Raw genomic sequence first — 72,089 nt, 5'->3', positions numbered from 1 at the left:
GAGAGAATCAGAAAATATCAAACTGAAACTGGCATTTTATTAACAACATATGTTAACAGTGAGGCACACTGATGCATGCACAGGAGAACAAAAAGAGGGATGGGTGAGAGAGAAGATGACTATTAGTATTCTGCTCTAATATTTTTTACAGTACATAGGACTTCAAAGGCTGAGGGATGTCCATAAATGTGTCCACCTACACCTTACCTGCTCAGTACCTGCAAGTTCAGGTGAGGTGAAGTTCTTTGTAATATTTAGTTCCTCATTTTTCCCCTCCCCAAATTAGCCCTATACACCTTTATCAGTTCCTTTAAATATTTGATCTTTCTTTCAAATATCCAAACCCAAAATTCCTCAGGATCTGTGATTTGGAGCACTAACTAACAAGGGTGGATAAGTGAGCAAAATCACATGGACCTGCAGGAGTGGGGAGAGTGGAGCTTTTGCTGTCAGAGAAACACCAGACACTGAAACTCATTTTTCTGCAGTACAGCTGGCAGGGTTTCTCCTGATTTACATAGGTGCAAAGTAGGTGAACCTGAAGCCTTTCTCATGGACTTCAGTTTATTTCATTTCATTTCATTTCATTTCATTTCATACAAACCCAGTATATTACAGCTATTTTATTATATCTCATAATTACTCCCTAGAACAGTAGAAGGAGGACTGGTCTTTTTAGGGAGGGATATTTGAAGTGATTCATCAGAGCTGCCTCTAAGTAATCTGAAACAGCTTTTCTGCTTATAGAAGAACTTTCAGATGCAGACATCCTGCAGCAATTCGAAAGTGGGAGAAAAAGCTATTAGCCTCCCTAAAAATACTGTGAAACTTCATTTTCTGGACACTGAAAGCTTTCATTACTGGCTCTGGGTAGCATGAAATGTATTTGCCTACTTCTCATTTGCCAGCAACGTCCAACAGGAAATCTAAGCATCCCAGTATGAAGTTTAAAATCCAGGGTTCCTTTCAGCTCGTGCAGGTGAGACAGGTTAAGGGGTGAGCAGTGTGTCTGTAAAGAGCAGGCACAGCACAGCTCCGTGTGCCAGCTCATTGCCCCCACTGCTACTTTTAAATTGTTTTTACTCCATTTCCTTAACTGGCACTGCACTGGTTGCATTTAACAAAAGGGCTGCTGGGTTGGGGAAAATAAGCTTGAAAACAAGCATTTACTGTTCAGTGGATGAGTGTGAAGCCAAAATGCCAGAACAAAGCTGAGGTACCAAGAGCTTTTTAAGCCTCATTGAGAGTCCTCCTGAGGTTTGAGAATGCATTTAAAAAGAATTAAATCTAACAACACATTTTAAAATAATCAAAGAAAATTGTATTGGAAATAGCCATCCCAAACACACAATAAATTGTCTAGCCGCATTTTTAAATTAACCACACAGTGTGATATATAAAAATCAGCAATAACATTTTACAATTCTAATAATAACATGCAGTCTGCAGGCGTGTGATTCAGTACACATTCCTTGGGAATGTATTTGGCCTTTGGCCCTGTGTCTCACAGGGCTCCTGAGGAGAGAGCAGCATGCCTATAAATTTATGACTGGATTACCTGTCATGTGTTATTCCTTACCTAATTGTTTCTGTAACCTATCGTTATCCTTATTATTGTTCTTCCCCATTATCCACTTAGGACTGTTTAATGTATGTGTTGTAGGGGAAACAATAGAATTCCAGTCACTACTGCATTTTTCATGAAAAGGCTATTTTTATCCCAAAATACAAACAACATGGCTATACATATTCCCTGTCCTCCACATATTAAATTTTGATTCACACTTAAACATTGACTTCAAAAATATTTTTTTACTTTTATGGTTAACACAGAAACAAATGCTGTAAATTAGAGCTGGATTCTGGGGAGAAAAAAAATTACCCTCTGCTCAGGACACCATCATGCTGGATGCTTGGAAATGGTTGGATGGGATGGAGGAAAGGAGTAGATGCACACAGAGCTGCTGGTAGGCAGAGATTAGGGAGCAACGGCTCAGGCAAAATTAGCAGCAGCCTGGAGTGCAGGCAGAGGGAAGGCAGGGAAGGAGATGGGCACCCAAGGAGAGCACCCACCCCTGAGCTTCAGAATGATAAACCCCACTTCTCCCAGATGGCTCCTTTGGCTGTGCCCAAGCACCTGTGCCATACTGCAGAACTCTGTTGGCTCTGGATCTGCTTTTGCCCTTCATCTAGCTCACAGAGTGCCCTTTACCCTCTCAGACAGCTCGGTATGATGGATCTTGATGACATTTAGCCAGAATTTTCTTAAACTTTATGTTTAATTTAAAATCATCCATGACTGCATTCAGATGACTACTTCCCTGGTCACAGATATAAATCTGCTATCAATAGGAATAGAAAAGGCAACTGTAAGTAAATTTCTTTGACTGTTAAGATTTATTCCTGGTATTTCCCACTAAATCTGTGGTAGTAGGATGAGAAAATCTCTCAAACTGGTAGAAAACATAGCATTAGGACATGCAATATTTTGCACAGCTGTAGTAGTTTACAATTAAACATGTTACAAATTTGACAAAACCTCTCTGTGCACTTTACAGTTTTTAAATATAATGTCCAATTTCCATTGCATGAGGTAGAGAGGCATTATGCCATTGTGTATGTGGTGAAATAAGGATGTAGCAAGGGTAACCAGCTTTGTCAAGGACATAAAAATACACAGGCTACAGCCACTTGCTCCTAGAGGCTATTTAGCAGACTCAAGGCAGATAGAAAGTAAAAAACACAATTGAAAAATTTTTATTTCTGGTCTAAAAATCGTTATTTTGGGGTTTGGCAACTATGTCTACTGAAAAAAAAATTGAGTCAGACTTCCTTGGTAGAAGGTATTCTATAAACACCTATAAAAGGATTCTTCAACATGATTTGGAAAACCCTGATACTTTAGTCATGACACTTCATGAGATAAACCAGCCTTTTGCAACACAGGAATTCATGTGGAGCATATTTTAGAAATAAATATTTTCTTTACTTATTTTAGGCCACATGTCATCGTTTAAAATTTTAGTACTTCTCTTTTTTTTTTTTAAATAGCGAAAGGTATTAAACAATTTTATGTTTTGCCTTCAAAGGACAGTAATGGAAAACCACATCACACAGCAGCTCCTGCCCACGCTCACTAGCTAAAACCATAATAGCATATGTTAATGTATACTATCTAATGGACTTTTAATTCCCTTATAATTTAGGGAGCTGTAAAGAGAAAGGAAAAATGTGGAGGAAGAATAAGAGGATATCAGTATGCATCAAGAATACGTTTATAATTTTTGAAGCTTTAATTTGTAGGAAAAGGCAGATTTACGTTACTGTCAGAATAGCATTGCCATTATCTCCTTTAGAGAAATGTTCACAATTCACCTATACAGTTTAAAACTCCATCAAAGAGGATTTCCTCTTTCAAAGACTGGTTTTCTAAAAAACAAAAAAAACAAACCAGAGAAAACAGACCCTGCTTACTCTCCTTCCTGAACATTTCCTCCAGGTTCATAGGATGGCCAGTTTGGACAGCAGATAAGTTAAGCTTCACATGAAAGTGGGAAAATTGGAATAATTCAGTCACTGAGGCACAAGAAATGTCTCCTCTCTCCCCAGTTTTATAGCATTGTTACTCCACTGAGCTGAGTCTGGGAAGAAAGTTAAGCAATCAAGCAATTTACAGTAAGCTGTGTTTTACTGCATGCTTTGTAAGGTAGGTTTGTATGATATAATAGATATTCTGTCTAAAAAAATCCATTTTACTAAATTGCTACCAGGTTCAGTTTTAAATTGGTAAAGATATAATTCTTACTTAAAATCATGTTTTAAAGTGACACAAAATAACTTCTCTGTTTAAACATACATCAGAGCTTTAACCTGCAATGGCTCTGGACATTCCCAGGCGAGGTGCAACTTCTGTTTGTCCCATTAGAAAACTAGAAACACAGTCTTTCCAGAGGTATAAATCACATGTTTTTTGTTCTCAAGTATCACAAATACCAGATCTTAAACCTGTCACTGGTGCTGGAAAGTATATTGGGAATAATGGAGCTCAAGCCAATGCAATTTTAGAGAGGAAATTCTGCTTTTTACTGAAAGAAGATAATTCATTCTAGCCTCTTGTTTCTTTGAAAAGCGTCAGCTCAGGGCTTTGGCATGTTAAAGAAAGCATATGTTAAAGTAATGTCAGGCACCTTCGATCACAAGCACTGACCCCAGCCTATGAAGGCATTTAATCTTCAAGGTGTACTAAAAGTGTGCTCTGAGACGGGCATCTCATGCTTGAAGTTAAGGAATTCCATTTCACTGGAAAATGCCTTTTCAGAAATTACCTAAACTTACATAAAGGATAAAGGCTACATATTCATCTTAACAAAGTTCTGTTTTTAATTCCATTACCATCTCCAGAAGAGGAAGGACAGAAAACAAGGGCTCATTCTCCACCCTTTGAATACTTGTATTGCCCCAATATGGACAACACAGGCTCAACACTTCTGCAGCATCTCTCAAGAAACCGATGGATGCCCCAAAAAAGGAAATTATCCCACTGATCTAGAGATGCAGCTGTCTACAAAGGTGAGTACATGGCACACCACACAGAAAACATCTTCTATTTTCCCAGTGCAAGCAGTAGTTTTTTCTTGCAGATAAACAGTAAGGATCCTAACCAGATCATCATAATGGATACATTTCACTGGAAGTATTAATCCCACCTTATAATAGCATTTAAACACATCTCTGATTTTAACTCCTCAAATTCTTTGCTGGGTTAAGGCTCAAACAAATATTATATGCAACAGAATTAATTCTGGTTTATGTATATTTGTGTGTGTGGGAGTCACTCTATTTAGGTCAAGTACAATAAATGCAAAGACAAGCATGTTAGCAGCAAAGTGACCCTTTAGAAGTCCTAAAAAATTACTCTTGCAGTCCATAGTCCAACATTTAATAATGTTGAACTTGATAAGGGATCTCAGAACCTGAAAAAGGAGATCTGAAAGGCACCTTTATGGAAAACAATTGATTTGCTTCATTTCATTGAAATGGCTAATGCTTTGATGGTTCATATTTACAATAGCTTGTCCTGTTCTTCAATGGAGTTGATATGTTGGAGTCTTTAACACCATAAACTTGATCAAAACTTCCTGGGTAATAAACAGAGCGGATTTAAGATGTGAGGCCCCCCCATCATACTACTGCAACCCATCTGTGTGCCAATTTGTAACTAAAGACATCAAGAAATGTGTTCTTCATGCTCAGATGCCCTTGGTAGTTGAAAATAGTTCTGAGAGCTCAATATGCAAACTGGGTTCAGAGTCTGAAAGACTTCAGAGTGAAAGATTTGACCTTCTGTAGTAAAAGGCTGTATCTGGCTAAATCTATTACTGAAAGTAGAGCTTTTACACACCTTACAATGAAATCTGAATTTTGAATTTTACCTGCCTTCAAAAAAAACACAAACCCGAAACAAAACCAACCCCCAACTTTCTCCCTATCTTTCAGCTAAGCATAACTGTCTTTCCACCATCCCAGAATTTACATCAACAGGGAAAGTTTCCATGATCCTACAAAGCCATATTTGGGGGTGAGGGGTGGGGGTGCTTGAAGGTTCTGGCAGCAGAAAATGGAAACTTTGACTTCGCGCTGTCACACATGACAAGTGTCACTCCTGCACATTGTCAGCTCTGTGTCATGACCACTGTGTCCCAGTGATGGGACGTTTTGGCAGGACTTCTGCCAAGTTCAGCTCATCTCATCTGTCTCTCCTCATCCTGTCTGCTCAGTTAATTATTTATTTGTCAAAAAGAGTAAAAAATGGGATAAAATAATACCTAATCCTTAGTCTTGTAATGCTGCAGTAACAGTGTGGCAACTGGATTTGAGAACCAGGCGATTACACTAAGAGCAACGTTCCTTATCACATGCTTTTATGCTGGCACATATCACTGATAATGTTTTTTGTCATGCTAAATTACAAGTAACATTGAAATTTTAAGTGTGTATTAGCAACCTTATTTATGTCTGACTCTTGAAGCTTCCTCCTTGCTTTCCATCCCAAGGGTATTTCAGAGACTTGACAACTCTCTACTATTAATACTAGAGAAATATATTTGTAGTACTTGCTGCTCTCACATTTCACTTTGTCACTTGTTTGCTTGCTGGAGGCACATCTCAAAGCCCATTTTTAAGTATGGAGATATGCAGATAGGCGTCCAGTGTGATTTTCATACAGGCTTCATGTCTGTCTCCCACAAAACCAGCAACTTTATAAACCTGGCTCAGAATCAGAGCCTCCATCACAGACACTTCAACAACTACATTTCTTTGAGTGACTACAGACTTACTGAATTCTTTGAGCAAAACTCGTCCACATTCAATACATTGCCATTAATGACTATAAAAAGATTTCCCTTTATTCTTTTCTGCTATTTTCACATCAAAAAAAACCCCAAACAAATTTAAAAAAAGGGGGAGAGAACAAATAAAATTGCAAGCAACCGAAAAACTGTCAATGACAAAGAGGACTTCTTGCATTAAGTTCTGCCTAATGTGCTGCAGAGAAGCAGCTATATGGACTAGTGTTCCTAAATATGATCATTTTTCCCTATTTCTGCAAGTCTAGCTGTCCTTTTGACACTCTAATTCCATGAATTCTTTCAGAAATATGATTGATTGGATCAAAGTACAGCTTTATTATTTTGTTCTGTTTCTTAAAGCAAGTTATGTGCATTGCTGGAGATGAAAACAGGTTTGTTTGCTAGCAAAAGCAACTCTATGTGTCTGATCTTCAAAAAGACCATACTCTCTACCTGTTATGTTGTTCAATACAACTAAATACATTGATTTTTAGTAGAAATGTTCATAGAACAATAAAATCTAACTAATAAGAAGAGCATGTATAAATACCAGAAAAAATTATAATGATGAAACCATCTGCAAATTACAGAAAATATCTAATCCAGGTGAGTAGAAAAAAGGGTTAAAAAAATTGCAAGAATTCAAGAAGCTCAGATGACTTTGGAAACACAGATCAAAAACAAAGAGACTGGAAGTATAATTAACTCCATTACTGCTCAGTCAAATGAAAACAGCTGTGACACCCTGTCTTATTTATGACAGCAGCAAATAGCTCTATTCCCTTGCTGGTTATTGCTGTAGGACAGCAGTGGTTCTACAGCAGGTGAAATAGAAACAAGCTGCTAATATTTATGTCACTAGATCAGGTTATGGATACAAGATTTATGCAAAAGTTCTATAAAAATATCCAAGTAGCTTTTATATCTTCTGCAGCAATCCTTTTCCAATAGCAAACTAAATATCTCTTTATTAAATATGATCCTATGCTCTAAGTCGTACCGAGGCAAAGAAGCAGCTCCCCCACTGCTGAAGATGAGAATGTGTTTTCCCTGCAAACCCAGTTTTGTTCACTCTAAAACATAAATAAAAAGCTTTTTAGGTCTTAAAACTACTCAGTTATTTGCAAATCCAAGCTAGGCTTTGTCAATGTGGAGTGGAATATGTGGTAGCTTGGTAAGAGAACTGTTTGCTGTATTTTGAAAAGCCTGTGCTTTTAAAAGTATGGAAAGCAAAGAAGAAAAACAGCTTTCAGATTAAAAGCCTTACTTTACTAAAAAATGTCATTACCTCCTTTGATATAAAAAAAAAAATGTTAGTGGGCAGATTTCCTAAAGCAGTTTTTTACCCCACTGCTTTAATCACTGTGCTTACCACACCTAATCGGTCTTACTCAGACTAACTGCCCATTAAATAATGACTGAAAATAAGATTGTCAATAACAGGACAGAAAATAAAGCAAGTAGGATGTTGCATACTTCACTGCTAACCTTTTTACCCTCTCCCGTGCTCATCACTCTCTCTCCTCCCATTCCCCTCCAGTTTTGATGTTGCCTGTACTCCCCAGCTCCATGGTGCATTGACACTTGCTCACCAGCACAGCCCCTACCTGTACCCCCACAGATCCAAACCCTTTATTTCTCCACCCCTCTTCCATTATGCGCCAGGAGTTTGTTCTCTAAGCCCTTCACTTTGGTCCCATGGGGCCAGATTCCCTCTCAACAGCCCCTGCCTTCCAGGGGCTTTGGGCAACACTGACATCCCTGCCAGAAAAGGTCACCTCCACTTACCCCATGGATCCCACACCAGGGACCCAAGTGGCAAACTAGGTCCTGACCCCTCTCCTAGTGCAATACCATATGCCAAATGTGCTTCTGTTGATATCACAATCTCATGGGTAAAAACTAATTGTTTTTCTTCTCATGGACTTTTCTCACAGTCCTTCTCTAGCTGAAATAACAGGCCTGAGCCATAATCTTACAAAGGCAACAAGGCCTTCATTTTATAAGGTTTTACTTAAATGCCACAAAAACGCTCCTTCCCACCCCTCCCAACATCACACTTTTCCCCTTCTTTATGGTTGTTTGACATAAAAAGTATCATCAGGAACCAGCCTCTGGGGTTTGGCTATGCTGGAACACCTTAACAATGCTGTGTCACCATCCCCAAGTTACACAGGAATAATGGAACAGATGAATTTGAGGACCAGACAGATGCCATGTGTCTTTGTGTCCCTTTGTATCCCCCATCTGCTTCTTGCTTTCTTTTTTTTTTAATATTTCTCCAAAATCAACAGTGTTGACAATGTTCCCTGGGATTTTTTGGGCCTGTCTACTGCATATCCAAAGAAAATGCCATCCAGATTACCCTGAAGGTTTCAGATGTGGGTAGAAACTAATCTGCCCTTTTTCTACCACACAGATATGTGTTTCTAAAGGGTTTAAGACTTCCTCCTGCTTCACTTTCACTGAAAATAACGTGCAGAAATTGGCTGAATAATTACATAGTTAGGGATTTAGTTACATATGAGCACAGCATAGAATGTGTTGAGTTTTCCATGTGGTCTCATCATTACACCTTTACTCAGCCTTTTTTGCACTTGTCCATAAGAAACCACAGGCATCACCTCTCTTTGTGGTGGCCTTTAGCATCTTGACTAGCCTTGAAGACATTTTTTGATCCTTACTCTTCCAAAGATTCATGGAAGCGAATACCGGAGTGAATCCCTGGATCTGACAAAGCTGTGAGCAAAACTCCAGCTGGCCTCAGCTGTACTAAGGTCAAGCTGCTGGCAGTCCTGTGGGCACGTGCACAACAGACACATTAAGACTACTTGGCACTTTAACACTGAGCTGCTGCTTCCAGCTTTTCCACAGCCCAGATGTTTTTGCCTCAATCTGGCAAAAAAATTTATCCAAGTTTTGAGTAGCAGTGGTAATAGCTGCACTTCTTCACTCACAAAGGGATGAATTCCACCTGTGTTTACTTCCTGCAGGATGGAGAAGCAGCTCTAGATGCCCGTAGGAAATAAAGATACAGTAAACCTTTTTTCTAGCCCTTTTCTTAGGCAATAAAATTCCTCACTCCTGCCTAGTACAAAGCCTTAGAACCACAAGATAATTTGTGCAAGCAATGCAAATTATGAAGGTGGTAAACGCACGCTTGGATTTGGAGCACAAATCATACACTCCCAAACCTCACTGAGATCCCAGATGATTTCCCTGCTTCCAGAAGAGACCCTGCATTTCTTGGCTTTCAGTCTCCCTGCAGCTGCAGCACCATCACAGCTGCAAAGGCAACACACAGTGGCCAGCTGTGCTGGCAGGGCTGGGCTTCCCATGGAGCCATCCCTGTGAACACTGCTCAGAGAGCTCTCGGACAAATGAGCTGAACATCCCTGGCAGCCACAGCCACCTGGGGCCTCTTTCTGCATGGCGTCACTGAGAAGACTCAAAAGTGGGGTTTTTCATTTCAGCTTTGTGCAGATGGTCAGATTCTAAAACTTATTATGAAATTCCATTTTTGCTTCCTCTGGTTGAGTCATTTTGTTGGTAGGAAATTGCAGCCAGCTCCAGGGAGCTGTCACTCTGTAGCAGCCCTCAAGCACAGTGAAGCACAGACGACCCAGAGCACAATGAAAAGGTGAACTGGTCAAAAGAAGGGCAGGGTATAAGGGATGCTTCCCAGGCCATGCAGTTGGCAAGGCTGCATCCCTTCAAATCTTGGCTCAGGAGATGGATTGTAGGGGACCCGAGGCACCTACACAGAGACAGTTGATATCCCTCAGAATTTAAGGAGCCTTACACCCTGTTGGACAAAGAGATGTAGGAGCACAGGACAGCCAAGATACCTCAAAGGATGTCACAAATCCAGATTTGGGTTGCTGGATCGAGCTCTGAGAGCTGATGGTGAGTCCTGGATCATTGTCACAGGAAATCATCCATCTCTTGCCTTCTGCAAAAGGTCATGCCCAACCCAAGAACATGCTGACATGTGAGTGCTGATAAAAGAGACTTCATCACTACATCTCTCTTTCCATTTTGCAGCTTGCCAACAGCATGACTAAAAGCTTTCCTCTATTATAATAGCAAAATCAGATGATCCTGACATTTACTGATAAGGAAACATATGAGGCTACACACAGCACGAGAATAAACAAAAAATAATTTTGCAGCCTTAATAACAGATTCACTTATTTTGGCATCTCTTCCCAAATTTAGTCTATAACCTAAAGACAGGCAATGTTTAAAAATTCAAAACAAGAAGTGCAGGTTACCCTGGCACAATTCTACTGATCTTTCAGCAACATAATCTAGAGAAGAATGTAGTCTATGAGGTATTAATATTTTTAGAATTAAATAGTTGTTGCCTTAAAATAAATATGATGCCATTTGATACAATTTATCCAGAGAGTAGAAATATAATAGTACTCCAAATCAAAACACAGGAGCTAAGAATAAAATGAAAAACCCACATTTGAAACATACTGTACTTAGTTAAAATAACAGCTAAATGTCAGTTTATCTTTCTGTATAAGAATATCTTTAACCTGCAAAACACCACAAAAATATTTTGTCTTTAATACAGGGAACTATATTAACTCTATTTTGTGAAAGGAGGAAAAAAAAAGATTTTTAATTAACAGCTGGAAATTGCTTATTAACCTCAAAATAAATTAATTTCTTTATCTGTCCCTAGCCCACATCACTGAGATGGCAATAGTAATTAAAAAACAGATAAACTGTTAAAATAACTTAATGCACACAGGCAACCTGAGTTCTTAAGTGTGCAGCGATAGAGATATTAAAAACCATCACACTGATAAGATTCTGCTTTAAAGATGAGACCTCATATGCCAAATTTCAACAGACAGTGATTTCTTAAAGTCAAGCCATAAACCCTAAAACTGGGATTTCATGGCGACACTATAATTTATAATACTTCTGCAGTTTTCAATTATTCAGATGCTCATGGCCCAACAAATTGAATAATGAATAGAGTAATGAATTGAACCCTGACAAGATGATAACAGAAAATATTATGAGTAGTCAATACACAGTGGAGCCCACTTACAGAAAGATCCCTCAAAGAAATAACTTGTTTGAAGGACACATTTTCTCTTGAAATCCAAAAGACTTGCGGGAAAATGAGTGCAGGAGTTGCCATTAACAAATAACCGCTGAAGGCATAAACCTGCAGAACTGCAGTATATTTCTAGTGACTGAACTGTGAATCATAATCATAAATAGACCAGTTATATTTTCTGTGGATGTAGGTTATGCATTTCATTATTGCTTTTTTTTTCCTCCCTCTAATGCCACAGAGAGAGAAAAAGAATGGCCATATAAATTCTTAAACACTTTAGCTGCAGGCTTAGCCTTGGAGGTGTGATGATATTCCACAGATGCTAAAGCACACAGGTCTTAACAGCATTTAATACATTTGCATCCACACTGCAAGCCAGAAACATAAATAATAGAAATGATAAATATACTGTTCAGAAATGGTGAAGGTAATGCACGTTTGTATTTCCCAGCTAGTATTTAAAGGAGAAGTGCAAGCAGCCAGCAAATGCCATGTTAAAAAAAAAAAAAAATTACGCAGCTTTAAAAAAAAAAAAAAAATAAAATCAACACAACAAAAACCCACCAACCCCAAACCAGATTCAAACAAAGCACTATTCTGCATTAGCAAAGAGATAGGTAGCTTTCCCTACATATTGAAATTTTATGAGGTATTGACAGTTTCAAACTAAGGTAAACAACAGTGCCTTCCAAAACTGCCCCCAAACTTTGCGCCAAAAAATCAAAATAAGCCTTTTATGGAAGACTGGAAAATATTGGGCTAATAATAAAAATACTGACTCCTTTTAGAGTAGATCCAAACACAAGGCCAGTTATTTGTGGCATGTTTTGCTTGAATCCACACTTGGTCTTCAGTGCTGGGTCAACACTTTTACTGGGTTCACCCCAAAGACCCAAATAGCTGTAAACACTGTAAAAGATGGAAATAAACTTAACAGCACCAGACCCTTTGTGGCTGTACTTTTGCAGTACCTAAGTAGATTCAGCAAAGAAAACGAGAAAGTTTCAGAAGCCTCTGAGCTTAGTTGACTTGTTTAAAAAAAAAAAAAACATAAAAAGGAAATTCAGAAGTCTGGATGTTTTATATTCAATACTCAAATATTATAGTGGGGAAAGAAGTGTGCTTATTTCTGTCAACTAGTGAAAGAAAGTGCATATTTCCAGCATTCCAAAGAAAAACCCCAGGAACCCAGGAACCAATAGCCAGGTGGCACAGCCCACCTTTCAGTAACATCTCCAGGGGCTCTGTTCTTGTATGGACACCTCTAATTTGCAGTGACAGTTCATCAAAAAGTTGCATCAGTTGGAAAAAACAGATCTATGCCTCAATCTCCAATATGGGCACAGCTCCCACCATGTGCAGTTGCCAGCTCACAACTCTTTCAGAAGCTCCCATGCTCTCACATTTGTATGAACTCACCCCAGACCACCTCAGTCGTGGGTTATGGCAGGGTTGCAGTGTACAGTCTTCCCAGACCACACATGCTAACCCATTCCTGCTTATTGACTTAAAAGGAAGATTTAGTCAGCTCTCAACACCTAGAAGATCCTGTCCTTATGTCATGGAGAAATTCAGGTCTCTGCTATATTACTGTAAATCCATAATTAACTACATGGATGGAAGAAATAAGCACATATATATATCTAAACTGTGTGTATATGATTTTTCTTTGTTTTCCTCTCATAATAGAGTGAAAATCAGTTATATCTGGAATTTTGGACTAGTACTAGCACTGAAAAGGCAAGCCTGTATTAAGAATGAGTTTGCTTTGAAAATGAGATGCTGTGACAAAATCACTGCAATTACACTTAAAAAATCACTTACATTTTTATTTGAGCATTTTCAGCACCCTGCTGGTACTAAGTGACCTCCAATCATATTCTAAACATTAAATTGCACCCTTTGCCTTTCCATTTTTCTTAAAAAACTTGTTTTTTAACAGGTCAGTCACTGTTCTTTTTCCATGAGCATTTTTTTTCTAGTATTTAACTCATCAGCTATGGCAGCTTGCATTGCTTATCAAATCCAATATCCCATTATTGAAATCATTATCTAGCCATAAAAACACATTGATTTATGTTTACTGTTAATATTTTACAGCTTAAAGCACATTTTCCTCACCAGAAGCATGATTTGGTGCTCAGTTCTGTCATCCCAGCTCATACTGAGCTGCTGCAACAGACCCAATGGAACGGCAAGACTCAGTGTAGCACAGGGGTGTGAGTCTTAACTAAAGACAGAAACTTTTGATGATATTTATTTGAATTATTGCCATCATTCTTAAGCTCAACTGCGACTGAAGGCAGTGGCAACTGCTCTAGAGAAAGCCTAGTAACTAGTTTTATACAGGCTCAAATTGTGCTCGCCTTCCTTCATTTCCCTTCCCCACAAAGCAGCTGTGAACTGGAGTGCTAAAGGGAAAGACACACAGGGCTCAGGATATGGGAAAGCTCTTTGCAAAAGTCTGACCTGGAGATAGTCTGTCTCACTTGAAAATAAGCTTCCCAAACAGAGATTCAGCTGTTCTCAAAGGGATGCTTCAGTAGAGGCATCTAAATTTTAGCCTGGTACCACCAGTATAATTTTGGTATGATGAAGCCCTGCCCCCGCAAGGTGGGGACTTTAAGGAACGATTTAAAGTCAGGAACATAACATTTGGAAAATGTCAGCTAGCTACTCACAGAGAAAAATCACCTAAAATACGTATTTCTGAAGCAATTGCACTGCTAGAAGTTTTTTCCAGTGGCATTTTCTTCAGCTGGGGCCTGTGTTTGATATTCTTCAGAATATTTTTTTTTTTACTAGACTGATTTTCTTGCATAGGAAAAGCACTTCTATATCTTCATTGCTCACTTGTATTCCTCATCCTTTGTCTGGTGTCCTTAAGATATTAATTTCCTTCATGGAAAAACATCAGTCTTATGTGGACAGTGAAGAGCCCTGGGCAAGACTGTTGTCTTTATTTACTCTGAGACACTGGAGCACCTCCCCTACGAAGACAGGCTGAGAATGCTGGGGCTGTTCAGCCTGGAGAAGGTTGTGTGGAAACCTCATAGCAACCTTCCAGTATCTGAAGGCAGCTACAAGGAAGCTGGAGAGGGACTCTTCAACTGAAGAGATAGGACAACTGGGAATGGCTTCAAACTGAGAGATGGGAAGCTTAGTTTAGATACATGGAAGAAATTCTTTACTGTGAGGGTGGTGAGGCACTGGCACAGGTTGCCCAGAGAAGCTGTGGATGCCCCATCCCTGGGAGTGTTCAAGGCCAGGTTGGATGGGGCTCTGGGAAACCTGGTCTAGTGGAAGGTGTCCCTGCCCACGGCAGGAGGGTTGGAATGAGAGGATGTTTAAGGTCCCTTCCAACCCAAACAGTTCTATGACTCTATCTGTATAGCTTGTGGTGTCTGGGTTTCCATTAAACACTTTGGGTTAGAAATGACTCAAAATTTTAATATAAAGGTGATTTGTTTCTATGACTTAGCCCACACATTAGCAGTAATAGGAAAGGCATTAAACAGGGGTAATATTTAAATTCTGTTAAGATTAGTGCTCCAATATTCCACAAACATGTTGGGCTCTCCAGACAAAAGACATCTTGTAATTATAACATTGCTATTTTATTATAGTTCCAGTTAGTTCTGTACAAAGTTCACGACAAAACCTCAGCTCCTCTTAGGCCTAGCACAACTTGCTGCTGGTGTTTCAGGACCTGGAGCAACATCAAGAGTGGTTCAGTGGTTCTCACCTCCCTACACACCACAGAGCAACATTTATGCAAGCAGCTCATGCAGATGAGAATATATGGGTTATCAGCATAAATCCACTGCTCAGCAGGGAGAAAAACTCTAATGCAGGTACCAGGCTTTTAAAAGCTCAAAACTGAAACTGTTCCTGATATTGCTACCCTATCCAGCAGCTCTGTCTTCTCTAAGACCTAAAACATTAGATGAGCCCAACAAACCAGACAGGGGCAGCACTGCTGCCAAATCCTAGCTATGTGAATTCCATGTTGCCTACTTAGAAGCATTGCCTGAGTGCCTAATCCAGCCAGTTTAGGCAGACACATCACCTCTCTTCACACTTGGCCTCGGGATGCTGCACCACGGAGCTGGGCAAGGCTGTGCTGGGAAAACTAATGCCTCCTTTTCTTGTTTGATGGGGAAATGCTGCGAAGCATGTAGGTATCCCCATGAACTTAATAGGCTTGTCAAAATCAGATGTTATTTAATGCCCCTTCCAACATGCTGATTTTTAAATTTCTGCAAGGAGAGGTAACAACAGCTGTGCTGAGAAAGGAGGGGTTATGCTGCAAGTACTGAAGAAGGATACGTGTCCATGCTCAGAGCCAAACACAGAGGTAACACCCATGGGTGACTCCAGAGACGTGCAGGGGGACTCTAAGGAGATCAGTTTCTTTGGCTGAACTCACCGTTCCTTTGATCACTGTTTAATCATCTCTATTGATAATTTTTCTTTTGCTTCAAGAACTCCTGAAGATAACCTAAAGGGTATAGGTCATGTTGCTATTCAGTGAACACACACATTGTCACTTACACAAAAGAAGCAACAAAATCAGTAACAGCAACAAACTTTTGGTGCAAAACAAATGGAAACAAGGGATGACAATTTGACATGAGGCAATGAGTCACTCTTTCTTCTACAAATCCACTCTCAATCCAAGTTTGTTCCTTATCCTATACCCGCCCCTCTCTTCCACCAGTCATCCCCACTTACTGAATGACAGTTCCAGTAGCCTTCAAAACAATAGTGCTTCTATGGCAAGTCAAATTCACTTAATGAAGAAATACTGGGATTTTGGCGGGCTGTTTGGTTTGGTTTTGGTTTTGGGGGACAGATACAAAAATTTGTAAATACTGAGGGTGTCCCTAAATAGATTGTTTTAAACTACAGACCTAATATGATTCAGCACACCAAGAGTCTGCTTCTTGACCAGACCAGACTTTGTGGTCCTTGCATTCCTATGGTGAGAAGATACACCACTGTCCCAAAAGCAGTCTACTCCCCTGGAAGTTCCCTAAACTTCTTTCAAACTTAAATGTCAAATAAACCTGGTACTGGTAATTTGAACACCTATTAATATCATCAGCATCTAACAACCTGATGTATGTAATTTATCACAAATTTTAAACACTTCTGTCGGAATGTCTGCTTTATATTATTGACATATCACTGGTAAAACCAGTTGCTTACACAGTAGAATTAAAAAATGAAAACTCCAGAAACAAAAATGCAAACATTATTTAAAACTGAAAAAATTTTTATAAATACTGCCTTAATGCCTTTGTAATTGTTAAAAAACATGAAATGCTATATCATGTTTTATTAAAGCATAGCTTCTATGGTATCTTCTTTTCTGTAAGATTGTCTCGTTTCATTTTACTAACTCTGAAAATACTGCTGGAGTTAACTATAAAATAGGAAGCAGTTTGGGTTTTTTAAATCATGCTTCACAGTTAAATTTACTAATCCAGTTAAAACTGCATCACTTCAAAGCCTAATGGGTAAAACATATTTATCTCATATGCTAAGAAAGACCAGGTTGAAGAACACTTTTGACTTACAGAACATACTGATTTGATCTATTAAACACACAGCTCCACTCAGTGAGAGCCTGGTTTGGAACAGATTCCTTTATTTTTGGAAATCTATAGTGCCACTCAAAAAATACTTCAAAAATGTGTACAAACCACGTCAAATGTGTATATACAGTCCTGATGGACTCAGTGGGATTCAACGCATCTATGGAGCATTTTGCTGGATGAGAGCTGTACAAAAATATTAACATCTGGGTTAAAGAATAAGCATCCATAAAATTAATATCTAAATCAAAGTTTTAGCATGGTTCTAACTTCTTTAAGCACTTAGATAACATTATGTACTTGGACAATCACATGGGGAACACATACCTGGCATTTAGCAGTGAATGTGGTTGGAATCTGCCTGACTGGGAGAGGGACAGGGAAATCTGATGGACAACACACAGTATTAGTTTTGGAGGCAGGAATCAAAAGGAAATGTGAGTGCCTCCAGCTTCACTGAACACCAGCCGGAGAATCTGGCTCATGATATGAAGGTGTCTCCCAGCTCTCTCAGCCAAATTTCTAAAGGATATTATCACAAACTGTATTTTGTATGGAAAAGTCAAGTAATCTGAAGGATTTCATGAGGGAATGCAACTGTACAAACAACTGAGCAAACATGTAGATTGGCCACCTTATTCAAAATGAATACACTTGAGGGTTTTTTCTCTCACTCCCTATGGGTTGGTTTTTTTTCTCTCTCTCTGCAAGCAGACTATTAAGACAAGCAAAACATCATTTCTGGAGTCTTAAAAGTCAGTCTCCTATAGTTGAAAGCTCTCTATGTGGCAGAGCAAGCATTTTGCCTTTTGCTCTTCACCTGTCATTTCACACACCTGTGCCTGGCAAGGCCTCCTCTTGTCATGGAGACAAATTCCACTGCTGAAGGGCTCCAACTTGAATAGAGAAGACCATCATGATTTTTGTGGGACTTGGTTCTGAACACTCAACAGCCTCCTCCCTTGCTGCTCTCCAAGAGGTCAGGCTTCAGGAGAAATCAACGCAGCACAACACACAGAAGCATTTGCACACTTGAGAGGGATTTTTTTAAGAGTAAAATAAACAAGGAAGGTGAGGTAAAGCAGAGGAAAAACTTCCTCTCTGATCATTAGTGTAAACCTAGTTCGTGGCACACTACAGGAAATTAGTAGCTTTTAAGAAAGGGCTTTTAATTGCTTAATCTAAGTAATGTGGACAATGGCATACGTGTTTTATTTTAGGGTCTATCTAGCCCACTCAGAAAATGTAATGGACCTAATTTTCATTTAGTATAGGTCTGTGCAGTTCCTAAAACATCTAAATGGCTATTAATTTAATCAGGTAATTTAACTATAGCTCTAGAAAAGGCCACCAGCTAGTTGTCACGCAATGATTATGAGGATGACATTTCTATCCCATGATGCCAGAGGCAGACTTTGATACATCATTTTCTTTTTGAAGGTTAAACTCAGATAACCTGCCTTTGGCATTTAATTAGCTACATATTAAACACTCTTTTAATAATAAAATGATTAAAAATTTTATTGCTTCTCAAATGAGGCCCTTTTAGATAGATTTAATGACTTGGTTAGAGCACTGTAGTTTGTGAACCAAACCTTAGTTAGACCAGTATATAGTATAATGATATGCTTTACAGCTTGCAAAATCTGTATTTTATTCAAATGACTGCCATAATCATTTTGGGTAAAACTTATAATGCATTCTTCTGTATTTTTAAGTCTAACTGTTAAATGTCATTGAAAAGTAACTCAGAACCAACTGATTCCAGGATTTAAAGAAATGATCAAATTCAGGTAGTTACATTAAGCTGCAGCAGGATTAATGTACTGTATTTTAGACAGAAATTGTTTATCCTTTTAAAAATCATTTTTTCACAGTTCAGTATCTGTAAAAAAACCCCTCATGTTCACCTAGCAATGATAAAAAAGCGTGAAGTGGCTGACAGTCTCCACTCTTTATTTGGTATAAAAATGTTAGCAATTTAATGAAAACTGACACAAAAAATAGATAATATTTTTCCCATTCCTGCATGGTAATAACAGTGTCATGACTACAAAATAGCTTTAAAGATAATAATTCCATGGGCTGTGCCCACAGAGCAAATAGTACTGTAAGGAAAAGCAAGTACATGGCATTTAAGAATATATAAAAATATATGTTTTATGTCTGTGTGCATATAGATTTCTCTTCATACTTAAACCAAAGAAGCACCTTATCTACAGATTAAGATAATTATTAAAAGCTCAAATTTTTGTGGCCAGGAGTTTGGCCTGCCAAAATCCCATCACCTTCACAGCCAGAAGTAGGTCATCTCCTCACAGGCAGTTAGTTACTGGCAGAGAGGCATAATGTAGGAATCAATCCAGTCCCCTTAAAAGTGGTCCCTTAGGGAAGAAGTACATTGTCAGGACAGCTGGATAAAGAGGGAAGTTCATCTCCAAGTCTGTCAACCTAGCACTTTTCATGGGCATAAAAATGAAGGAGAAAAAACAAGAGCAAACCCAATGAAGAACTAAAAAGTGGTATCTTTTAAACCATACTGCCTTGTTTCCAAGTCTTTGAAAAATTTCCCATGGCTATGACCCTGCTGGAAAAAAACAGTCTTTCCTCAACATCTACTCAACCCAGTGGTGACAAAGTAAAAGCTGGAGCCCTTTTAAGCCTGCCCTTTAGAAGCAGGAAGGACAGGTTATTTCCTTTGCCAAGATCCATTTGATAAAGGAAAAGTGGGAGGCCATCAGGATTGTGGTTATGCCCTCTTAATTTTCAAACTGCCTTAGTCCGTGTCCAGATATAAATTAGGAAAATCTACAAGTTGATCTGCTTACAGACTCAGCTGAGGTGCCACAGGGACTAGGGGTCTGCTTCTCCCTGCTCTTTGCATGCCTCCTGTGCCAGGGCAGGCATGTACCAGTGTCCTTCTCACCACTGACATCTACACAACTTCACACCTCAGTTTGACACAAGACATCACAAATCTATAGACTCAGGGCAGGTGTTTGTGTCAAGGCCACGAGCATGTCACCAGTGCCCTGAGCAGCCTCTCATGCAGAGGAGTCTTTGCTCCTTGGTGGTACATTGGCCTGGTGTCTCCCTGGAATTTGTAACCACGAGCCTGCCTGGGCTGTTGGTTGACCCTGGTTGCTGTTGTAGCAATCCATCTGCTCCTCTTGTTCAGGTACTGTGGGCCTGAGAAATTTCTGCCTGAGCTTCTTTCTCTCTGCTACTGTTGCCTCTGGTGTCCTCAGCCCTTGGGAAGCAGCCTGCTCCTGATGCTTCCTGGCAGGTTGCTAGTCAGTACAAAATGTTGGGCTTTGGTTTTGTGGCTTGTTGGGGTTTTTTGGTAGATTTTGGCTGTGGGTTTGGTTTTGTTTTGTTTTCTTTATGCCTGGCCAGTCTGACTCCTGGTAACTGTCGAGAGTTCCTGCCCATGGTTTCATACAGCATTATGCCACTGCATGGACATTCATAGCATGCACCCTTTCCAGCTTTGGTAGGCCAGACCTCATCTCAGTGTTTAAGATGCCTGCATGCCTAAGTATATGATATCTGTAAAGGGGTAAGAGGTGCTTTGCACCTCACTTGGTGCTTGCAGCACCTAACCCATGAGATGAGATGAGATGAGATAAAACTTTAGAACTGCCCAAAGGTAGTACCACATAGTGAACTTATATTTTATAACCTACACAAAAGTGTTGCCACAGAGGACCACCACAGAAATGTTTCTAATAGAAGTTGTAGTAGATCAAAGAAAAAGACCAGGTTATCTGCTCTTGGGCAGTCCTTACAAAGGCAAATGGAGAGCATGTAAAATACCACCATTTCAATTCACCTCCACTTCAGTAAAAGGCTGTTAAGCCACTGGGAACCAGGGCCGTGTACGAAGAAGCAAAGGTTTTGGAGACTATTTCTTCTCATACGTAGCAGACATGTTGTTTCAAGAGACTGCTTATCACTGTGGTGATGACACATTGTTGCCTTGGCACCACACTCTTGCAAAGGGTGGGAGAAAAAAATCTCTCAGTTTGTCATCAACCAGGTACAGATTTCCACTCCAGAAGAACGATGGCGGGGAAGAAGATAGGCCAAGGATTTTCTAAAGTACTGGATCTCAAGACAAAAAAACCCAGCAAAAAACAAAAAAACCCCAAAACCCAAACAAGTAGTATTTCTAGACTTCTTTTTAAGTATAATCCATTTTAAGAATGCTTTCCAACACTGTTACCCTTTCCAGGATGACTTTAGTTTTCTGGGGTTTTTGTTGTGGAAGTTGAACCTTCCTTTACAAATCACCTAACTCTGCAAGCTATTGTTACTTGAAAGCAGAGGAATAAAACAAGCAGCAAATCTGTCTTAAAATGCAAATGCCCTCTTCCAGTCATGCATGTGCCTGCTCTGGGACCATGCCCACCTTCTGCAAAAATTCCTAGGCATATCAGCTTCCATATTCTCATTTTTCTTTGTGAATAATGGCTATCCCTTTTCTTATGTTACACTTCTGTGCCCAGCTATTCAGTTTCTGCTTTTTCACAGGGGAAAAAGCTATGATCTTAATATCATGGGATGACACTCTAGTGTATTATTTTGCTATGCATCCATGCTGTAGGTGAACTAGGGAGTGAAGAAGGTTCAGGCAACACTGTTTCTTTTTGCTCCCATTTTGAAACTATGCAGAATTTCCACTCTTTGAATACTACAAAAGGACTTCCTAGTGTGGTGGATTACATGGCCGAGGACTAAATCTATACTGAAATACAAATTTTTAGCCCTTCTGTGCCTCTTGCAGTGCCCATCAGGACTAGCCAATGTGAATACAGGTCACAAGCTGTCCTCCAGCAACGCCACCAAGCAGGTACTTGGGTAAAAGCCTGACTTCAGGAAACTCTGCTTGCCTGCAGTGCTGCTCATGTTTCACCCAATTTATTCAAAGACACCAGTCATGGCTAAGCCAAAGCTATTGTATTAAGGTTGCCATGCTAATGGTTAAGCCAAGGTAGCCACTTGTTACAATGAAATAAAACTTTTCCCTTTCTCCTGGGCATGCGATCCCACACTCTCCTATACCCTACAGAGTCAGTTCATAATGCCAATAAATATCTATCTTGGCAAGGAGAAGGTTTTCTGGTTGCACAGTCAGCAGAGCTGGCTCACTCAGGGATCTGACAAACCCCAGAGCTGGCCTATGGGAACAAAGCTGTGACTGGGACCAGGATGGTCTCTTTCAACAACAGTGAGCCTTTTGCCGTCATCAAATTATGTCCTAAATAGGAACTGAAACATAAGAACACCTCTCCAGCACTCCTTCAATAGAAAGATAAAACACAGCTCTAATTTGTCCAGAAAAGGCAGTGATCCAGCTTTGTAAAAGTCGTTGCATAATCACATAACAAGACTATGAGCATTCAGCATCGTCACATGATATTTGATGACACAAAGAGATTTTGACCTGCACCTTATACTTTAACTCCAAGCTACCTGCAAAGTAGTAGCAAATACAAAGTGGATCTGAAAACAAAGTATGCTGCACTCAGAAACTGCAAGAACTTCAAATATTCAAAACCAAATTTCTTGTTATTATTTAAAACCACCCACAAGAACAAAACCCAAAGCTCTGCATGTGAAGTTATAAGCTCATCCCATGATTAAGAACTGGCTGACTAACTATTTGTAAGAGAAAGGACACTAATAGCACTGTGCCAGCAATGTTTAGAAGTGCACTTATAAATAAAAATAAAAAGAAGATGAGATGCTTCCATATAAAAGCTCAATGCACAATATCATGGGGTAAATGAATTTTTCCTTTGACTTCAGTGGCCTTTCTGTGAGGAGTGAAGTGTTCAAATTTAAGAGGTAGTTTTTTGCTAAGATAATTGGAAACAGAACATAAAGCTACTAGGATTCCAACTTTACCTCCAAAAACCATATGAACTAAAAAAAGAAAAAGTAATCTTTGAAATCCTGAGATTGGTACCCCATCCTCTGCAGAAGAGTATCTGGTTTCCTACGTCATTTTCTATGGATAGAAATATCCCTTCCTACTCTTACAACACTTAGACTTATACTTTCTTTTGTTTTTTCTTTAGGAAGTAGAAGGTGCTGAAAGCCAGTATGAATTTGATATACTTACTTATGAAAGAGAAGTCCAGTGAAACTATACATATAGTTTTATTCTTCATTTGGAACCTAAAGAAATAGAAAACACACAACTATAAAGACAAAGTAGACAATGAAGACTTTTATATTCAGAAAGATACACGGTTTGACTAAAAAAAGTTTGAGATAATAGTTTTAAAAATATTTACTGTTTAAAAAGTTAAGGTCACACTACTAGTTTAGAATCACCTTTTGTGAGTTAAAATACCTGAAGAGAAGTCAAGAAAAGATAGTACAAATACATAGAATTTTACATTTCTATATTCTTTAGCTCTGAAACTAACAGTGAGGTTTAGGGGTTTTCAATCTCTCAGGTTTTTTAGGTACATTTTGGCAAGCTGTTATGCAATTTGTATTGCTTTTGTTTTAGACAATGGTTTAATGGACAGAGCTAGAAAGCAGCTGAATGATAGTTCCAAGTTCAGAAGACAAATACTGGTTTGGACTTCCACATACTCACAGCAGGTAATGTTTCTGGGAGAGTAAAAACAAACCCCAGAAAGCATAAGGTTATTAAGCTTTTGTTGTGTTTTAACCCTAGCCAGCACTCAAGTCCCACACAGCTGCTTGCTCACTCCCCCACCAGTGGGATCAGGGAGAAAATCGGAAGGGCAAAAGCTGGAAAATCCATGGGTTGAGATAAAGACAGGTTAAGAGGGAAAGTACACAAGCAAATCAAAAACAAGGAATGAATTCACTGCTTCCCATGGGCAGGCAGGTGTTCAGCCATGTCCTGGAAAGCAGGGCCCCATCACACTCCAAAGTCACCTGAAAAGTGGAGCATCCCTTCAATATGAAGTTCTGGTTCAGCCCCTGGTGGCCATAAGAGCTTCTATGAGTTAAAGCATCACCATGAAAATAGGAATCAGGATGTGCTTTTTTGGAATGACCCCAAAATTACTTTTTCTCTTCCCACTGGGAGTATAGGTTCGACTGAATAGTGCTTTATTTCCAAATGAAAACTAGTTTATCCATAGGGATTCATTTTTAAATTAATGTTACTTTTTCTACTATTCTGTGTATGAACTCAGAATTATGTGTACAATTTGTTCCTGAACCCAAAGTCTCAAGACCTGAGACAATGGAGCAAGATACTCTTCCAGCATATGCTTTGGCCTGTGCCAGGAAACACGTGATCCTTTTGTTTTATTCCTGGCTTAGTGTTCAAAATAGTAAAGAAGTGACCAGTTGTAAGTAAGTATTTTAATTTATTAGGCATATTTTGATTAGACACTTGTCTCATACAGAGTGATGAAAGACCAAAGTTGACTGACTTTGTGGCAATAATGATTCAGGAGCATCAAGGAAGTGATTAAGTTTCTGCTGATAACCCCATTGACCAATCTTAATATCTCTTTACCTCCTCCAAAGAGGAAAGCTTTCCAGACAGGTTACACATTCTCAGTAATAGTTTACCGAGCTCAGCTGCTGTGCTCAGCCACGTATACAAGATGCAACACTGAACTTTCAATACTGAAAATTCTTTGCCTGTTGCAGTCCCTATTGCAGCAGAAAAGTTGGATGAGTCCAGTGGAAAGGAGCATTTGCTCCACTGAGGAATAAATTACCAGTGCAGAAGGCCAGAACAGAAATTGCTGCATATATATATATATATATATATATATATATATATATATATATATATGTGTGTGTGTGTGTGTGTGTATATATATATACATATACCTAAACTTCCCACAGACATGTACAGCTTTCCCTTTGTAGGCCTACAGCAAGGATTCTTGCTTTTATAAAACCAAGTAAAATCCAGCTCTGCCTGACAACTACTACGTGCAAAGCACAGGAGCTTTCCTTTCCTTATGTGAAGTACACGAAATGGTACTCCCTGCTCACACAACCCCAAAACCCAAAGCTGTTGTTTCTCTGTGCACTTGCTGCTTTGCTGTCTCCCCTCAAGGGCAGAATCTTGGGGGTTTCATGTAATTTGTATGAAAATGTAATGCTTTCCAGCTCTTTCATTTATGTTATGCAAAGTCAGTATTCTCCTCTCCAGAATTTAAAGCATATCCAGTGAAACTTGACAGGTAAGGGAGGGTAGGTGGAGGAAGGTCTTAGAGGTCTGAGAAAGCGAGTATAATTTACAACGCCTAAACCCATAAAACCTCATTAAATATGTAAAGGCAGCATACCTACCAGGAGAGGAAACTGGGTAGGGCTGGCCCCAAGCACAGAGGACGTGCTCCACAGAGACTCCCCAGTGACCTTCAGTGGGGAGAGGACTGTGTGGCAGGGAGCTTTCCTGTACTGTGGCTCAAGTCTTGTGGGATGTTCTCCAGCAAGGCGAGCTGCTGGGACACCTCTCCATTCACCCTCCCTCTGCATCAACAGTGGATGAAGTGTGGGTCTGTGTGTACATTTGCCCATTGTGCCCCTCCTTTGCTTGGCAGGAACTGCTGGGGTGAATGAGAAATTACTACCCTGTTGCACTACATTTAAAAACCATTCCTGTGAAGTGTCCATGATTTTTTTGCAGTTTCTGCTATAGATCTGATCATCTACTGTTTTGAGTGTATAGGTAGTGTGTAGGAAGTGTAGCTGTCCTGTGAACTATGATTCACCACAGCCCAGGAAAGCTCATCATTGGGCAGAACTTACCCTTGTTGCACATTAAATACTTCCCCAAGTCCTCTCAAAGCAATTCTAAGAAGAGCATTATTAAAATGCTAAGTCTAGGAAATGCTCAATATCAACAAACAAATTTTCCAGACAAATGCTGGTTCTGGGCTTTCCCAAGCGTGTCACACTCAGTCTGCAGATGGGGCCCATTCCTATGGTCTCAGAGGAACAGAGTGTACTTAAAGACCCCCTACAGACGGGTACAGAGCCAGATCCTGCACTTCATGGATTAAATCATATGTCCATTGGTCAAACAACACAGAACCAACTCCAAAGATTTCCAAATGCCTAGTGTTCTCTAAAAGGAGGACTAAACACATATGATTTACTGTGGCACCAACTGAAATCCATCCCTATCCTTTTAGTTCCTTACCTTTCTTTTTCCCCCCCTCCCCCCTTTCTGCTTTAGTGAAAAAAAAAAAGATATTCCATCTTATGCATGGCACTCAGTCTCTCAGATTAACTATGAATATGAAAAACAAATGCTCAAAAGAAATGCAGCTGGCTGGCTCTATGCAGGTCTCTAAAATGCAAGACGCAGGGAAAGAGCTGTCACAATTCTTACTGCAAGTATAAAAAAAGCACTGGGGTTTTTCCTTCACATGCTTCACATCTAATCAATTTACAGCCTGACAGTATTCCTAGAAAACCTTCTTTCTCACTGTATAAAGGCCTGGTATTCAAGCATTTTTGAGTGATAATTCAATAAGATTAAATTACACTCATGTGACAGCTCAACCTCACTAATGAGGTACATTTCAGTAAACTGTTGACAGAACTGTCTGGAAGGCTTCTTTAATTTACCAACATGTAACAACATGGGAAAAGCATTAGTCAACTAGATGAAGATGAATAAGCACTGGGGTCTCGGGGCATTTTGCATTAACACATGACAACCTAAAAGTGTTTTTGTCATTTGCTCTTTTTAGCCCAAGGCAGTCACTGAATAACTGGTACCTGTTAGTGCGAGTGACTTACCAAAGCAACAGAAGGGATTATATTTACAAATGTCTGTATGAAAAACAAGCCAGAGAAATGTCTTTCTTTTTTCTTAAAAGATAACAGTTGTTCTGTGGGAAGATGTCTTACAGCTACAGCCTGGCTAAAAGAACATTTAAATCTCCTCAGCCTGCCAGAATGCTACATCAATTATTTCATTTAAGGGATTTTTTAAGCTTGTTTAAAGTATATAATTGTTTAAAGTATATAATTCCATAGAGCTGTTGACTAGCAATAGTATATACAATCTTTTACTAAGCAGAAAATGCAAAAGGAAGAGTAAAGGTGTCAGAGTCAAACTCTATGGCTTCAAGTGACACAAAACTCTTCATGTGTATCAGTTTCTGCACATATACTGCTATTAGCATGCTTAAAGAGAAGCTGGGGGATACTTAACCAACTGATGACATCATTAAACTAAGGAGAGACTCAGGGAGACTAAGATGCAGATGAAAGCAAAGACAGAACAATGCCAGTAATTTTAAACGTGCAGCTTCCTGTAGGTGTAAATCAGTGCAGGCAATTTTAAAGATGTGATGAAGTCTCTTGCCTGATGTTCTCAGCTAATGTATCTGCTGCATTTTTAAAACTGGGAAGGCTAAATACTTGCAAATAGCATAACATTCAAGCACAACAGGTTGCACCATGACTGATGGGAAGTGGTCCACTGAAGGAAAAGTCTGTCTTTCTGTTTAATCAGACTGTATATTCTCTGTGTGTGTGTGTATTTTGTTCTGTTTTTCTTTGGTATCACCTCGTGTGATGCCCACAGTTCTGTGAGTTTACTTCCCCAACAGGGACTGCTTGTTTCAGAAGAATTAAAAACTTTTCTTGATGGAGGGGGAAAAAAGACAACTGAACCAGAACACAGTTTTCTGGTGTAGTGGAAACAAGATAAGCATCCTAAAACAAGACTGAGGTAGAGGACAGAGGGGCAGCAGGAGATTTTGTAGGCTTACTAAAAGAGAAAAATTGAAAGGCTGAATTCACTTGAATGGGAATCAGACCCCAAAACCCCATAGCTGTCTGGTTATACTGAATTTGAACAATATGAAAAGAAGAGAAACAAAAGAGGTGTAAATGAATCTTGCCATGAGTAAAGCTGATGAGGTTAAGTGATAGATAACCACTGAGTCTTTCAAAAGATTCATCTTTTCCCCTTTGGATTTGTGCTAGTCTGCTGCTGAGGGCTACAATTGCCTTAATTTTTTCCATCTGTACTGGCTGTACTACCTGAAGTCACCACTTCTTTAATCTGTTCCTTATTAAAACTAGACTTTTTCTCACCAAGGTAACCCTACTGTCTGTGATCACAAAATGAAAAATCCCAAGTTTTAACACCAGTGAACAGCCCTCCCCAGTCTCCTCAGCATTTCGAACTGGTAATTATGACTGATGAGAATAAAAAAGGCTACTTAGGTAATGCCTGGGGAGTAGCATAACTGATGTAGTCTCACGCTGAGTGTCCCTGTCACCTCCCTGTCACTGACAAACCAACACCCCTGGCTCTATAAAGCAGCAGATACACAGAACAACGCAGGCACAATATCAAGGACAACCTTAATAGTGTAGAGTAGCCCACATGTTGGTCCCTTCACACAGCTTACTTCCTACAAGAATAAAAATACTGAAGGCCTGGTGCTGGCGGGTGCTTCTGTCCTCCTCTGCCAGCAGTCCTCTGCACTCCTTCCCCTGTGATCCCCTCTCTTTCCAGCTGCAGTGGTGGTGGTTTGTATGGGCTGTGCTCTCCTTCACGGCAAGTACTGGGAAGCCAAGAACTTTTGACTGAATTTGCAAAACTGTTTTGAAAATGTATGGAGAAATGTCTCAAATGACAAATATCCAGAAGAAGGAAGAAGGGAGGGGAAAGGTGATTCTCATATATGCAAGAGCTCGCTTAAAATAGTTTCTGAGGACCCTTGCACCTTGCAATCCCAGTGATAGCTGATTGAAAGCACTGATGCCACAAGAGTAGAGTAGTAAAACAGATGTGAGCTGTGCCGATAATGTATCTTTTTTAACAGTCTGAGTCTCTGGGGCTAAAAAGGGCTGGTGCGTGACTTTGTCTGTTCGTTTTTTTCCTCAACTCAGATGCAAGTGTATTTATTATGCAGCAAGCTGAAACCTTTTTGTCACAAAAAGTTAACTTTTTTTCCCATTGAGTTTTACTGTTTATTGGAAAGAGGAATTACTTACACTGTGTTCATGGCTGCAGTGCCAGAGCAGCTCACAGTCCTGGCGCATTCATCGTCACAGCACTACTTGAAGGAGGGGTAACACTATTACCTACACTTTGTGTATGGCAGAACTTGAGCTCAGAAGCTGGTGCATTCAAACTCAGTGACTGGCCCAACATTACATAAACTTCTCTGCCACAACAAGGCCGTGAACTTGGGCCACCCAAGGTTGTCTATATGTAAAAATCAGAAATTCAAAGAGTTTTCTTTTCAGACAAACCAGCTTCTGAAAACACCTAATTCCCTTCTGGATTGGTTCTTAGGTCTACCAAATGTCTACAGCTACCAGATGACACCTTGAATAATTCTCAGGATAATATGATCAAGCATTTTAATAAATCTATTGATGGCTTTAAGGGTTTTTCCTGTTCTGCTATTTTATTATTAATCGTTTCTAACTATGGTGTAATCAGTGAGTGAGACTGAAAATGCTGGCATGCATTGGCTAGCCAGGAAAAGGCTAAGACCCCTAGCATCCAAAATACCAAGAGAAGCAATTGTCTAGCCTGTTGAAAACACAGGGATTCATTTTATTTTAAAGCACAAAACCTTCCTAATTAGTCACCAGTGTCCTTAGGAATAATTTCAACTGGTTTCCAGGGGAAATAGGCAGGAATCTTGTAAATTTGTTCCTGCCCATGAATACTTGACCCCTTAAAGAAAACAGAACTACAACTACAAGGAGAGGTGCTCTTTCAGAGATCATAGGTTTCCTCCCTTTTCCCTTCTAGCAAAAATACTTGGAATTAGAAGGACTTAAGAAACCAGTCTGATCTTCTGTAATGAAAAACAGCTTTTTTCAGGTCAATCTCATGCATTGCCAAAAATATGTAAAAAGGAGGGAAAGTTACAACACTGACTGCACTCTCATTTACTTCTGGATGACAGAAGGCAGCTTCAGAGCATACATGAACCTAAACCACTTCTCTTCCTTGATGAGGCAGCATTTAGGGATATCCATGAAATATGAACTATATTGTGTTTTCTCTCACACCCCATGACTTTCTCAGGCACAACAGATGATGCTAGGCAAGTGAATGTAGCTGAATGAGCACAAAGATCTAATCCAAGTAGGCTCTGAAAGTACAGAGAACCACAGAATATTCTGAGCTGGAAGGGACCCACAAGAATCATCAAGTCCAACTCTTAAGTGAATGGCCCATACTGGGATCAAACCCACAACCTTGACATTACTAGCACCATGCTCCAAGCAACCACATCACAGACATCCAGCAGAGAATTCGCCAGCGGGTCAAACTGATACTCCTCTGGCACATGAACAGGGTGACTAAGTTCGTACTCAACACAGGGGGAGAAACCCGTCAGTGCAGAACTTGAAGTAGGACCCTGGGGTGCCAGAAAATCTGTTTTTGAGGGCTTCTTCCCCAACAGCACCAACATGCACACAGCCTGAGCTTGCTGGCACTGCTCAGCCTCTCCAGCACCCTCAGCAAACTCCACAGGGCAGAGCTTGGCAACGTCTCTTGCTCCATCCCATAAGGGAAGGACAGCAATGCCATCACATCTTCCTGATGATTTTATTGAGCAGTTCCATTTCTGGATCTTGGGGCTATTTTCTCTCTGTGTTGAAACATCCATGAGTTATTAATTTACTATACGCCCATCACCGTCTTGATTCTTTTGTTCGGTGAAGAGTGCCATAAGTCAGTGTCTGTTCTTTAAGACTGTAACACAAGCACTTCACTGGTGGCAATGCCTTTGGGCAGTGGTATCTGCAAATCCTGCACTTTCCAGTCCACAGGCAGTGCATGCAACTCTCAGAAAAGGCAGTCAGCTCCATCCTGTCCTCCTTGGCTCCAGTTCCTGGAACACAAGTCCCATTCCTATCTCTGCTGACCAAGGGTAATCTCTGGAGCAGAGGTGATGAGCTGGGCTGGAGATGCAGCACCTGCACATGAGTCAGCTGCCCAGGGTAGATCCTGCTGGCTGGTGTGGGCCTGAACAGCAGCAGAGCAATGACCACAGGTTAACACCCACCTGGAGGCATCTCACAGCCAACAAACACCTGAGCAAATAGCTCAGGTCCCCCCTTGTCCTTCAAAACACATCCTTATTCACGTTTGTGCAGCACCACCTAACACAAGACAGAGAAGAGGCACCATCCCAAGCAATTTGTAATTGTTCTAACAAGTACAGCACCTATCCCAAAAAATCCACATTGCTTATTTGCAATCCATGGCCTTGAGTTGCCCCGAGAGAGGAACTGGTTGGGCAGAGCATGGATATCCTGCTCCATCTTTCATCTCAGGGAGAAAAGCACACCCTAAGCTGCTACTGCTGCTATCACTCTGCTCCTCCATCTCGGAGCACTGACAATTCCAGGTCTGCTGCCCTTATCTGCTACAAGATCTGCCAGCCAAAAGATGACACACATGTCTTGTTATGACAAATTGCTTAATTACAAGTTTGGCAATATGTAATACTTTGTATTTGCTGCTATCGTTAAAGCTGAAGAAAATGAAAAAAACATCCATTACCCTGAGAAAAAAAGTCTACTCTTACCATAAATTTCTGATAAAGAAATGAAGTAGGTTCAAGTTTAATCACACCAGCAGTAAATCAAATATCAAATTTAAAACAACGAATTACAAAGAGCCTCCTCACAGTCACTTAGCATTGATAAATTAGTAATGTAATATTAAATTATTCATATCTTTTTTTTTTCCTTAGGACTATAATGATATACTGTACACAGCACTGATAATTTACTTAGGCTGAGTCCATTCATTTAATTATGCTGCTAAAGTTGGTAGGCCAATTGGTCATCATGAGAGTTTCCAGGCAAGCTAATCACAAATATATAGAACATGTCCCTTATTGTCCCCAGCGGCTAAGTGCTAAAATGCTATTTAGTGCTCAGAAGGTTAATGTCCTGCTTATGTAAATTGTCCAATTTAACATTCAGCAGCAGTATCATAAATTCTGGCTCCAGGATTTCATTAAACGTATGTTCAAACTAGTTGACCTTAAAGGTTAACAAGCACAAGTTAAACAGGACAATTATTTAACTCGCTTCTTATCAAGAGACTGAAGCGCTCTAGCCATTTAATAGTTATGCATACTTCACAATTAGAATTCTTAAAAGGTCTCTGATAAAGCGGCAGGTCATGAATTTTCATAAGGATGTCAGATAATAACTATTTATCTGCACTTGTTTTTCTTTCTTATAAACTTAAACTTTGATCTTAACATTCAATTAGAAATGATTCCACAGAGAAAGACTAGGTGACTCAAGGAGCTTGTCCTCACATTAATTTGAATCTAAATTAAGCTTTAAAAACATTGCATCCATATTGTCTCCTACAGAAATTAATTCAGAAGTTAGCGACCTATTCTTCATGCAAAAACCACTTCAGCCTTTCAGCACTAGGCGATCGAAAACCACTGAATGCCAAATTATTACATCAGGTTAACAACTCTATTTTAATGCAAATCATAGCAAGAAAACTCTCCCTACACATCATGAAATAATTTGTATCATACACAATCAGCTTGCCTCGTACTATGTTAATCACAGATGAAGACAGATTAGCCAAGATCATTCCTTTTTTACGCTGCCCTATTTCTCACACAGCGTCTTTTCCAAAGGCTTTGGTGAAATATGAACAGCAGCAGCTCCTGAAAGTGGCTGCCACAGCCACCACTACCTATGGCAGTGGTGATGCATTGAAAGCAGCTCCTCTGCTGACATTTCACATCCCAAACACAACTTCTAAATGCAACAAGATCAAGCCATAGCTTCAGGGATACATTAAAACAGTAAACATACACGAGAAATCTCTGGAGCTGACAGTAACTGTATTCCAAGGAAGTCATAAGAAACCTTTTTTTTTTCCCAAGCTCAAAGGTACAAGGTGATTTCACTTTCAGACAAAATAGCAACTACAGTTTTATATTCATAAATCATGCAATTGCCGCAGTATTTCAGAAAGAAAGGAAATGCAAGAGAAATTGAATGGTTATTTGAGAAAGAAAAATTCTTTTCCTTTTCCAATATGATTATGCTTTCACCCAGCTCATGAGGATTTTTTTAGTACAAAATTTTGTTTCTGAGGGTGTCTTTTGTAAATAGGACCACAGGACATTTTTGAGCTAGGGCCTAATTTTTTTTCAGTAATACATATAAAAAAATGCAGGTCAGTTGGAGTAAGTCCATGAAGATGGGAAGTTGGCTACCCATTTTCCAGTATTCTATTTTAAAAGTTTTCTACCCTAAAAGAGATCAGAAAGCTACACACTTTGGCAATCAGGCAAAATACTTAAGAATAAAGTTGCATCATCTAAGCCTTGAGGGGAAGGGACTAAGACTCTGAGAGCTGCTACCTGCAGTACATTTAAACAGCCCAAGGAAGTGTGACATATTCTAATTTTGTGAAATTAGCAGATTACTTTGGCTTGCTTCTCCAGAGTTTTGTTTCCTAAAAGCACTGTAATTTAATGATGGCAAAGCAGTACATGATGAATACTCCTATGTCTTTCTAAAGGTTATTGCAAACCTTGCAGAAAGAAAAGAATTTTCTAGCATCCTGAAAGTGACAGCTTTTTATGACTTCATGTGTGGCTCCTTTTCCAAACTTCAGCTTTTGAATTCTGGCTTCAAATTCTTCCTGAAAGAGGACATAAATAAAATGGAATGGCTAATGGACTAAAAACACTTATGATCAGGTTTTCATAACGAACATTATTAATGGCCTCCTTTGCACATGCACTGACATATAGTGCAATACTCATTTCTAAAGTAAGATTTAGAGCCCTATTTGCAATAAAAAGCTAACAGATGCAAATAAAAAATGAGAGATTCCATTACAAAGCTACACACAATGGATTTCTATTAAAGATAAACAGAAACATTTTCTTCTAAAGGCAGAAAGAATTTCATTAGAAACTCACACATGTATGTAGGATTCACATTTGTCTTCTCAGACAGACATGGGTATGTTTCTTTTATTGCTATCAACAGTACTAAAACCTTGGGTCTCATTTTCAGTAGCAATGGACACACACATCCTATTTTGGGTTCTCCTAGAGTTGTGAATCTTCACATCTGAAAAATCACATTGACAGAATCCAGATTATCTCCAAACAATGCAAAAAATCCCACCAAACTCAACAAAAAAATCCCAAACCAAGCCCCCCAAAAAACCCACAAAAACAACCCCAAATAATATATATCCTTCTGCTAGACTTCTAGCCTTTCTCATCAGATCACACCACCACTACCTTTTTCTTTTTAAAGAGACAGAACTGAAAATCAGAAATGAAATCCAGAAACGAAGACAGGCAACTTGAAGAGTTACTCTTATACAAAACTCTGCAGTCTATCCAATTATTGGTTAAGATCACCACGAATCCTCTGCTCTGGCTCTTCACAAATCCTAGATTTAGGTAAATATTTTTGTCCCTATTTAGAAAGGCAACTTGTTCTTCCTGCTGCTACCATGGGATCCCAGGTGGCCACATTCCTGCAGAACAAATGAAGGTCCTGCCAGCACGGGGAGGTTCACTCAGGCAAGGAGGCTGAACAGCGCCATGAGCCTGACTTACTCCATAGGACTTACTCTCACAACAAACCCAAGAACATTTACAGAACTAACTGCTTTTGAAATCAAAAGTAAGGCTTATTTCTCTGACTTCATGTTCTATCAATAATTTCCTAAGATCCATTCCAAACAGCTAAACTCATTGCATCCAAAAAAAAAAAAAAAAAAAAAATCCATTTGCAATAATTATTTCTGTTGGGGCTACAGAAAAAAAGTGGCGTGAGTTTAGTCAATGTCAGCATTCAGATGAAAGCTGCAAGAGTACTTTTATAACAGGTTTGTCCATTAGCAATTCCATCATCAAGGTAAATCACTAGAAGTGTATATTAACAAACAACGACTGGTAATTATGGTTTTGCACAGGGAACAAAAATATGGTATGCAATTCTATTTTCTCTGAACACAGTGAAGGATCTGCTACTGACTTTGGGGGAACCAGGAATTTATTTACTTGTCTTTAATTAAAGATGAAAGACTCCTAAAACACTTTGAAAAATAATCCCAATGTTAATTGGGAGGGTGCCTGTTGCTAGAATACAGGAAAACTTGATGAAGACAGATTGGATGATGAATCTCTTCCAACTGGGCTTCTGGTTTGATAGAGCCACCTCTTCCTTTAACTTTAATTCAAAATCCCTAAATATACATAAAACTAACTCACTTGTCACTGAAGAGTTTAGGTCCCTCTAAATACATCCCAGGCCTGGTAAGACTCTTGATAGATCTCACCTTGTTTAAATGAGTCTTAACTACGGTTGTTGGCCAAGTTCTCATTCAGCTGAAGGAGTATTAACTGAATTCACTGATTTGTAGATGATTTTCACTGTGAGGAGAAGGGAGTGGAGGGGGAGGAGGAATTGATTTTTAGGAATAAATTACTTTGCAGCAATACATCTGAATGCAAAGTTTAGTTTCCTATGTTTAAAGTGTTCTTGTCACCTTACTACTTACTAGCAAAGTTCAGGTTCCTAAATACATACCATTACTTGAAAATCTGAGAGAATGACAGGAGACCAGTTGTAAACCAATTCCCATTGTGCTTCAGTTGTCAGGAGGAAAAAAAAAAAGAAAATCATTTTATGGAATACTTGCTGATACGAGAATTAAGGCTTTTCATCAGCAATTGGGTGCAAGTAGCCCCTCCCCAGTAACAACTCGTGTGCCTGCAACCTCGTGTATTCAGGCTTCATCAAAGTAATTACACTTAGGCTTAGTGAGCATGTTTCAAGAACTCATGGAGAGATTTCATATGCTGAGAGGTTATAGGCATAGAAGTCTTTATGAAGAAGGGTTTAGAAGCTTTTTGAAGCTGGATTTTATTCGGTTGTTTGGGGTTTATTTTTATGATTGATGTAGGATAACTTATGCGTCAGGTGGTATCGAAGGGAGGTGTATCAAAATCTGGTATTAAATGAAGGGCAAGAATTCATGCACTCCTGATCTTGTGCAAACAAGTTTAAAGTAAAGGTCTAGTCCAGGTAAAAACCAGAATTTTCCTGTCTTAGGGTTTAAAAAAATATATTATGAAAATTTTAAGCTAGTTTAACACGATCTTTCTTTAGCTCTTACCCCATTCCACAAGGGTATTATCTCATCCTCTTCAATTATCCCAGTACAGATTTTGCTTTGTAGTTACAATACTGTTTTTGGCTAACCCTTCTGCATCTCTATTTTGTAATGACTTTTATGGCCAGTGTGAAATCACTGCAGTGAGGCTTCAAGTGGTTTTGTGAAGACTGTTATAATAATGAACAAAGTAGGTCTGGAAAATTTTACTATTTGAGGTAATAATTAAGCATAATATAAAAATATTTAGGTAACAAATATATAAACCTTTCAACTAAATATATATATAAAATTCCCTGAGACTATTCTGGAGGAAATGACTCACAATTAGTCACCTTACTGAATTATCTTTCTCTGCATTTTGTTGCTTTATAAGTTGTGTCCCTGCACAACCCTCAGTGCATACAAGCTAAGTCACTATTCTGGCCCCTTTGTCCCCCTTGGAGGTTTAATTGTGACTTGGGTGTTAGGCATTTGGATTTTTTTCTACTACAGACAGGCAGGCTCAAGCCACAATCTCTTCTGTGATTCCCAGAGAGCAGGAGACAACTTTCTGAGCTTACCTAAGCTTTTCTGATTTTTCACGTATGCAAGTTTGTTCTTCTCTTTACTAATGATTACTGAGAATTCTTTAAAATTATCAGCTGTGATGAACATAGCTAACAATAATTTAAATGTAAAAAACCCCATTCCTAAAGCCTTAAAGATTTGGATACCATATTCATTGACCATCTTGTTCTCCCACCTGCCTTCCTTGACAAGTTCTTAAACATTTAAAATCTACTCAGGACATAAACCCACTTTTTCCGGCACAAGCTCTCTTTCTTATTTGTTCATTGTAGTTCCAGCCAACTCCTGTGATGCAGGTATTGATAAAATGAAGAAAATCTGACATGAATTCCTAAAATTCCAGTCACTGGTTTGTGTTTTGAACCTGATTGTGTCAGGTAATACATCACTACCATAATTAATTCCTGTGAAATATAGGAATAAGAATGATTATTGAGCATGAATAAATGAATGAATGGAGTTAGGGAAGAAGAAACATGGAAGAATTTAAGATTTAGGTACATATTAGCTAAATTAAGTCCTTTTATCTCTTTTTAATTTTCTCATATTGATGAGGGACAAAATAATAATTGCTCCTCAACATAACACATAAACTTAAATATCTCTTAAACCAGGAAGCTCCTTTTCAAATGGCACCATGGTATTGGTTGAAAGCTGATATATAATAATCAATGACCACATGCAGAATAAATTGTGTCAAATAATACGGATAGTGCAAACTCAAGCACTTAAAGTTTGGAAAACACAGATTTAAGATCAGCCAGCATCACTTCATGCATACACAGCGTGCAAACCTATTGCATCCAATGGGCAAGATTTCACAATTTCTTTATAGAATTATTTTCCAGTCCCTGTTTCTGACCTTGGTTTGTTGGGGTTTTTTTTGTACACAAGAGTTCTTGTCTTTTCTGTGTTTTTCATTGCTGAGGTAGCTAATAGTTGCACAAGCATTCAGCTAAGTCTACAAACAAGTTTATGCTTAAAACCACAGGCATAAAGGTTTGCAAATGTTATATTTACCACTCTGTGTCTCCCTCCTAAAAACATTCAGGTTTACTGCACTGGTGTTTGTGAGGCTCAGGGATCAAATGAATTCACACGGAAAGAAATAGAAAGTTTCCACCTGACCTTGCTGGGAGCTGGACTAGAACTTTCATGAGGTAAAACATTTGCAGAGGACCAGGTAGTACTTTATTATGATTTATTAAATGTCAGTTTATATGAGTTTTATTGAATATGAGATTAGAGCAGTAGTTATTATATGACAGCACAGTATTCTGTGATTTACTCGTGAACTGCTCTTTTTTTCTTCATCTGCAAATACCCTGCAGAGCTGAGGGGAAAACATGGCATCAGCTAAACCAAAGAAATGGAAATGAGAATAAACATGCTTAAATCTCGGGGCACTGGAGAGCTTTATCATGCTCATCGCCTATCTTGGTGTTATTGATCTCTCTTGGTGCAGGAATCAGGCTACGAATATGACCTACAAAAGTCGCAAAGATTTTAAACTTTATTATACTGGCTTGGAATTCAGTCTTCATTGGAACAGAAAGGGCAGTTATTCGGGGGATATGTGTGAGTCAAGGCAATTTGTTCACAATGTGGTTAGGAAGAGAATGGTAGCAGCCATGGGAGAAAGCTGGATAAGAAAACACAGCTAGAAAGATCACAAACATTAAGCTGTTTATTTGGGATAATACAGGCTCAGCACTTGGGAAGCTGAGGATAATGGCACACCAACATGTGAGGGATGCTACAATGCTCCATTCTCACGGATGCCAGTAAGAATTTCTAGCACAGAACAAGGGGCTACATTAGTAATTACCATCATTATATTACTTTTTCATTTCTATTCTGTTGAAATTTAAGCATGAAGAACTTGATCCAAAGGCCACTACAGGAGGCAGCAGGTGCCTACATTTACTTCTACACCCATCCAATGAAGTCAAAACTGGAGTCCTGTCTTTAAAGGCTTTTGGTGGCCTGCACCCAGGGTATTGAGAGGCTCCACTCTGGGATGAAGATCGCAGCTGAGAACTACAGCATGACTGCACTTTTTCAGGAAGGGTAATCCTGTCTGCCTAGGCAAGAGTTCCTTTGCACAGGACGAGACAAGTCTGTGGAGTACTTTCCCACAAGAGCTAAGGGTAGCACAAAACTTTTACTGCCTTGCTTAAGCACAAGGTACACTACTCTGACCTTGTTTCCCTTTATATAAACCCACTGCACATTTCCCTGTGAGTCTGTGCATTTGTGTTGGAAGAACATCCTGCAAACTTCTTTCCTAGAGACAAACTGACAACAGGCTTGTGCAGACATTGGTCACTTTCTTGCTGGGATCTACAAATTCATTTTAACTCTAGAACCCACCAGGACAGAGGAGTTGTACAAGTCCAAAGAGAAACCAAAGGGAAGTTTTGTCTTCATTTGTTCTCTCTTAGAAAGGCAGACCAAGAGAGCTGGGGTTATTCAGCCTGGAAAAGAGAACGCTCTGGGGAGACCTTACAGGACCTCTCAGTACCTAAAAGGGGTTAGAAGAAAGTTGGAGAGGGATTTTTCACAAGGGCAGGTAGTGATAGGGCAAGGGATAGTGGCTTCAAACTGACACTGGGCAGGTTTAGATGAGCTATTAGGAAGAAATTCTCTGCTGTGAGGGTGGTGAGGCACTGGCACAGGTTGCCCAGAGAAGCTGAGAAGCTGTGGATGCCCCATCCCTGGGAGTGTTCAAGGCCAGGTTTGACAAGGCTCTCAGCAATCTGGTGTAGTGGAAGGTGTCCCTGCCCATGGCAGGGGTCTGGAACTGGATGACCTTTAAGGTGCCTTCCAAACCAAACCATTCTACAATTCTGTGAATTTGCTGCTGCTATTTACGTAATGAGGAATACACAGTAACTGCTTCAACTGAGCTGTATCCCAGAACTGTTGATGTTTAAACTTTCAGCCAAAAAAACACCAACCCCCCCCACCCCCAAAAAAAAAAAAACCAACCAAACCCTAACACATTTAAAATCTTAGAAAAAAAGATTAGGATTGCAAATTCCTGCACCATCCTTTTTACACTTTCGGGGTTTTTTTCCCCCAATGTTGGCCCTGGTGCACCCATACATCCAAGTTTTGTGCACTGTTTCATTAGCCAAGGTTTAACTATAGACTCATACACGCAGAATGCCAGCTTGTGCCTCTGCTGCTCTTCAGCCACTGTTCCTAATGATAAACTGGGATGTAAGTGCTGCTTTGTCTGGTTTGGAAAGATTCTGCAGGCTGGTCATATCTCCAGCATTCCTCAGACCACAATTTCAACAGAGAAAACATTCACACCAGAGTGATGGGAGACAATGACAGCCATTTGAAATGAGGTTTGGCAACAAATTTTCTGACAAATGCTCTGGCATAATGCTCATGGAGAGAAGTGTGCTCTCGGAGACGTGACTTGTTAATTCAATCTGAGGGAAGAAGATTCAGAGCCGTCCTTTATTGGAACCTATTACAGGACTTAATCTGAAGATTTTGACATACTTCCGAGACAAATAGGCTACCAAGAGTGAGACATGTTCAATAAGGTGGGTGTTCTAGGAAATGAGGACTGTAATTGCCATGCTGAGAGAGCTTGTTGTCTATGCAATTTAATGACCTTCTCCTAGCAGTGTCCCTTCTGACACAACGTGATTCAGAGATTAATCATGCCAAGCACATGGAAAGGGTCTTTATCATCACACAGCAGACTTGACCAAATGGTTACCGCTTATTATTGGCAGATACCGTAGGATTTGAGCCCCACAGAGTAAAATATTAGGAATTGCATCTCCTGTAATGCTTGGGCCTCTTCATTAAACATCATGGGAGTGTTTACAGTTTTCTTGTTACTCTGCAAATCACAGCACTGGCCCAAGATTTTCAGCACAAGTTTTCTCTTTGCTTGTAGCAGTGAGTTAGACTGAAATTTGTCCGAGATAACTCTGCTCAGGAGCACAGATTATGATAGAAACAAGAAGTCAAATCCTGTTTGCCCTTAGCCAGCACTTAACAAAGACACCCTTACTTAGTCTTTTTAATCTTTCCTTGGGAAACAGTTTCCTCAGTCATGTAAGAATATCTGTCTCCACTTTCTGACCTCTCTCCAACTTCTAATTTTCCCACCTGATACCGAGGCAGGAAAAGAAATTTGCTATCTTGGCTGCAATCCACATCACTGAGGAAAATTGTGGAATGACAGAAGTGCAAAGACATAGGTCACTTATTGTGCAGGGTTGCGACAACAAAAGGAATATTTCCAAAAAATATAGGGTGTAGAAATTAAACAGCCTTTTAAAGACTTTAAAACCTGCAAAATACTCAAGGCTACACGACATGCTACATTTTCCCCCTTTTACTACCTATACTCCTATCTACAGATGTACTTGGCAACGTCTGTGGTTATTTCTGCTGCACTACTTTGGGGTTCAAAGGAATACTGGAGCTTCTGCCCCCCAGCAAATTTTATTGCTACAAGAACAGCAGTTCTTTATAAGTAATTTTTATTTGCTTAGTTTAGACTGCTTCTGTGTAAGAAGTTGCCAAAGATTTGCTTCTTTTACAGTTTTGGTGTTCTAGGTAGTGCTGTTTTCAGGGTGTGCTTCTTACAGATACATCAAATTGAGTAATTGGATGACTGGTAGTGTTACAATCTGGTCTTAAAATCTGTGCATCTGTTTACTGGTTGTGAAGTGATAGAAAATTAGTGTTACTAAGATTTCTCTCACCTAAGGTAGGAGAAATGTATTCCTACACGTGGTGGATGGTCTGCTCTTCTGACCAGCCAATGCTAACAACAAATACCACCACTAGAGAAAGGGATTTCAGTACATCAACTGGACTTTGCAAACACTTCCAGCCCCTCCTTTTGGGCCTTAAAGCAGTGTCTGAAAGCGTGGCTAAGTTTTCTCGGGACACCACCACTGAGGAGCTGTGGAAATTCCTCTTCCCACCAGGCACCCTACATAAATACAGCATTAATTTATTTTTCTCCTTGCCACGTCCATCCTCAGCAGCTCCCCAAGATGGAAGGGAACACCCAGCCTGAGCTTTGCGGTGTTGGAGCTCTTCTCAGGGTACTTTTCGTGCAGCTTTTCCGGCATAGGGAGGCCACGATCGGGGCCTGGGTGTTGGTAACCCCGCGACGGTGCCTTCGCAAGCTAAAGCGGCCGAAGGCTCTGCCCACAGCTAGACGGAGCAGCAGCCAGGGCCTGGGGGACAGGAGGGGCCCGGATAGCCCAGTTTGCCTTATTTACGGGCCCATGTCAGCGCGGCCAGAGCCCCCCGAGCCCGCAGCTCCCCCAGCCCCGCCGCGCCACCCCCGCCCCGGAAGCGCCGCTCGCCTGCCCGGAACCTTGGGAGCCGGAACGAAGGTTGGCGGCGCGGGGGCCGGGCCGGAGCGCGGCACTGGGTGGACCCTGGGGAAACATGGCGGCGGCCGTGGCGAGCCCACGTGGGCGCGGGGCTGCGGACACGGACACGGACACGGATAGCGGTAACGGGAGCGGGAACGGGGGGCGGCTCTCTTCTTCTGAAGCCTCTTCGGCCGCCGCTGCGGGCGTCTTTGGCTTTGGAGGCCTTTCCTCTCTGCCCCGTCGGAGCCCGCCGGTGGGTCCGTGGCCCTTCATCTCCCCCGCTTCGGACCCTGGGCCGAGGGCTGGCGCCGGTCGGCGCGGGGAACGGGAGCTCAGGCCCCGGCCCGGGCACCTGCTGAAGTCCCTTCCCAGCGGCGTGTCCCGTGGCTGGCATTCCCGCCGTCCCTGGTGCTGTGGTTGGCCCTGCGCTGGCCCTTGGGCTTTTCCTCGCTCAGCCCCGGGGTACCGACGGCAGCTCGTTAGTTCCCTAGGCCCACCAAAATAGCTTTCGCTGCCCTCTCTCTTGGGAAAGGGGGGAACGACAGTGCAGAGCTGCACGAGTTCCGTGTGTGTGCGAGACCGGGATCTGCTTCTCTTCGAAGGAAACCCCTGGGACACTCTCGTTACACTGATTTACCCTTAACGCACGGTTCTCCACTCGTTCTCGCCTCCTGGCGTGTTGTGAGGGTGTACCTAACTAGTTGTGACCACTTCTTAATTATATCCTGTAATTGGTTTTCTTTTTTTTTTTCTTTATTCTGGGAGGAATCAAGGTTGGAGCCGTTTGGAGCTGTAGCTCGCATTGGTTCTGTTTGGTTTGAGCGTCAAAACTGAGCCCGAGGGGAAGCGTTGTGTGGCAGCTTCTTTCAGAGCTCATTGCTGAATGTTTGCTGTATTTTAACTGTGTGTCTACGCCTCGATCACTGAGCAAGTTTAAAAGAGTAAAGTACAGAGATGTGTGTTTCACACACACACAAAACCGACTAGAACTTAGATTAAATCAATTCCAGACATCAGTCTTTCCAATTCAGAGTGGAGCCCCAAGTCCTACTTCTGATGGAGTTAATCTAGTTTAAATTACTTTGAAATACTTCAGCTTTATCTCATGTTGTTGACTGATACTCTGATGTATTATAGATTACGTTTTGGCTGGTAGTGGAAACCTGTTAATTTTTCTGTAATTGTTGAAAGTAAAATGTTGCTGGTATTATCCAGCACTGTCCTATTTTATTGGCAGAAAATATTATGTATAGGAAATTAATACACGCTTTTGCAAATTTCCTTTCTATAAGTCTGATCTTGTTTTTTGTGGCTAACTGCAAAACTTGGTCCTAAGCAGTGTGGGAGATTCAGGTTCAGACTTTTGGTAGTTGCTAGCTTCTGTGTGTGTAAAAAAAAGTCACAAGCAGGGGTTAATTCCTTGTTTAAAAGCTAAGTAGCAATATCCTAGCATGGACAAGGCCCAGGGGTGAAAACTTGACTTTGTTTTACATGTAGGAACTAGGATGTGGTGATGCAGTTACTTCTTTGCAGGCAATGGTTTGAATTTATTTTTTATTTGAAACTCAGCATATGGATACAAATATCTAAAAGGATGCCTTTAAGGAGTTACCGACTGTGTTGAGAGAATTTGCCACTTCTAAATTTCCAATTTATTGTAAGGACCGTTGGAAAAAAACCCCATAGTTTGTCTTGGCTGGAGTATGACACAAGACTGTGTTCACCTTGCTGGTATTAAAAGTCATACTGATAGAGATAATGACCAGTTATTCAGTGATTATTTCTTTCCCACATTTGTTTTGTAACCATAGACTCTCACTTCTTTCCATCAGGATAACTAAATGCTCTCCAAGCTTCTAAACATGCCTGGGCATTAGAGGCTTTGTTTTAAATTGGTCAGTGCCACTGTTTTGCTGCTGTGTTGTTTGGTAGGTTTTTTTCTGGTTTAAACAGGCACATGGAGAAGGCAGAGTAATGAATTAGTGTGGCAACAGAGTGTATGTTTATGTTTGCTAAGTAATTAAATAGACAGTTGATTAATGAGGAATATCATTAATGGCACCATAAATGATTTTATGGAGAACAGATCTTGTGAAGCACTCCTGGCTTCATTCTCTTAATGGTTTGGTTGATAAAGGTAGTTCATGGGATATAGGAGTGCTTGCACAGTAAAGCACTTGGCTCAGCAGTACTGTGATTTTAAATTTAAATTTTCTTTTTTCAGTAGTGTGAGAGTGGTAGATGGATGAAAGTGAGTCATCTGCTGGGGAATCAGTCCCTTGCTGGTGGGACTGGGTCAGAAACCAGCCTCCTTCTGTCCAGCACTTGATTTTGCAGCCTTGACAGTTGTATATAAGATAATTAATTTAAAATTTCAAGTGGCACAAATACTAGTGGAATAGTAGTTAATGCTGGCAGGACTGGTGTATGCTCTGCTCTTGATTATGTGGTGAAGTGAAATAGCCAAACATGTTTAAGCCCACCCTAAACCTGCAGCCCATTTCATTCTAGTTAATCATCTGCACTGTTACAGACTTTTATTGTTGCAGTTTGGCCCACTGAACAGAGTAATGAGGACTGATTCTTCATGTGTTTGTTGTGCCATCAGTTTGGCTGTTTCCAGCCATCTCAATGTTGCTTTATTCCAAACTTTGGTAACTTCAGTTCCTTGTTTTTTTATTTTGAAGGGCTCATAGGGGTAAGGAAACTTGACTTTGGGGGTGTTTTATTTGTGTAACTTGAGCAGTTAGTTACTTATCCCAGAAAAGCTCAGTGCCTCTGGTTTCTTTTTGAGCTGCTTGACGACTGTCTCGATTCTGTATTTCACAAAGCAGTCTCCCCTGGGTTCATTATGCTTAGGTAATTGTATTTTTGCTGGCGGTGTTCTCTCTGAGCAGGTTTTGCTTTCATGTAAGAAATGCCCCCCAGCTTCAGTGTAATCCCTGTGGCCGTTTGCACTCAAACACCAGATGTCACTGTTGCAGTTTGTCTGTGTGTACATATATACATACATATTTGTGTGTATAGGCATTTATAAGTTACACTTTTTTAACTGCAGAATAGATGGGTTTTCCCCCCACAGTTACCAGCCCTAAACATAAAAGTATTCAATAATCTAATAATAAATATCCGGGGCTGCCTTTTCCCTTTGGCCCAGCCTCTTTCTGTTAGTTTAAATCATCACTGAGATGAGCAAGCACTTGCACTGCATAGTTTCTAATAAATAAATTGTAACAGTGTGTGCCTTCTTGAGGAATTAATTGTAACAGTACATGTACAGTAATACATGGCCCTGAACTTGGATAATATTTACATAAGGAGCCAATGGCACTAGTGAATGATTCCTACTAGAAACAATTCCTGATTGGTTTTTTTGCTTCTTTTCTTTTTTTTTTTTTTTTTTTTTTTATCCTTAGGTTCTGAGTTAAGCTCAGAACTTCCAGAAGACAGCTACTCCTCGGGAGGTGAAGCCCTGGATGGTGATGATGAAGATGAAGCAGCTGCCCCTGGCAATGTGGCTGAAGAGGCAACGAGCTCCAAAGATGGCCCAAGTTCAGGCTGGGCAGATGCCATGGCAAAAGTGCTCAACAAAAAGATTCCACAGAATAAGTCCACCATCTTGGCCAAGAATAAAAGCCTGGAGAAGGAGAGAGAGAGAAAAAAACAAGAAAGGCAAGAAAAGAAGATGAGGGTGAGAAAAAGATGCAGTATTCCATGTGCAGTGACTGTCAGATGGGCTACATGCAAAATAGTCTCAGAGCACTCTCCCAAGTCTCTGCTGAGGCTGTCTCAGTTTTGGAATCTCTCCTTCCCAATGATCTTGAGTAGCTTAATTTTTTTTTACTTTCCAGTCATGCTGTGTAGGGTTTTTTCCCTTACTGCTTATTCTGGGTCATCAGGCAGGCTGAACTTTGGCAGCAGGTCTGTTCCAGTCTGTCAGCTTAAGGTGTTTTTATTGTTGAGAGGGTGAAAGCAGCTGCTTTAAGCTTGGTTTTCTAATTGTTGTTGTTAATTTGGGGTGAAATTCACTTTGTTGGCATTACAAATTGAAATAGTTCTCTACCACAGAAAGTGAGAGGGAGAAAGAGAAGCAAACTGCTTTCATTTAAATTGTGCTGTGACTTCCAAAATCAAGGCCTCTGGGTTGAGATTGCAGTAATCACTGATGTGGTCGTGCATTGTTGTTTGCTCCCCTCAATCATTTTCCTGATTGAAGTTTTCTGTTACGGTGTCAGTGCCCTAAATTGCTTCTGGTTCTGAAACTGGTATGCAGAAAGCAAAACCATGTTGGCAAGTAAGTAATTTGTTTGTGCCTTCAGTGGAACTTTTAATTCCAGGCTCTGATTGATTTACCTTCAGGCTAGAAATACATTAATAGTTCTAATGGCTCATCCTACCAGTTCTGTTTCAGTGGGATAACCAGGTTATTCACCTGACAGTTTGGGACATGCTGTGGCTGGGCCATGGCTTGCCTTTTAAATACAGAGACCTTCAGTACAGTGTCTGCCCAGTTATGGTTGTCCTAAATACCTGCTCTCATCCAGTCAATATTTGAGAATACCGCAAAACAGAGATGGGCCACAGGTCCCCAAACTGACTTGTTTGCTTTAGAAAAACTTGAAAGTAATTTGCCTTTTATTGATTTCTTGCTGATGAAAGGTAGGATAAGACAGTTATTTTGATCAAAGGCCAAAACATGGTCATAAACTCAGAAATTCATAGTAGTCTGCCTGGAGTTATAAAGATAAGGACTCTGAAATTCTATTAGAGACTTCTTGCATAAAACAGATTTAATGGAACATCACCAGGACTAAAACACTGTTAAATTGTTCAGAGGGGAAGAAAAAATGTCACTACTTTACTCCTGAAGCAGAGGTCATGAAATACAGTGGTCTGCTGTTGCAGCAGAAACAAAGCTGGTGGTATTGTGTCTGCTGGTAATGGAAAAGTGGATCAGTTTGCTTTTGAAACAGAGCCTCCAAAAAAAAAGACAAAACCCAGTATTGTCCACATGACTTGTTGTCTGGTGGACACTTGGTGCTCTCCCTGTGTTAGAGTTCTGCCTGTTGCACTCTTTGCTGAGCGTCACTTTGGTCACAAAGCTATACCGGGATCAATCCTGTGGGGGGATGTCAAATTCCCAAGGCTCAAAATCTGACATGCCTGTCTTGATGGACCCAGGGATTCATTATGTATAAATTTCTCTGATCAGCTTGTGAAGTCTGCGATTTGAAGGCTGTCTTTGAATAATTTCCTTGCTCATGGCTGTCAGTGTGAAAGCATTGTTCTCCTAGACTTTTGTTACTGAAAGCAGATGACTCTGAGACTTGAGTGTGGCCCCTGTTGTGTCAATGTAGGAGACGTGCTCAGACCTGTTGTCCAGCCCTATACCGGAGCTCCCTTTACTTTCAACCAAAGTGAACTTTGCAGATACATTTTTTTCCTCCTGCTACATACTCTATCAGAGCATGCTGCATTCTCAAATGTCCATGTTGTTTCACATAACAATATTTATAATGCAGCTCGATAAAAAGCGGGAATGGGAAATGATGTGCCGAGTGAAGCCAGATGTTGTCAAAGACCGAGAGAAAGAAAGAAATCTTCAGAGAATTGCCACGAGGTAAAAGTTTTTCTGAATGCTTTCCTTAAATATATGTATATCAAAAAGAGGAGGAAGAGGCCTGTGCAGGTAATCTGTTTCCAATCAGATTGAACTCCTTTTAAGAAGTGACTAGCAGGAGCCGAGAGATTTATAGACAGGTCTGCATTGTACAGTATCAAGTTCAACAAGAGATTTCAGAAGCTTTATGAAAGAGTAAAAATTTAGATGGGAATCTAATGTTTGCTTAACAGAAGTGCTTTGTTGGATCCCCTCATTTTGTTAATTTAATGCTTTAAAAATGCAGAACACTTGTTTCTACTGCTCTGGTTTTTTGCTTCTCTGCAGAGGATTCCCCAGATCCACGGCTGTGAAGTTCAGCTGCTTGTTCCACATTGTGGTGGTTTGGTGTCACAGAACTGGTTGAACATTGATGTGCTGCCTGTATCTGTCTCCTTACTCATTCCTGTGCCTTATCCTCCTACTTCAGCTGCCATTAAGAAACTTGCCTGAGTAATTTAATAACTGATTTTAGGACAAATAACATGCTCCCAAGGATGAAACATGCTCAGGGATGAAACTGATCTCAGTGCCATGTTACCAAGCTTACTTCAGAGTCTGAATAGTTATTTGTGGATTTGTTTGTTACTGGTTCCTAGCAATAAGTATGAAGGAGGAGTGAAAATTTAAAGTCTTGTATGTTGTAGTAAATGTTACTTCTTAACCGAACTGAGGTTCCAGGTAACCGTTTTGGGGAGCTAGAAGTCATCCAGCATCTGTACCGATTAGCTTTAGTAGGGGGTTCATTCCTGTAAAAGGAACTTGAGTTTAAAATTTTGCTTTGTTGTCTTTTTCCCTATCCCAGAGGAGTTGTACAATTATTCAATGCTGTCAGGATGCACCAGAAGAAAATGGAAGAGCAGGTGAAGAAAGCTGGGAGCTCTGAGAGGAAGCGTGCTAAACTGATGTCTTCTGTTTCAAAGAGAGATTTCATCGATGTTTTAAGAAACATGGAGGGTGCTAAGGGAGGCAAGAATCCTGCTGGAAAGGCCACAAAAAGTAAACAGGTAGGCTTCATCTGTGAGAAAAAAATGCGTACAAGGTCCCTTCTTATTATAATGACTGTTAATGTGCCTGCTCTTCATAAACCTGTGATCCAAATGGCTGGGTTGTTTTGAGGCTTCTGGAAGGGAACAAGCAGCTCTTAGCCTGTTTTCCCTGTCTTTTGACTATCAAAGTACAAAAGGCTGGAAGCTCTTCTGGTAAGACATCAAGCCTTTTATGCGAATAACTTGGTTTAGCTGTGTGTTTAAAAAAAGACTATGAAACACTGGATTTTATCTTGGATTTTGCACCAGGCGTGGAACAAACTGCTAGATTATGGTGGGTTGTGACATTTGGAATTTGGCCAATACTTGTTAGCTCCTTGAAATTGTTGAAGACCTGGAGGCTGTCCATGTTACACGGTGTATTAGACTGTACTACCTGCGTGTCCCCACAGTTTGGTCATGTCAAACTCGCTTCCTTTGGGTGATTGTGGTGTCTGAAACTGAAGGATTTGCCAGACAAAATGAATACCACAACAGAAAGAAACAGAGATGTATTAAACCTTATATGTAGGCTTTTCTTTCCCTGATTCTCTGTGTGTGTTGGGCTGGTGTGGCTTCCTTGCTCTTGTGATGTTTTGGAAAGAAATACATTCCACTTTTTCCAAATGTGTTTGAGACACAGTGTAGTTGGACTCATCCAACTCTTCATCAGTTCTTTCAGCTCACCAAGTAGCTCAGGGTTGAAAACAAGTTGCTCAGACACACTCTTTCTCGTATTTCAGAAGCTGCACTTTTCTGAAGCGTATTTGTGCTCAGGTTTGAACTCTGTGCTTGGTAGTGGGTGGAATACTGCAATTGGCCCAGACACACTGCAGTTAACTAAGTGCTTTTCCATGCCAGGAAGAAATACTTTAATCAGTTAGGAGACAACAGTTTGTCATATGTTTTCTGTTTGTGTGCGCTTGGGGAACATGCTGAAACACTGCCTGGCATGGAGTGCTCATACAATTTTCATGCAAGTGCAATATTGAAGTATTTTTTAAATTCTTCGGATAATGAGAACAATTTAGCTTGGTGCTGACACTTTATTTCTCTGTAAATGATTCCAGCTTGCCTGTTTGTGGGGGGGGCATGTGCCTGTGTGTGGTTCTACTTTTTTGGTTTGTTTGTTTGTTTTTCCCCCCTCAGAATAGCAGAATATTGGAACAATGGCAGTGCCAACTACTATTGTAGTCAGCGTTGAATCAATAGCCGGGCAAGAACTAGGACCTTTTTTTTGTGACACATTGTAGCAGGGCAATGTTTTAATTACAAGGTCAGAAAACACAGATTGCAAATGTTTCTATACTTAAAAAAAAAAAAAAAAAGTTTTATTTTGGCAGCATCAGTTACAGCATATTTCCATTCATGTCCTCTGGAGATGCTTTGGATGCTGGCTGGTTAGTGTTGGGTTTGAGAATTAATGTAGGTGCTGCTTTCACATTGCTTGTGCACAAAAGCTGGGGTGGGGACCGGCGTTTCTGGTTGGGTTTTTTAATTCCATGTCTGCCTAGATAGACCACCCCCCCTTCCTCCCTCCCTTCTTGCCTTTGCTTCAGTGATTCTCCATTCAATTTAATACTGAACGAAACTCTTTAGTAACTCCTTTTCAAGCTGTTCTTAATCTGCCTTATTTTCTCTTGAGAACATATCTTACTCATTGAGCAGGCTCCCCTCCTGGTAGTTGTTGATGCTTGAGGTTCAGGCCAAAATCTGCTCTTCAGTCTCCTTCTCAGAATTACACAAATATTTAGCCACTGAACAGTTCTGCTGGCCTCCACTGTTGTATCTCTGCTTCTTGGTCTTTGAGGGTGTTTCAGGGGGTAGGAAGCCTGGATGAGGCTTTTTGGTCGTAAATTTCTTGCAGGAGTTCAGCAGACTGTTTGTGCCATCCGAAAGCTGTTGTTTGTTTCTTTTGTGGGTTTGTTTTTAACAGTCGAGAGTATAGAGTGTATTTCATTTTTAAAAAAGGGGGGGAAATACATTAATTTATCTCAGCAAAAACAACGGAAGAGATGCCAATCCCAAAATCCAGGCACTCTGCCATCAATTAAAAGGCAGTCCAGAACAATAAAAACACTACCCCACCCACATAAAACAAGCAGTCAGCAGGAAAAATAGCAGAAAAAATTTTACCAGTGGAAGCAAACCTTTCTTGACTTGAGCCTAGTGCTGTGACATGAGACTTGACTATATTTGAGAGAATGGGTGAAGGCATTTTCTTGCTCTGCAGGAATTTCTGAATGCAAAATTTGCTTTGTATTTTTGAAAGTTTGGTGATTTTTTTCAAGTGTCAGGGGTTGTTGAAGAAAGCCCTTATAAAGCTCTGTTGTGATTGACTATTTAGCTGAGTATATTTATGTGTGAAAAAAAGAAATTAAATGCTCCAGAGGCCCATTTGCAACAGTATGGTTTCAAAGTAGCATGACCACTTTCCAAATTTTGCTCTTTATTTCCATCAGCTTCATGCATTCCTGGGAAGGACAGGTAACCTGTGCCCCACTAGAACATTGTCCATAGTCTTGTTTACTTTTAGCCATTGGCCTAAATGTTACTTGGCACATACCTACCAACATAACTATGAAGAAAAGACTAAGGCTGTGAAGGTTTTCCTGTGCCCTTCTTGTGAAACTGTAGCCTTTCTTGGAGTTTTGTGTGCCCAGCTGGGAGTAATTACTTCTCTGAGCTGGAGCCAAAAGCTTTGCCTTTCATATCATTTGCTGTTTATCAAGGTATTTCTTAATCCTTGCTGAGCCAGCTGACTTGTGTAATATTTTTTCCTGTTTTTTTTCTAAGTTACTGTGCATGATGCTTGCCTCTGGGTAAGATCAACTAATTTCTCTCCTCTTACCACTTTGTCTGAAGCCTTGCAATGTGGCAGGAAAATGTAGTAATCTAAAAAGAAATAATAAAAATCCCACTTGTTTGTGTTCACGTGGGCTTTTTTTTAAGTTTTGGGATGGGTTTTCCAGGAATCTTCTACTGGCAGGTATGAGAGCTTTCAATCTTGTTCAACACAATCCTTACAGACCAGCTTTTCATTTCAGGATGTGTTGGTTGCATCTTCCAGCTTCCCACTGGACACTATAGGAAACATAAACTACAGGTTTAGAAAGGGTACATATCAGAGATGCTGTTTTTTCAGGCCTGGAGGCTGAAGTCATTTTTATGTCTATGGAATAAATACAAAAGTAGGTAGTGGCAGTAAAGGATTCCTTGCAGGAATCTTTTGTGTTCTTTAGGTCCATAAGAGATTTCTGGGTGCTCTTAGGAAGTACCTTTGCTTCCAGGGTTGAGTGAAGTTTCTGTTCTCTTAGAGTTGCACGGACATGCTGGCTGATGTAGTGAACTACATGAGGTCTTGAAGTCTTAACTGTAAGAAAACAAGGCAGTTCAGAGTTAGCATTCTCAGAGCAGCCTCAACACTCCTCCCTTGCTGTGTGTCAGTGAGTTTCATCTTCACTTTTCTTTTGTCATTGGTGCTGCTCCCTGTAAAGCATTACTCTGTGGTAAAACATTTTTTAGTGACACATAAACAACTAGCATGGAAGTTACAGATGCTCTTTATGACAAGCATAACCTGCACTCATGAACCTTTCATTTTTAATTAGGCCTTTGCAGCATGATTTTGCTTTAAGTGTTCTTACACCATATCTGTTACAGAGCATTTCAGTGATGGAAGTAAGAGCAGGATTTCCTGGTCTACTTCAGTAACCATGATCCAAATTCTGCAAGGTAATCTTTCTGTAAGCTAGGCTGGCTACATGACCTGGAGGTACAATTTGCTTCCTGTGTTGTGATGGCATCTGGAAAAAATTGGTGTATTGGTCTCAAAATAGTACCTATTCTAAAATAATTTATTGACGGGAAGGAAGATGAGTGGAGAAGAATACAAGTGCTATTTCATAGCAGCTATTGCTCATATGGGACTTAAAATAAAGTGCTTTTCCAGAAAAGTTCCTTCGACCTCAAGCATATTTTATAAATGCTCCGAGTATCTGGTAAGTAATTTGTAAGGACAGTGATTAGAGTCAGGCTTACTATAGATTTTTCTTTGTTCATAAGACTTGAATTTTAAGCAGTAGTTTGAAGATTGTTCAAGGGCAGGAGGAGTACTACACTTCCGACTTTGCTGTTCTTACTGGGATACAAGGAGTGGCATGGGGGGCTTTCATTTTTTAAGCAAAATGGGGGTATAAATTGTGCTTTTCAGCTTAAAAGTCAGATCAGTTTAAAAACTGTGAGAGTGACTGCCTTCTTTTTCTTGCAGCTTCATGAGTACTGGCCATCAGCATGGTCTGCTTTTTTTCCAGTTTCCACAGTGTAGAAATAGGGAGGGTGAAAAAAAAGTTGTTTTCATTCATGTACCTGTTTGGAGTGACAATAGTCTGAACAGTTGCTTCAGCCTGCGTTAGGAAATTGTTTCTGAAGTATGGATGAAGGCAGAGATGACTTCTGGAAATTTGTAAGGTGTATCAGCACCTCTTTTCATCTTATAAGGAAACTTCCTTAGGTGATAATGGCATTGCAGAGTAGCAGAAGTTTATTACTACAGCTGTTGTGTGCTGGTTTTACAGACCTAACTGAAGGAGTAACCAGGCATGCATGTATTCCAGCAGATTTGAGGGGGCAGCCAAGTATTAATTTAGTTCAGCTGTAGCCAGAGTAGATGTATTCTCCCAGTTTTAATAAATGTCTTCCCATCACGTGCACAAAAACTTTTAATTTGGATTCCTTTAGATACTGCATTTGTATCTGTTTTTCCCAACTGTGTGTACATTTTCTTGAAGGGCACCCATATATGTTTGGAGCTGATGCTTTTAATGAAGTTTTTTGGTTTTGTACCAGAAAGTTGCTGACTACCTAATTGTATGCTGTATTCTTAGGAATATCCTTAGGGATAAATGCAGCACAGCCTGCCACCAGTTTGCTATATCCTATATTCCTTATGTTCTTTAAGGTAGGGGGTTGTTGTGCAGTGTTAGAAGTTGTTTGATGGTGACATTTTTACTTTAAATCTGTTTAGAAGTTATATTAACTTAGAGAGTTTAGGTCATCAACAGGATTGGGTTTTTAAGATGTGTAAGCTCAGCTCCCTGATTGTTGTCATAGCAGGTAATGCATATGTGTTAACATGGGAATGTAGGACTTTGTCAATATTTAAATATCAATTTAAATTTGTCAGTGTTTAAATATTTAAATTTGATTGATAGATGTCAAGAACTTGACACTGTAAATTCAACTCCAGATAAAACAATTAAGGGTCATGTGATGGGCAGTATTTTACCTCTTTTTCCTGTGGTTTTATACTGAGATATCCCTTTCTGTCCTCTTTTTTCAGATATTTGATCACAAATCAGGAAGGGAAAAGGCTGTGATTTTTCACTTTGTTCCCATCTACCTCTTTTTTTCTCCTCTTCCTGTTCTATGTTCCTGACAGGTTCTTTCCCCCTGCACCTGAGGGCCAAGCATGCAGCCCAGCATCCTGTGCCTAATGCAGGAGCAGCCCTGACAGCTGTTCACACAGAAAGGCCAGTTCCCTGTGTGTCATCACGAGCCACTCACAGTTCAGCTTAGTGCTGTCTGCTAAGATGCAGATAGTGTGTAATCAGTGAGGACAGATATCTTCAGAGAATTTGGACTCTAAATGCCTATTGCATCTACTGAGGTGATGACCTGAGGTTGGGGGAGGGCAGTCTTCCAGATGTTTATAACTTGTCCAGATCCAGGCAAATGTTCATGGAGATAGCAAAAGATATGTTGCCAGCTCCAAAACACATTCTTAACTGATTTTTAAGTTTAAAAAGAATGAATGATGCAAGGTTTTAATGGGTTCCTGTAGAAAATGTCTCTTTGTTCCTTAGAGCTGAAGACAAAATATTTTAAGTTTGTCTTTCTGTGAAAAGGAATGAAGTGGTTCTATCTGAAACATTGCAAAATCCTTCAGCATGAAGTGGTTGAAGTTTGGCAAATTTCTAAGTGAATATAAACAGGGACTTGTGATTGAAATGTCAGGCAATACTGAGACAGCTCCATCTGTCATATTTGAGAGTAACTTGCCTTGCTATTTGTTTATTAGTGCACAGGATACTATGATGGTGTTCTATTTTCCCAGAAGATGTTGCAAGGCTTTTTTTTCAGTAAAACTATGTCTAAAACAACCACATTTGAAAAACTTGTGGCATACATCATCTTTTGATCTTCCTGTGAGTATACAAAGCACAGAGTCAAATCCTATTAGACTTTTATCTGGTAAATCAAGTTGGAAGCCTTATAAAAGCAGCTCTCCACTTTTGGCTTTGTTCATAACTCTTAAAGGCAGGGCAGTGTACTTAGAGAAAAATACATCTAAACATTTCATAAAGTTTTATAGAAAAATGTTCTCTGGAAGTAAGAAGGTTTGGGTGGAGCTTGTCTATCTGAATAAGTTTGTTTTCCCCCCATGTAAGCATTTGCTATTGGAAATTATCTTGAAAAGTGATTCCTTTACTTTGAAGTTTTATTAAGGTATAAAGTGTTCTGATTTCCAGAGTGTTGACCTATCAGATGTGTGTTATAAATGACCTCTGTGGGTACCTACTCATCTATTTATCTTGGTAGATAGACTTCAGGAGTGGTGGGTCAAGCTGCTTCCAGCTTGCAATGGTTAGAGGGTCAGCAATGGCTGAGTTCAGTACATTGTTTTTCAGTACTATGGGAAATCCTGGCCAGTTTTTAATGAGTGTTTCTGAAATTTACTGAAATATTATAAAATGTACTTTTAAAAAATATCCAAAAAACTGGTAGTATTACAAATTATACTAAAACTGCCTCTTGGAAAGGTCTGACCTCTCTTTGGTTTGCTGCTGAACTTTGGTCAATGTTCTGCAGGTGGTCTGTGTCATTTCTTCTCCACCTGCAGCTGTTGGGAAAGCCCATACAGAAACGTAGAAGGAGATGGAAAGGTCAGAAATGCAGAGAAAGGGTAGCCAGATGTTTAGGATAAGGGATTGGGATCATGGGCAGTTTCCATTTCCTTCATCAGGTTTAAACCGTTTTTAGAAAGCAGCCAGGAGTGTTGAGGGGTGTGGTCTGTTCCTTAATGAGCTTGCCACTCACGAATGACAGTGTGAGGGGAAATTACAGGAATATAAAATCAGAGAAATTTGGATTTGGAGACCTCTATGATATGTCACAAAAGCCAGTTAAGTAAAAGCAAGGGCAATGACTGTTGGGAGGTTATATCAGACAAGCTGCTTAGCAGACATGAAAACATCGTTATTTTATATTTAGCAATAAAATTGCACAGAAGTTAGTTCCTTGTGGGGGTCTGTTGTTTATTTTTTTTTGTCACCCTCCTACCTCAAAGTTTTTTGGATCCTTATACTTCTGGCACTCAAATATAAGTGGAAATCCTGAGTCAGGAAGAGGAGGCTTTTTACTAGCCCCACTTCTTTCTCATCAGCTGTTCTGTGAGATGATTTCTCAAGTGCTGGAAGTGATGGACATGGTCATTACTGTAGCCTTTATTGTTTGTTACAGCCTTTTGGGACTCACTCCATTATGCCTCTGGCTGAATCATAATGAAAAACAGTGGATGATTTTAGCATCATTTGTTGAAAATGATTTGAGTGATATTTGTATTATGCAAAAATTTTCAAGCTGATAATTTATTAAAAGAAAAAAAAAATCAGAAATACTCCAAACAGCTGCAGGTCTGCATGTTTCCTTACTGGGCAAACAGGCAAGCTTTTGTAAAACCTGCAGAAAATTTTAGGTACCCAGTTGAGATAGTGCATAAGTGTCTTTCATAAATGGGTGACATCTGAGAAAGATCTGTTGTGACTGGAAAATGTTAGTCTAAAGTAGACTTAAAAAACTTGAGGATGTGACTTCTGAGGGATAGCACAGTGAAGGCCTTAATCTTGACTGAATGTTTTTTACTAGGCACTCTTGCTGTATCTGTGTACTTTCCAGATACAGCTTGGTGGTTCAGGAACTGAGCAACTTGTAACAACGATGTTGTGGATCTGAGGTGATGTTTAGGTTCATCTTTAAACTCTGCCATGTCTTCATTACTGCAGGAAATGCACATTAAGAAATGTAGGACCAGCTGATGGAGAGTTTTTTTATTACTTGTGAGAAGTTGTGGGGCATTTATTTCAGGGTTGAAATGCTGCATATCTAGAAAAGTTCTTTATTTCTTCATTTTGAATCCCATCCAAACAGAAGAATTCTCAGTTCATTATCTTCCTTTTAGTACTAACTATGGAAGCTGGTAAGGAGTTGTCCTTGTAAGATTGTTCTTTGTAATTAACCAGTATGCTTTTGGTATAAAGTGAATAATATTTTGCCTCAGACCCAAGACTCATGACTAGCTAGCAAGAAAAGTTGTTTTTTCTGATGGACAGCACTGTTTTTTCCAAGTCAGGACTATGATTCAACTGGTTTGGTTACCATAATTTGCTGTACAGATTCTTGTCTGATAAGCAATGAAAGCGTAACACATTGCTTTAAATACAGAAGTCTTGATCATGAGTTATTTTCAACCACAGTACTCAGTGGGTCTTTATATCAAGCATTAATTGATGCTGATGCTGTGCAGTGCCAAGTACATGAAGCATGGAAGCTGTGTAGAGATTTACAGGTGAATAAATGGTGGGAGTAACAGGTGAATACAGGCATAGGAATGGCCAGTCTGGTAGGCAGGAATTTCACTGTCAGTAGTGTGACTGCTGATAAACAGGCATTGCAGATGTGAAGGTATATGTGTGAAGCATATAGATGGGGATGATGAAGAGTTTTGTTCTTACAGGAAACAAAAACCAGCAGGACTGAAAATGAGGAGCAATGGCATATTGAAAGAGTCTATGAACTTTCTGCTCTGGTATGTTGCATGGCAGCCTCATACAGGGAATGTGCTAATCTATTCCTATCTTTCCAGGTACCTTCTCTAAGAACTTGCAATCTATTCTGAACTAATGTTTACTTGGTGCCTACTTAAAAATGCTTATTTGTGGACCTTTTCTTTCTTCCTTATGTCAGTGGAGTGTTTTGGCCTGGCAGTTGGAAAGATAGTGTGATTACTTCATATTTGCAACATTGTCATTTTGCCTTGTATTTCAGAGAGCATAAGTTACAAATTAGAGAGTGTATTCCCCAAGGGGAACTGCTGGTATGGGTAAAGGTAACAGGTCATGCCTGTGTTGTAACTTAACTATAGGATTGTTTCATTGGGTGAGTCTTGTTTTCAGGTGAGTTTTTATTGTCTGTGAGCAGCTCCTGGTGTAGCATGCCCATGCTACTCATCATGCTCATTAAAACATGGGAAGGGAGTCTTGATGCCAGTATGGCCAAACATGTCTTGCAGCAACATGTGGTGGAATTCCTTGTGCCAGCACAAGGGTTTCTGAGATGGCTGCTGTCGATGGCTGGAGTAGAGCGCAGGCTGAGGAGTTCCAGAGCGTCCTGTATGCAGAAGGGCCCTGTGTTAAGCTTGAATTCTTAAAATAGTTTTGCTTTTTCTGACAGAAATAATAATTTATGAGGTTTCTGGCTGAGGAAATCTGTTCTCTCATTAGTTTTTTCTAAGATTCTTCTTTGCAACTGAGCATTTAATAACGGTGCTTATGATTTTTCTTCTTTGCTTAGGCCCAGATTAATGCTTGTTTTTAGAAATTCTGTAATTGACTTCTGACCCCTCTAAAGTTGGGGCATGTTTAAGTCTCTGCAAGCCAACCCAAAGCATTCCTTCTCATTCACACATCCCCAGTTGTAGTAAACCCTAGAGGAGGATGTGAGGATGGGGAGATTCCTCGTGCAGGTCGTTAAGCTCTGGGTGGTCTTCTGGCTGTGCTCAAAAGGAAAATCAGTATTTGTTGTGCTTGTAGTAACAATTCCAGTGTGTTACTTTCAGAGAAGTTTGAACAGGAACAGCAGGTCTCAAAACACACTGTAAAAAAAATTCATTCTTAGATTTATTTACTAGAATTGCCAGAGCAGATTCTGGTCTGTATGAGAGACTTTGTGATCTGAGTAAATCCCCTGTGCCACTGTTGATACCCACAGTGTGGTGTCACTTCAAGTAAACCAGGACAGTTTAGTTCAGTCGCTGTAATTTCTCATTCAGAGAGAGGATGCAAATGGGTATTGAATAACTCTCACCCTAAGGAATAAACAGTTGTGCAGAATTATACTGCAGAAGAATAGATCTCTGTTGTGCAGCTCACATGTTCTGCAAGCTTGAAAATGCTTCCCAGAATGAGTTGCTGTGATAATTCAGCTCAGAAGTTCAAGATAATAGTGGTGCAGGTTGTATTCTCAGTTTGCAGTTTTGTGGGGTTTTGGCTGCTTGGGATCAGGCTTACATAGGAACCTTTCTTAGAGTTAAGATCTTGCTGCAATTCAAATCAGATCAAGTTGCAAGCAGCACTAATGATCAAGCCCAAGTATCATTTTCCTGTTAAAAATCATTAAATTTTGTTTTCTGCTTCTATTTCTGCTTTAGATACTTTGGCTGCAGTTTTTTTTTATTTCTTCTCAGCCTGAGGGAAATTTATTTTCTTAGCCTGTGAGCTCAAATATTGCTGAAAATGAACTTACGAGAAATGATTATGCTGGTGTTCTTTGTTTTTCATTCCCTCCCCCTCTTCTGCCAAGTGGGGGTTGTATTATTACTATTGTTTTAAATTGAGACTTAATATACTTCAGTGTATGCCTGTGCTGTTTGTTTGGAGTTTTTTGAGCTCAGTTTAAACCGACTTGCTTGGGGATGAGAACCAGAGTAGCAGCAGTCATTCAGAGCAAGATGCAGGCTGACAGGGCAGGTAATTGTCAGATGTATGTGAGAATGTGTTCTGGCAGTTACGTTTTTTAACTTCTCCATCATGACAAAAGCTTTGCTGTGTCTCAAGGTCTTAAATGTTTGTCTTGAGCAAAACAGAGGAACCTGGGGAGGCAGTTCAGATTAATTAGGCACGTTAGAATTGTTTTCTCAATGCTAAAAGTTGTTGCTTGAGAGATATTTATGTTAGACATTCCTTCCCTGACAGGTACAAATAAACGTTTATTGTGGGTGATGGTAAAGAGAGATGCCCCTGCAAGCTCTGGCATTTCGTCTTTTACACAGAGCAAAAGCATGGGGGTCCAGTGTGCTGATTGGAATTCCCAGGTCTGAAAAACGTTCCTTTGTTAATGCCCTGGAATTCCTCTCTTCTGGACACAGGCTCTTGGGGAATCTCCATGGTGCTGTAGGTTTGTTCGCTGCTTTGCAGAGGCAGAAGCTGGAGTGTGTTCAAGTGACATGAGCTGGTGGACAGTGGAGTGAAATGCTGTCTTTTGTCTGTGTGCCCTGATTTCAAGGCATATCTTTTAATGCCATTAGTTACCAGTAAGCACTATGGACTTTGGTTTGCTTCAGCATAAGGTTGTGAAAAGCTCTGGCAGGTATCCTGCTTCAGAAGGGGCAGAGAGGATTGATCCCACACCTCGGTGTCAGCGCTGTCTGCCACAGCTCCAGTGCTGAGTTTGGCAGGTCTCAGTTGAAGATAACTGTCTTATTATTTACCAAAAGCAAATTTTATAGCTGTGGTTTTTTGTGGTGGTAAAGAAATGGACAAAAACGGGGAGATTTCTAACTTGATCATATAGCTGCTGCTGCTACCACGAGGCTTTCATAGACCAATTCCTTTAAAAGCATCCAGGAGCCTGGATCCTGCAAAGGACAGCTGCTTGTTCTAAGTGACAGAACTAAGCTTTGTTGGAGCTTAGTTTGGAGCTTTGTTTGGTGTTTTTATTAGGACTTGGCCAAGAATTTCAGTTCATCTTGTCCTGGTGCAGATTTTAGAGGGTATGTCTTCAAATCACAATTAGTTCAGGAAGTATGTCCCCACTACAGAGCCCTACTTGTGTGAGACTTTAGCTAGTGCTGTGATAGCTTAGCAAGTAGGCAAGGTGTTGGGTTGGTTTTTTTTATTTACATGAACTCATTTCACCTGGACCATGAGTCCATCACAACAAGTAAATATCAGCACTTGAGTAACCACAGTTCGTGCTTTGGTCTGCCTTATTTCGGCTGCTCGTGATAACAAGTCCATCACCAGCAATTAGCAAAACACCAGTGAGTCTCGAGGTATTCTACTAATTGCTGCCACTCAGACCTTTTGAAATAGGTTGCCACACCCTTCTGGCAAAGAAAACCCAATTCCAATGTGTGTATAAAAGAGGAGAGGAAAAAAAACAACACGAGAATTTTTCGCTCCTTGCGTTACTGAAGGATTCACATTATGTGGCGTTACAGTCTGTTGTTTATGTAGCCTGCTTTGTTTTCATTTGGGGATGTTCAAAGGGGACTTCAGTGTTGTAGTGAGATGTGCATGAACAGCTGACTGAGAGTTCAAAAGCATTTGTGTAGATTGAAAGCTGGTTTATTTTCCACGTGCCAAGAATCAGTTTTGTTTTATTTAGATGAAGCTAGATTATGGCATTGAAAACCCAACTGTATTAACATTCTTACATAAAGCAAGTTGGGAAGTGATGTTACAGTTGAACTAATTGTTAATTACACAAATAGTCTTGCTGCATATTTTCTTAAGGCTTTGGGAATGTTCTGTGATGCCATAGACTTGGAGAGTTTTTATTCTGAGAGGAAAAGAGAGTAGTAAATGAGTTAGGAATGAAAATACTAAACAAGGCTTTTTTTTCACTTGGAAGCATGCTTAAAATTGATTAAATATTTGCTTTCAAGCATTTAATCTTCATCTTTGAGGCACGAACATGCTACCTCTGTCTTTCTCCTTTGGGCTTGTTGTAAAACTCTATTCAGGCCTTTGTGGTGCCTTACATAATGGGTAATGCTATGGAGAATCAGCACGCCTCTTTTGTTAAGGTCCTGCTTTTTGTCCTGTTGTTCACTTGACATAGCCAGAAAGAAGGGCTAATGGTTGCTGAATAGCAGCTTGTGATGAATTTGAGGATTGGGCTTTTCAAACCCTGAGCCTGCCACTGTCATTGCTGATAATAATGTACTGCTCTGTGCTGTTTAAATACCAAAACAAAATAAGAAAAAACCCCTGTTCTGCATATCTGGGGAAAGAAAGAATTCTGGTTGGTTTATTATTGAGAACAAAAAAATGTAGATTGTTTTGTAAGAAATACGGGATGTTTCAATTTAGGTATTTCAGATTTACCTCTCTTAAATTTCACGGTTCAAATAGTGATTTATCAAAGATTTGGGGTTAAGAAAGAAAGAGCTTGGTGATTTTTTAGACTGTTCTCTACTCTGCTAAGGTAAACATACAAAACAACTGCAATACAGTTAAAAAGGAGGGAAAAAAAGTTGCCCTCTCCTTGCATCCCAGAACAGAGTACCAGTGTTTGCACTATTGTAATAATACAGATTATTCCCATGTGAGTATTTTAAGGTCTGCCTAGGGACCTACCTTATCTGTAGCTCTTTAATTCCATGCAGTCGATTGCCCTGTCTGAGACGATTTTAGGTTTACTGGGTGTAGCACTGGAAGCGAATTGCTGCAAGAGTGGAAACTGGTTAGGAGGCACTACCCTGGGGAAAAGGGGAATTGTTGGATGGGAGTAGCCATTAGTGAGAGCAGCTGTGAAGACACAAAAGCAAGCCCCAAACCAAAACCCAGTGCAAACATCTTGAGGAAAAGCTGTGGAGCTTCTCTTTTTTTTTTGAGCTGGGCCCTGGGAAATTCCTTCTGGGAAGGAAAGTGTTAAGACTTGTTACCCTATTTTTGTGAGGGCAGTGTTTCAGAAAGAACTGCAGGAGAAGTCACGTGCAGCATTTCTGCTTTGATTACCTATTAAAAATACATGCCTTGTTTGGCAGACTTGTTGCACTCAGGTAACTTCTGATGGTGTGATAAGGACGTTTTATTTACAGTGATGGACCCGCATTCTTCATTTCTCTTTCCTCCTGCTATCAAATTCTGTATGCTGCTCTATCCCAAAGATTGATTCCCACAGGCTTCAGCTTAAATATGCAGTGGTATCACATTCCTAGATGCGTGACAGAGAAGAGGCATGGACAGATGCCTACAGTGATCATACATTTCCTGCAGGTTTTGCATCCAGTAGGCAAATCTTGTCTGCAGAGGATGCTGTAAGAGGTGACCCCACCCAGTGCACCCTGTCAGGAGGTGGTTGTCACCTAAACCTGGGTGAGTCAGCTGAGGTCCTTTCTTTGGAGCAGGGGAGTGGGGAAAGCCTACCTGGGGTGCCAGTGTTAACTTTGTTTCAAAGACCCTGCAGAACTAAATGAGTGTTTTCGCTGCCCCTATTTCCACTTTGGTAGGACAATTTTCTGCTTTCCTGCTGGACACTGAGCCGTGTTGTTGCTCAGAAGTGTTTTGCTGCTAAGGCATAAACCACTGAAATAAATCCTTCGTCAGTACCTTGAGCAGCTTTTGGTATTTTCCTCCGGTAAGGATGTAGGTGTAGCGTCAAGCTGTTGTTTGGAAGTGTTGCCACAGGATGGGGCTGTTGCACTGCCCAAACGGGATCTGTCACCGCCAAGAACTGCGACCAGGCGCTGTTTTCAGTGCTAACCTGAAACAAGACTCCCGCCCCTTTTCCTTATTATTCACCAGTCTGTGTAGTGGGCCTCGAGTGTATCCACTTCCAAGAGGTAGGAAATTTGGAGTAAGGTGTTGTTGGCTTGCTAAGAGTAGATCAACTTTGTTTCTTTTAGAGGCAGCTTTGTACCATATGACAAGCCCAGGTAGTGAGGTAATAATTCACATAAAGGGGATTTGGTTCACGTATCACCGAATATGTTAAATATTAAATTGGGGGGGGGGGGCTAAGCCTTTATTAAATCCATATTTGTGTTTTAGAAGTGTGCCAAGAAGTGTTCTAATGAAGCAGCACCTGGGGGTTAATAAATGATATCATGAATCCATTCTGATTGCCAAGAAAGATTTTAATAAAGCGAGCCATGCCCAGGGTTGACTGTTTCATCCATGAGGAATAATTGTTTTGTTTCCATATTTCTTTTATTGGTTGGTTAAAACAAGTTTGCTTTTTAGCATCAAGTCATTTTTGGTTGTTCTGCGTGTTTCTGTACCATTTGCAGAAAGAGCTGGCCCTCAGTCTGCCGATTGTGGGAGGTGTTATTTTGATTGCATGAAGACCTTCCATCTTTTACTGCCTCTCACATTTATCTCATGTTGCTCTGTTTTTTCTTCTCCTCCCCTCAAACATTTAGGGTAAAGTGAAGTCTGAAGAAGGGCCAGAATGGAATATACTGCGTGATGACTTCATGATGGGAGCATCTATGAAGGACTGGGACAAGGAAAGTGATGGAGAGGGCAACAGTGAAGAAGGAGGTGGTCTGAAACAAGAAGATGACAGTGACTGAATGAAACTGAAAACCATTCAAGATAATGTTTTATCTTCTTAAGTTTGTTTGGATAAAAAGTCAGCATTCTGTGAATGTACAACACTTGGAGGATACCTCTTTTAAAAGAAAAAAAAAGACTTACACAACCTTGGAGTGTTTTCTCCTCCATGTCAAACTTTTATTTAATATAGCTCCATTTGCTATACTGAAATCCTGAAATATTTTCCAAAACAAGTATAATTTTCAACATATTTCCAAAACATTTTGTACAGTCAAAATAGTGGCACTTGCCCAATGAAAGATAGATTTTGCCAAGGTCATTAAAAGTTTATACATTAGTCATGGCAATTGATGTATTAGTGTGCCTGCATGTCCAAATCACTGTTGCACTTTGAAAAGTTGTTGCAATTTGCAACAGAAATGACTTACAATAAACACAGAAATACCGTCACCTTGTAAAGTTATCGGACTCCTATAGAGTCTTTACTATTTTGGCCAGAAAAGGTTCTGTAGATAATAAAGGAAAGTAACCATTAATGTGATAGTTCTGGTCTTGGAGCATTAGTTTGATTGGAGACAACTCTGGAAATGTAATTATAAAAGGAGAGACTCAACTCTACTGACTGGGTTTGGTATTTATATATGTGTGTGTATATATATATATGGTTTTTCCATTGCGAGTCTGAGATTGTGTAAGCTAAGAGTCTGGTAGGAGAGGAAAGGACAGTCATTGCTATTGGTTTCATTGGGGAGGGAGAGCTTTTCTAGCAATACCACATAAAATTGTGTTCAGTGTTGCTTCATTTGCAGCTGTGTTGTTCTCGCCTTTTTCAGTGAAGAGCTGGAGCTCCGAGATTCATCCTGTGGGTTTAGCCAGCTCTAATGCTAATTCCTCAGGTTTGCAAAGGGTCAAACGAGCCCTTCCTCCTAGGTGTGTGCCCTAACAGTAACAAATGTGGAAGTCATCTGTCAGGGTAACACAACTGGCTTTGTTTAAGCTACAGCAATTTCTCCTCAGTAGTTAGTTGTTGGTTGCAGAGGTGCAGAAGCTAACACACATAATAATAATAATATATTTTCTGTAAGCATATGCATACAGAAGGAACTGTGTGGTGATTAAGGTGTTCTAAATGAGAGACTGGGGTTGAATTCTGCTGCCTTTGCTGTTCCAGACTGACTGACTGATGCTGTGTCATTTGTTTAACTTTGCTATCACATTTCCCCATTTGCTATGTGAAGAAAAGCCTTGGGGCCTATTAATTGATACTTAAAATACATAGTACTGTTCTATCCATTTCTACAGATGCCTTACATACAAACCTTTCTTTGTACCTGCTTAGAGGCAAGATATGATTAGGAGCAACTTTGAAATTTTCAGTCTTCAGCATGGAAACATGCAGTAGGATTTAGATTTTCGTAATGAAGGCATTGTTTGAACTTTGTGTGTACTGCAGGATAAAAAATATAGGTACAAAATGGCAGAGAAACCCATCCCAACAACTGGCAATCATTGTCTTATCCCTAGCCTATTCATCTGGTATATATTGTAGCATAATTCTTTGAAGAGAACTCAAAGCGAACAGCAGAAATGTTTAGATTTTCAAGCTGTTTTGAATGTTGAACATATTAGATATCTGAGGAGACATTAGTTTGTGGTCTGATATTTATTATCACAAATGAAGGCATACACCCAAAATACCAAGTGGCAAAACCACAGAAGTTTGACATATGACTATCCCAGCTTCGGCAGGCTCGACATCTATACAGCTGTGCAGTGAGAGTCACCGTCTCATTAGTGCAGTGCAAAAACGTGCTGCAATGGGGTCTGAGTCTGTGAAGCAGCATAACATTCTAACCTGACACTGCTCTCTTTCTACAGAGTTCAGCTGCTTTCTGTGGAAAAATTACATCAGCACCCTTAAATCTACAGTTGTTCTCTAGTTTCGTATCAGCGATTTCTTTCCATAATCAAAGTTCTGGAAAATAATCTGAGTTTTTCTTAGAGACTGCGGCATCCTGAGGTGATTATTAAAAATTTCAGAATGCTTTCCAAATACTTTTAGAATACTTGGGTGTTTATTTGTGCATTTTTGGAGTAGTGTTTTGATTAAAGCACTGAAGTGTCTCTTGTGTGTTTCAGAAAAATGTGGACTCTATCCATATTGCTAAAGGTATTTTGAGCTTCCTTTTCATTTAGAGTGCATAGCCTATATGTGGAGAGCATTTCTTGCCTTTTAAAGAAGCATAATACTTATATTTTTATGTATATGGAGTAGTTATTTAAATTTTATACTGTACCTTGTCTTTGCCTTGTCCTTTTTTTGTGCCATATGCCAAGAAGCTCAGAGAATTACAAAAATTGCTAACTATGTATTTTGATTTTAGGCTGCTTTATTTCACAAGTTTTGTTTTTGTTGACTAGCAGTTCAAAAGATCTTGTTTGGCGTAGGCACCTTCCAGTCTCTTCTCTGAGCTGCCCTACCCCCGTTTTCAGTAATGTTCTTCCTCTTCAATAGCTACCAAGAACAACCTTCAGCAGCTTTTCCCAGCAGTCAGAGTGCTCGCTCTGTTTTTCCTGCTCCCATGAATATCTCTGCTCAAGCAAAGCTGTGCTGCTGCCCTTCATTCCAGAGAGCATGAATCATCTCAACTTTGTATATTTCTGTACCTATCTATATAAAGCCAATAAGGATGGGGTGGTTCCAGTTTTGTTAGGCTTCAGGCCAATTCCAGAGTATGTAAAGTTTAATATTCTATGGATTGCACGCAAAGAAAAGAGTTTTGTTTAATAAGAGAAGGCGCAGGGTCAGCTCTTCCCCGTGTCTCTTGTCCCCTGGTCTAATTTTTCTTCACATTAATTGTGCTAACTTTTTTTCATCAAGGAAAGCATGAGTTGGCCTATGGAAAAAATAACTGTCTTGTCCCTGCTTTTCTTCAACCTCCTGTTAGGGAAACACTTTGGGAGTGGTGATGGAATATTCTTGTTGTGCCTGTTGCCACTGTACCACAGCATCTTCGCTGCTAAAACCTGGAGGGAAGAGCTCCCACTTCTGCAGCTGTGAGGCAGGTTCTCCTGGGTTCACAGGTTGAGCAGAACAAAAGAGCTGGAAGCTGCTTCCTCATGAAGATAGGGCTTTTTTGTCTGATTTGTTTTAAAGGGAGAAATTAATTGTTTGGAGGCCATAAAAGTATTTTGACTATCTGATGCTTCCAGAAGAAGGTGGTCTGTAGAGCTGCATCTGTTCGGAGCTGGCTCAGTAGCTGTCTCTGGGGAGGAAGGCAGAAGTCATCTGGCACAAAACACTCTGCACAACTGAAAATGACAAACTTCTCATTCTTATGAAATGAGTCCTGGCACAGTTAATATACACACAGAGCAGTCATCAGTGTTGTTCACTTCCAATCCCTGCAAATTGCTCAATGATTTCTTCAAGACTTGCTGAGGTAAGGAGTGAGAGGGCCAGGAGAAGGCTTGAGGTAGTGGAGACTCAGGATCATGTTACACAGATGGGGTCCCTGTGCTAAGTAAGATGTTAAACTCGGGAGTCTAAGACCTCAGACACTGGAGACTGAAAAAGTTCTTGATTAACAGATGGTAGAAGACTGTAGATTTCATTTAGTGCTGTTGTAAAGTCGTGGCTTCTAACCTCTTGCAGCATGTAAACCTTAAATGTTTCACCTCTGTAAGTGATCTAGCAGATAAGGGCTTTTTCTTAATCATTCTTTTTCAGACTTGTAGCAATGGCTGATACTTCTTAGACAAAGCATTTTGTTGCTTTTCGGTTGCTTTTCTGTCTTAGGGGACATGTTGAAAATGAAACTCCAGTCAAACTGAATACCTTCAACATGAAAGATCCTTGCGTTTGTGTAACGCTTCATCCCTTGGAATGACTTCTTTTTGTTTAAATTCATGTGTTTAACCTGTTGGATACAAAATTGTTAAATGAATTGGGGCAGTTTCATCAAGCTGTTGGATGTGAACTCATGAGCATAAGTGGCTTCCCAGAGGTACTTTGGAAGGTGATTTTAGGAATACTCATAAAATGCATTATTTCTTCACAGTGTTGATTCAATAGCCCATTCTCTCATGCCAGTGCATGAACTTTGAAGCGTTATTTTACATTTTCTGAGTGTTTCTTAACTCTGTTTTCAGTATATGTGGTGGTGTTAATTGTGAACTGCTAACCAGGATCAGACTTGCATTGAGGTTTTGATACCACTAGGATTTCTTGCAGACATAGTGTTCTCAGAAGTAGCTGAATAATTAATAGAAACAGTTCACTTACAAGATAAACTGGTTACACTTCTTATCAGAAACTTCATGCGTAATTTAGAAATGGTTAAATATAAAACCTGCTGATGTTATGTTAATAGTTCTTTAAATCATCTGTTGTAGGCATGTGTGATCATAAGTAGAAGGTAACAGAGGGTTGTTTGCTGTCGTTTTAAAACCTGAAGTACTTAAAGATTCCACCAGCCATTTATGAGCCCTTTGTAAAGTGCATTATGAATATAATCTTGGAGATTGTGACTTAAGGCCCTTGGCTATTCAATCACTCTCTTGCTTTGAACTTTGCTTTTCTATCCTGATAAAGGAGGGCATTCCCATCTTGTTCAGAACAGAAAAACCTGCAAGTGTTTTTTGATTCAAGCAACAAGATAGTGAAAAGCTTTCTTGATTATGCAGATTTTGCATTGACTTTCAGGTTGAGTACAGTTTATCTCAAGAGGATTTTCTTTGGTTTTTAAGTGATCCATAAATTGCAAGTTTTATGGGCAATGGAACAGCCCTTTACTTAGGGTACTTAGGGTACCCTATGTCCAGGGACAAGAACTGGCCTGTGTCCATTTCAGGAAGGGTGCCTGAGGTCAGGCAGCTGAATGAAAACTGTCACTGGAGAGCTGAGTAGCCGAGCTGTTGGTAATTGAGTTCTGCCCATCCGAACTTCACAGTCACGCCTCGCAGGGCTGCTTGGAGGCAAAGGGCAATCAAACACACATTGTCAGCCTTTCCACCACTGGGTACCTCTTCATCCTCACTTATAGCTCCAATGAGTTTCAAAAGAGGTTCATATTGCACAGTAGTGCAATATTGCTGCGGTAGTATAGTTTTGTACAAGAGGTAACAGCTGTATGGTTTTGTATATGGTGTTATTTTAGAGCAGTGAAGTATTTGACAGTACCTGCTGAAATTTGGTACATGCTTATGAAAGAAATACTCATTAATTAAGAAGGACTTCATAAGATTCTCAAGTGAGTGTCTCTTCATGATTAGCAGAAAAAGACTGAAGATTCTCAGAACCTTCAGACAAGATCCTCAGTTTAAGGATGCATTACTCAGCCAAAACAATGTATTGGACCCAAGTATAAATACACTTCCAGTATGAACATTGATCAAACAGATGCAGCCTGGGAGGATGATATATTGATATTCATTCTTGTGGATTGTGTTAGAAAGGGACTGGTCAGGCCTTGCAAGATGCTGAACACCTTTCTGATATTGTAGCACTGCAACCAGCAGGTCAGACCAGGATTGCCAGTGCTGTTCTCGACATCTGCTATGTTTTGCCTTTTCTTTTTTTTAAACTGCTGGAGTGTTCTTTTATTTTAAATGTTGTTGTCATTGCCTAGAATTAAAGTGGAACACATTTTATGTGAAGAGGATAGTTCAAGCAGGGAAATGTATGTCTTTCTATGTCAATATTGTGCCTCCCAGACACAGACCATTGTCTTAGATTCTCATTCACTTCAGTTGCTGCTGAAGCGCATTGCTGGACTGTCTGCCTCATGATTAATTAATTGCTTTTAATTTTGTAAGACTGCAGTTATGGGTTTGTGGACTCAGGTCCTTTATGTGAGACACTACTGGGTCTGATGCGCATTTTCAGCCAATGTGTAGGCATTTTTACACTCTGATTTAATTGTTGATGAGGTGGATGTTCAAATGACACTAGAATCTGTGAGAGGAGACATTTCAGCTCTCAGTCTATATCCATGATGGGGAAGTTTAGAGACTTGTCCGCAGAGCCCAGCTAAAACCAGGGGAGTAGGTTACTTTAACTGCAGTCCCATCTAAAAGATCGTGGATTCAGGAGAAGCAGATACTGAACACCTTTACAACTCCACAGAGGTGGCCTATTCAAGATCCAGCTCTAAAATAATCTGGGTATGGACCAAAATTCTAGCACAGAAATGGATCTTTCTGTTCTAATTCTAGATGGAGTCACCAGGCTGGGAGGATGTAGTTTGATCTGCCAGTCAGGAATACTGCATTCATTGATTTCAGTAGCCAGGCATAGAAAATGGGTTTTAAAATGTGTAAGGCTGAGAGGCAAAGACCTCTGCACTAATCTGGTGAGTTCAGCACAAAAGCTTGGTACTGCATGAGGTTTGGTTTGGTTTGGTTTGGTTGTGGGTTTGGTTTTGTTTCATGAGGTAATATGAAACAATGCATTGCTTTCTGTAAGCTTTCTAGGACATTCTTGAACATGTGTTGCTTTCAAACCATTAGGAAAAAAACATTTTGAAGCCATGTTAGCTTATTAGAGCTTTTCATCTGTGCAGACTGCACAGGCAGCTTGTGAAGAAGTCAGGATGCCAGACCCAGACCTATTTGTTTTCTGTAGCTGCAGAATATGATTTAAATATGGCATTACTGGCTGGCCCATTTTTGAAGTTGCTGCCAATTAATTTGCTATACACATAATTTTCTTAAAACTTCAACAGTGCAACCTGGGTGCACATTCTAGCTTGAGTTACATGGTTTTAATTTGTTGAATAAACTCCAGTAGATGCTCTGTTAGGAATACAATATTTACAGATATCATTTGTGTGTTACTTAATGAGGTATAACCCAAGTCATCACCATGCAGTTCAGAAATAGAAGGCAACAGCTGTAATACTGAGAAGGAGATGCAGGTCACTAGTTCAAACCTTGAGATTAAAGGGATGACTTTTACCCTACTGTCTTTACTTTGTCATGCTTGCTATAAGTAGATGTCAAGGCCCTCTGGTTTATAAACCACTGAGCTTATATTTCTCTTGTCTTATTTTAATTATTTTTATTTTTAGTTAGTGAATCTGATCATTTTCCTCTGCTGATATTTAAGTCTTACTGACTTAAGTGGAAACAGGATTTCCTGTGGTGATTAAAACCACAGGTGCTAGGATTAAGGAAGGCCTTTTTTTCAGTGACACATAGACAAAAACTGGAATGATACAGAGAAGATTAGTGTGGCATCCTCAAGGCTGACAAGCAGGTTTGAGAAAGCACTTGAGGGAATCAAACTCCAAGAGGTGTAACCATGGGGCAACTTTTCTGGCAAAGTTTTTATGAAGACTTGAATCTTAACTGATTCAAAGCTGGAAATTGGCTGTTGGAAGCAGAAACCTCTTTGGATGCAGCGCTAATGTGTGCAGCCTTTATAGAAAATGTGTATGTTTGTAGAATAGTGGGTTTAGGCTACTGATGCTTCCCTAGACCCCCTAATGTCTGGCTGTACTCTGTGGAGGCAGGGTGCAACTTTACTGGCGAGAAGCTATTTTAGGAGTTCTAAAATCCAAGCCATGTAAAATGGTGATGTTCCTTTCTGTCCCCTTTCCCTCTTATCCACAAGACTTTTTTTTTTTTTTTTTGGAGAGTGGGGAATTATTCTGAGGGTCAACTGTAATATCTCAGCACTTCCTGAACATTCCCCTTTCTTTCAGATTTTAGTCATTCTGGCTTGAGGTGTCCTGTCTAAAGTTCCAGTGTTGTTGTTTTGGGGTTTTTTTTGGTGGTCTTTGGTACAGTTTTTGGGGGGTTAATTGCATTCTAGATGTCTTTTATTAAGGTGCAGTTTTAAACACAGACTATACACTGTTGTGTGGACATTACAGCTTTGTGTTCTTACTTGATGGTGATGATGCCATTCCATAAGTTCACAGAGATCACACCCAAA

The 72,089-nt window shown here is 40.1% G+C and overlaps 1 protein-coding gene across 1 annotated transcript; it reads left to right on the top strand.

Annotated features, from left to right (window-relative positions):
• Positions 1 to 42,161: 42,161 nt before the first annotated feature.
• RRP15 (ribosomal RNA processing 15 homolog) lies at positions 42,162 to 65,239 on the top strand. Its single transcript, XM_039569599.1, has 5 exons — positions 42,162 to 42,262; positions 45,539 to 45,813; positions 47,645 to 47,742; positions 48,587 to 48,788; positions 64,015 to 65,239. The coding sequence occupies exons 1-5, from the start codon at positions 42,196 to 42,198 to the stop codon at positions 64,165 to 64,167; spliced, it is 795 nt and encodes a 264-aa protein (XP_039425533.1). The 5' UTR covers positions 42,162 to 42,195; the 3' UTR covers positions 64,168 to 65,239.
• Positions 65,240 to 72,089: the final 6,850 nt, after the last annotated feature.

This window comes from Corvus cornix, chromosome 3 (genome assembly GCF_000738735.6).
Source record: "Corvus cornix cornix isolate S_Up_H32 chromosome 3, ASM73873v5, whole genome shotgun sequence".
In the NCBI taxonomy this organism is placed as follows: Eukaryota; Metazoa; Chordata; class Aves; order Passeriformes; family Corvidae; genus Corvus; species Corvus cornix.
The sequence above is the reverse complement of the archived record's forward strand: the minus strand, read 5'-3'. Positions and strand labels throughout refer to the sequence as shown.

Coding starts and splice junctions, on each gene's coding strand:
- RRP15 (XM_039569599.1), top strand. CDS start 42,196: ATGGCGGCGGCCGTGGCGAGCCCACGTGGGCGCGGGGCTGCGGACACG. Junction 47,743..48,586: donor CTTCAGAGAATTGCCACGAG/GTAAAAGTTTTT, acceptor TCCCTATCCCAG/AGGAGTTGTACAATTATTCA. Junction 48,789..64,014: donor AGGCCACAAAAAGTAAACAG/GTAGGCTTCATC, acceptor TCAAACATTTAG/GGTAAAGTGAAGTCTGAAGA.